Here is a 72,089-nt window from a genome sequence, read left to right on the forward strand (position 1 = left end):
TGTGAGAGTTTCCAAAAGGGGGATAAAGTTCTGTTGTTGTGAACTAGATGCTATCTGGACTACTTGCTATCTAATACCTTGCGAGTCAGCTACATTCGCTCAGCAGGAGGTTACTATTTCACAGAACAGTATAGATGTTTACAAGTTATACAGGTATTAATCCTATGGAGAAGTTTGACAGCTGTGAGCACCAAGCAAGAACACAACGTTCCTCTGGGAAGAATATATAGTAAAGGGGAGCTATGTTGTGCTTTATTCACTTTTGTCATGGAATATACATACCAGCACTGCATAGTATTCTGGGTAATTAGGGGGCTCAGAGAGAGTGAATACCATATTCATCTAACATCTAGTATCCAATGATAGCCACTCTATAGCATACCAATGTGTGAGCAACAATAATGTGCAATGGGTGGGAATAGTATGAGACACTAAGGACAGGATAGAATAAATTAGTAACATGGGGGAACCTCAGGATTAACATTCCACTATAACTTTGGAGTATATGAGCTAAAAGTCTAATTGGTTATTACAGATAGCATACGAACAGACCTCCACTTTAAATTATGATATAGTTTAGAGATCCCCTGTATTTGCACAGAGGGCCCGTGTACATAAATCGTTGTGAGCTAGTCTTGTTAGTGGGATCTGTAAGGCATGTAAAGGAAACATTTATATAGACCTTTAGGAATACAACAATCGTTACTTATAGTACTAAATGAAGGGCATTACTGCACATGAGTATACAAATAAAATAAAAAGGAAAACAACAAGCTCAAAAATCAAACTTAATGTTAAATGAAAAAGACCTGCGATGAGGGGATGAAACGCAATAGGTAAAGAAATAAAAAAAACTAAGTGCACAAAAATGTCCCCTATTCCTGCAGGTCATCGTTCTTTTATATAGAAGAGAAAAAAGTGAGACCCTCAAGGTTTAATTTTCTGCAAGGCGATCAGGGAAGCTTCAGTTTTGGTGCTTGGGATTTTTATCATGCTGAAAAATAAAACAATTCCCATTCAGGCACTTTCCAGAAGGAACGGCATGGATGAATTAAAATCTCTCTCTACTTTTCAGCATTCATGATCCCATCAATTTGGACAATATCGCCAATACCACTGGCAGAAATGCAGCCCCAAACTAGGAAAGACCCTCCATCATGATTCACTGAAGGCCACAATCACTCATTCTTCCATCTCTCTTTAATTTTTCTTCTCACATATTGTTGACATTTGAACCTGAAATTTTCAAATTTGAATTTGTCACTCCATAATACTATTTTTTACTGACCTTCATTCCAATCTTTGTGAACTTTAGCATATCTTAGCCTTTTCACCCTGTTCCCCTTCACAGAAAAAGTGGTTTCTTGGCTGCCACCCTTCCACAAAAAAACATTTCTGATCAAGCTTCTTCAGACTGTAGAAGGGTCAACTTGGTATCCTGATGAAGCTGCCAGATACTGAGTCAGGTTTTTGCTGGACTTCTTCCAGTCTCTCTCAAAAAAAAAAAAAGTTTTCTTGGCCTTCTAGTCCTTAGTTTTGTCCTTGACCTCTCCCGATTCTTCAAATTTCTTTATAACAGCTGGAATACCACATCATTCTTGAGTATCCAGTTTGTATGCTGATTTCCCTTTGAGAGTGGCCTTGCTGATGCAAAAGTATGATTTCAATATCTGTCAAATTCTTTGATTTTAAATTGAATTATGTGATTGAAAGTTGGTCTTATTAGCAAGCTTCCAATGAAGTAAATTCATTTCACATGTGTATGTAATTCTCAAGCATGTCTTGCACAAACCTTGTGTAATAGACCTTTTTCACAGCAGTCATTTGACATGAATTAGTAGGGCAAATAAAGGTGTTAGCAATGACAATAATTAGGGTTCCATTCCATTTAGGTTTATGAGAGCCAGGTTCCTGCTATTGCTTAAATGTAAGTGAAGGTCACACTAAATACTTGCCACTTTAGCCTATAGAAGCTGTTTTTCCAGATTTTTTTTCCTGATTTTAATACTGCATACTAATATCCTGTATTTTCTGATTGTATTCTAATAAAGAGTTTAATAATATATGGTCATTATTCCTTTGTTAAAACATCAAATCTAATGATAGCCTAAGACTTTTGTACAGTACTGTATGTCTGCAAATACATATATACAAATATATATATGTGTACACATATCCCTCCACTTCCTGCATGTGAAACCGCCAAAAGCATACATCATATCCGGTATTGTAAAATGAACATTGTGAAACTGGAAGCATATTAACCCTTTCCAGTCCGCTTGCAGTCCAATGTCAGATATACTCCGGCATGTTCCCTCTAAGGTGCCGAAGTTCTCAGTGACGTTACCAGTGATCGGAGCACAGAGCCACAGCTAGGCTAGATGTGGTGCTGTGCACTCATCACTGGTACGAGAAGGACACCCGCAGGCATGAGGACCGCTGCAGGGACCCGGGGGGTAAGGGGAATGACCGAGGCACAGACGGCACCGGTCAGTAGCCTCATTGCGACAGCACGCTCAGCAATCAGCCAGAGATTCCCCGCTGTCCCTGAATGGGGAGAAATGAGAGGCCGAGATGGGATGGCAGCCCAACCCTGACAGATGTATAGGCTAAAACCCCTTAGTGTTGTGTGCGAGGGATCCAGATATGCTGAAAGGCTATGCCTATTTATCAAGCTAATGTCTCTGTGGATATATATATATATATTTAAATATATATATATATATATATATATATATGGTATAATGTGACACATCACCTTCCTATAATAAAATAACTGCACACTTTCCCATCTGTATCCCTAAGGCTGCTGGTAATAAAATAAATAAGACCTGCTGGTGCACGTATTAAGAATTAATAGGACCGGAAAGGGTTAAGTACTTTCTGGTAATTAACGCTGTGACAAAATTATATAAATCATAAGGCATAATTGCCAATTCTTGTTGTGTGCTTAAATTAAACTCTTACACATATTGGGAACCATATAGATTGAGTGTATATACCATATTAATCACTCCTGCAGTCATGACCACCGACCTTGAAGTGTTTCTGTGAACTTCCGTTAAGGTGTCAAGCGGATATTGCGTCACTTCCGGTTTCGCATATTCTGGAACCACATTGTGTTAGCGCACTGTCCAGATGAAACACCACACAGTAAGAACACAATCTCTTGTGCTGTTTCGTCCCCTTATCATAATTCATTAATACAACACCCTTTATGTTAAAATGTTAACTGGAATAGTGAGTCGAACATAGACAGCAACTTAAATAACTAAAAAAATGTTGTGACAAACAGTGAATCAAAATACAGACATACAGGATTATATGCAAACACTAACAAATACACATCGTACTCCAGTTAAAACCAAGTGGCTGAGGGAACAGATAATGACTTTGATATAAGATTGTATTGATCCCCCACAGTGCTGAAGTATACTTAGCGTTGTATTTTGTAAAATGTATAAAGTAGTGTTGTGGCTAGGAGCCCTGTAGCAATTTGCAACTCTAATGGAACTGTGGGTGTGTATTGAGATAGTTGTCGATCCACTGTAGGGTTTTCTTTGTTCCATCTTTAACCCATTTTTCATGTATTTTTTTATGTGGTGTTTGCATATAATCCTGTATATCTGTATTTTGATTCACTGTTTGGCATGACATTTTTTTAGTTATTTAAGTTTCTGTCTATGTTCGACTTACTATTCCGGTTAACATTTTAACACAAAGGGTGTTGTATTAATGAATTATGATAAGGGGATGACAAAGCACAAGAGATTGTGTTCTTACTGTGTGGTGTTTCATTCGGACAGTGCACTAACACAATGTGGTTCTGGTATATCTGAAACCGGAAGTGACATAATATCCGCTTCACACCTTAACTGACGTTCACAGAAAAACTTCACGGTCGGAGGTCATGACTGCAGGAGTATATTAATATGGTATTATTACCATGGTATATACACGCAATCTAGATGGTTCTCAATATACCTATGAGTTTAATTTAAGCACGCAACGAGTATTGGCGATTATGCCTTATGATTTATATAACTTTGTCACAACGTAAATTACCCAGAATGACTTAATATGCTTCCGGTGTCACAATGTTAATTTTACAATACCGAATATGTTGTATGCTTTTGGCGGTTTCACACGCAGGAAGGGGAGGTATCACTTTATGTTTGCATAGTATTTAAGCACTGTTTGTATGTGTTATTATTGTTCTGAAGAAGGGGAAATAATTCCCCGAAACGTCAAAAAATTTGACTTTTGTTTTGATGAAAATCCTGGTTTATTACTGCATTTGCTATGGGGTTATATATATATATATATATATATATATATATATATATATATATATATATATATATATATATACACATGTGTATATATATATATATATATATATATATAAATATAAATATTCATTCATATACATTTTAGAGATGTTTATGTATGTATCTCTATGTTCAAGCCCTTTGCTGCCTTTTATTTTCTAACACTTGAGATCTCATGTGTTTGAGCCCTTATTACTTTTTTGTGCAATATTTTTTTTAAATATTTTTTATTACATGGTTTTATTATGAATGTAACTGTACTTTGTAATGTATGTTGATGTGTTTTGTGAAACTTTTTTGTTTCCCAAAACAGTTAACCAAGCTCTGAGGATGAAGTAATCATTCTCTAGCGTAAATCTCGATTGCACTCAAGCAATCTCGTTTATTTTCAACCTCTAATACCAGTGGTAAACCTGACAAGCGCAAACACCTGCGATAAACCCCTTATTGTTCGCACTCAAACATTTGTGCTTCACTAGTTATCTGGCCCCTAATATATAAAATATAAACAAAATGTTCAGATTTCTATTTTTTCAGTTATTCTCAACAAAAACTAAAGGTGGAAGAAAAATAAAAAATGTTAGACTTGTAAAACACTAGACGCAAAATATTGCCTTTTCAACCTTAGAACTGTCAACCTTTTAAAATATATCAGGTAATTAATTATTTGCACAAACTGCCATTTGAACCATAAGTGCAAGTTCAAGTTGAGATTTTATCTGGAAACAAATGGATTTGGAGTTTAATTAAAATGTAATGTTTAAGTCAATTGATAAAAAGTTATGAATAAGAAGGAAATATAATAATAAGAGCAATAATAAAAGCAAATTATTATCTTATCTATATTCATGTTACTAATTAGAACATTATACTGCATGACTTTAAAATAATACACCATGTAATTGACAGCTGACTTGAAAATATCATATAAATATCTCTATGTAAAAACAGGAAGATATCTTGCCTCAACATGTCCCCTCTAACAGTAACCACATCCCGTTGTAGGGATGTAAGTATCCAATCTGAATTCTTGTCTTGGGACTAGCTAGGGAGAGTTTATGAAGTTTGCTCTAACATCTTGTGACACTGTTGTTGAGTCACAAGAAATAATAGCAAATGGCAAAATGAGATCAAACCAAAGAGAAATATAAACTTAGCATTGATAAAAGAGATTTATGTATTGTTAAGATGTCCATTTTAATAATAACACAACTAATGTTAAAAATATATTGGTTATCATTCTATAATCTCCTAAGTGTTTGCAAGATGTGATGTCCAGGTGCTGGATTGTTTGGCATATAACGAACCACTTGTTCCCCTACAACCCTTGCTATTCAGTAGACTATCTTATAGTATTCTGATGATTTGCTTCCTTCACTTTTCATTTGCTTGCAACATTCACCAGAAGATTGCAGGTTCTGTTTTTGAATAGAATTTTGAAGCCTATTGATAATGTATTTCCAAATAACTAAAGTATCTTTAATCTTAGTTACTTTTATATGTACATCATAATAGAGATCATCAGCTATAGTTGGTAAATGTGTGTTTGTAAGGACTGTGTATTGGTGGTCTTCAACCTTTGTAATTATTATGTTGGTAATCCTCAATGGAGCACATTATAATGAGTATTACATGTGGATTGTAGTAAATATCTCATGGGGAATGAAGTAAATTCTATCCTATAGCATATATATTTAAAATAGATTAAGGAACATAGAAAAGAAAATTCACAAGGGAGCAATATCTCTGTTTATTGAATCCAAGACCTTGAGAATTATATGTTTTGATTTAAAGTCAATTTATATTTAATACATTTTTGGACAACTTTAAAATTATGGTTTGTTGCAATTGCTATAATCTAAAATACAAATATATGTTATATAATGTATGTAAAATAAATATTAATGTCTTCGTATGCTTTTTGAACTTCATTAAATATTATAGAATAATATAACACACTGAGCAGTATAATATTTTTCCTAGGTCCATTATGATTGTAAGATAATTAATTTTTAATGTAGGTTTTTCGACCTGTGTTGTAATATTTACTGTATGAATCTCTGTGAAATTAATATAAATGTACTGCATGGATAATAATGGAAAATCAAAAATATTGCAAACAGCACAGAGTGCAAATGGCTGTGGAAAGAAAATCTAAATTCTATTGATTTATCAGGGTCTGCTTTATTGGTATTCATATAATTATATTGATATGTTGGAACAGCTATTATCTGAGAAATAATGTTAAATGGCACAGAGCAATAGAAATCCGACCAGCACTTGTGTGTAAGGGGATAATTAATAAAGAAAATATAATAATATATGTTATAGATGGGAAAAAAACAAGATTGTTGAATAGTCTGTAAAAAAAATACTGTTAACTTAGCACACGATAAACATCAGACACGTTGATATTTTAGCTACCTTCCATTTTACATCATGCAGTAATTGTGCATATTTTGAATCTCAAAAATTCGATTGATTAATAAAACAAGTTAAGATTGATATACCCTAGTGAAGTGTGATAAACACACTATATGGCTTAAAGGGACATTACACCCAAAAATTTTTCTTTCATTATTCAGATAGAGAATACAGTTTTAAACAACATCCCAATTTACTTCCATTATCTAATTTGCTTAAAGGGCCACTGTAAGTAAATATTTTCTATGCCTGTTAGTAACTAACTACCCCAAATACGCTTTTTATCAATAGCATTTCATTAACATATCTCTACCGTATATCAGAAATCTTGTCTGCAAATTTAATTGTTTTCCAAACCCACTCCGTGGGTATCCTTTGCTCTGTACCAATCTGTTTACAATACCTAGGTTTCAAAATGGCGCTTTAAACACAAAGTTATTGGTTTAAGTATTTTGAACATGCAGTGCTGAAAATAGTGGGCAGGATAACGTGACATCATCGGCGAATAAAAGATATAACTTTTAGAACGTTATGAAACTTCGTTTTGGAGAAAATATAGGTCAGTAGGTTTTAATTAATGTTTATTAACTTTAATATGTTAGTTGTTTAGCTTAAAAATTATAACAGAAAGTAATCCTTTAATTCTTTAGATATTCTTTGTTTATGAAATATCAATGCACATGGGTGAGCCAATCACATAAGGCATTGATGTGCAGCCACCAATCAGCAGGTTCTGAGTCTATCTAGATATGCTTTTCAGCAAAGAATATCAAGAGAATGAAGCAAATTAGGTAATGGAAGTAAATTAGAAAGTTGTTTAAAATTACATGCTCTAGCTAAATCATGAAAGAAAAACAATGGGTTTAATGTCCCTTTAAGGTTTGTGGACAACTGACCTTATGACATATATGAGCTTGTTGCACTTCCCATTTAAAAACCATGAGCATTAATATGAATTTGCCCCCCCCCCCCCCCACTTGTAGTTATAACAGCTGCTAATACATGGGGCCCTTAAATGAGTATTTGCTTGGAGGGCTTTTCCATTAAAAACATCTACAGCCTTATTAAATGTTTCTTCATTTTTCAATGTAATGAACAATGGATAAAATGGTAAATGATAGATTGATATAGATAAATAGATAGATAGATAGATAGAAAGATAGATAGAAAGAAAGAAAGACAGACAGACATATAGATGGATAGATAGACAGAAATTTAAAGAGGTGTTTGATAGTGGGGTCTCATGTAGAGTGGTGTTTTAATTAGCAGGTCGTTGAAGTCTCCTTCTTAGCTTTACTCCTAGGCAAAACCGGAAACAATGTAATAGTAAAGTTTTAAGAAGCTTTATTAAGCAATTAAACAGAAGCTCTCTACACAATATAGTAAAAACAGAAACAACAGGAACATGGAAGTAGTCCTGGAGCCATGTGGAACATTCAATGACTATCAATTAAAGACAGTAATGCAGGACACTTGTGTAAGCAGACTTCTGACCAGGCCACAGAACTGTAAGCAGGATAGACACATATTAATCATGCTGAGTAACAGTTCCAGGAAATAGTGCAGGATACTTGAGACACACAGCAGATAGAAGTAATTTGTCATGCTGAGTAATTGTTCCAGGCAGTAGTGCAAGATACTTGAGACACATAACAACCAGAAGTAAGGTGTCACGCTGAGCAACCATTACAAGCAAAAGTGCAGGATACTGGAGATTAAAAGCAACTAGAATTAAGGTATCACACTGAGCAACAGTTCCAGGCAACAGTGAAGGAGTCAAGAAGTGATGCACAAAATAGCCAGAGGCAACAAGCAGAACCAAAAACAGTCAGCTGTAAAATCAGCAAGTTCACAAGCAAGGGGTATACTAACAAATATCTTCACAAGAGCACTGCAAAACACAGTTACTCAGTGCCAGAGTAGCTGAATTCAGAGGGAATCCAGAGATTAATAGTCTACTAACTAACAATAAACTACTGGTGTGCAGATAGAATACATGGCTGCACACACACAGCACATTAAGGACTGGAATGGTTAGAACCCTTTGGTGACTGAGAACCAGAGAACTAAGCCAGGAACAGACAAAACCAATTTCCCACCTCAGAAGCAGCCCTAACATCTGTGCTAGGCTAAACATCTTCTTTTAGCAAAGATGCTAGCACAGTTCCTGATGATAGATAGATAGAGAGATAGATAGATCCCAGACACTACTAAAGCAAAGCAGAGGTAATTACAGATGACAATAATATCTAGGTACTGGCATCACCAACTCAGCATGTGCCTCAAATCCACACAGGACAGGAGTGGATTTGTACAAGTAAGGATGTCTCATGGTAAGTGGTGATGAAATCCAGGAATCCACTAGCTAAAATGCCTCTCTCCCATTGATCAAGGGTGAGGTTGAAAATAAATTATTAGATATGGGCCATAATTATGTCTTTATAGTTAGTCAGTTGACAGAGTGAGGTCTTGGTACTTAATAAATAAAAATGAGTAGTTTATTTTTCCTTCTGTGCATTTCATTTCAGCGCTGTGGAATCTGTTGGCGCTCTACAAATACCTGATAATAATAATAATAATTTGGGTGCAACATAATGAGTACATTAGAAAATGTATATTTCCAGATATACTGAGAGTTTGTTATTTCTGAGTAAACCTAGAAAATGTTGCCTTGTTAATGCCATAACATTGCTAAGAAAGTTGTCTAAAATCTTTCCTAGGAAAATCCAGTCAAATTAATTCACTCATTCAAATGTTAGGAGCCTTAAAAAAACAGAATCTAACAGCCCATGTTCATTAAAACTTAAATTATAACACAAAAAGTATCCTGTTGAAGCCTAACAAATCACTGAAATATCTTCATCTTTTAAAATTCAGAGCAATTTTTTATTGTGGGCGCTTTAAAATTTATTATGCGTCTGGAAACAATATGTATTTTCTAAACACAATGGTGGTTTGCACATTTTAGAGCGGTACTTAACACTCCTGCTCAAGCGTTAACTCCGCTAGAATTAAACTTTTTGCGTGTGTTTGGTAGCGCCCATATTACAAGTTGAAAGTAAACTGTTTTCGCTCTTGCGCTAACCTGATTCACTTAAAACACTGAACTTAGAAAACCATGATAACGGATTCCCCCATAGAAGTCAACTGAGTGAAAAAGTGGGAAAAAACCCTATTCGCTCGCAAACACGATCACATATTCTCAAGTGCACCAACCTGACATGAAAATATGAATATTTCACATTCCAATGTCCTTCATATAGAATATGTTCTATTTATTCATAAGTACAGATATATATATATATATATATATATATATATATATATATGTATATATATATATATATATATATATATATATAATAGTTTATATACATATATTTATATAGGAAAACAAAGGATACTCAGGCACTTCATAAGGTAAAACGTTCTTCAAATTTATTCAAATCTTTTCATAGTAAAAACAGACAGTAAATGTCAAATAGTAAAAAAAGTCTCCATTACACTCAATTGACACTAGCACATACAAATCAGTAAACGAGGACTGCTGGAATCCTGTACAGCAGACGTTTCGTGCTTCAACAGCACTTGTTCACTGCTCCATATATCCATATATACCTATATATATATATATATATATATATATATATATAGGTATAGATATACACAAATATATAGAAATATCTATTGAAAAATACACAGAACACTTTTCCCTATGTGAAGAACATTGGAATGTGAAAATATTTTAAAGAAAATACACAGTTAAATACTTTATTAAATATGAATATTGCATAAATATGATTTTTCATATTTTCATGTACTTAACTGCAAAGGGCTCCAATGCACTTTATATATATATATATATATATATATATATATATATATATATATATATATATATATATGTGTGTGTTTATATGTGTATATATGTCTGTAAATGCATATGTACACATATAAGTACATATGTACACACATATAAATACAATCATATACATATTTAGACATGTATATGTATGTATCACTATGCTAAAACCCTTTGAGACGTCATATTTTTGAGCCCCATAACTTTTTTGACAATATTTTGACAATATTTTCTTTCAATCATTTTAATTAGTTATTATGAGTTCAACTACACTTTGTAATGTATTTTTGGTGTGTTTTGTGACACTTTTTTGTTTAGCAAAACAGTTAACCAGAGCTGTGAGGATGCGGAAATTATTCTAGCATTTACTTTCAACTTGTAAACCAGACGTGTGCAAACACCCCTTTTCGCTCATACATAACTGTTAATGCTCCACTCATAATTTGGCCCTTTATTTGTAAATTAAAGATTTTTTTTTTCTAAAAGTAAAATGCCTGACATGTTTATATTTATGAATATGCATACTTGCTGAATTGTTTGTGTCAGTGATTTGCCTGATATGCACATGGTCTACTGATGTATACTCATAGACCTATGAATATTTACTAAAAAAAGATAACTTTTCAAAATAGCATTTGTCCAAAAATAAGCATTTTACAAAATGCTTTTAATGGGATTTTAAATTCACTGGTGCATTTCAAATTCAATTTTACCTGTTCTTCAATGCTGTCATTACTACAAATAACATTGTTTTATCGTCAGCATAGCCACATCAATTACCTTTTTTAGCCTACTCTTAAATGTTTACAATTTTCTTTCTTGCTTTTTTTCTCAGTTCTTGTAAATTTGCTTCTGATTTGATTCTCTATCATTGTTTCTTTTCATTCTGGGATGTATTCCTGGCTATGTTGCCATCAAAACTCTTTATAAATTTACAATTTCTGAATCATCAAATTTTTGATATAAGATTCTTTAGGAATTGTGATTCGACAAGGGTCTATTTGTTGCACTGCTCTTGTCCTAGATTCTATATAGGAACAACAAAAAGGCTTCTGAAGGACAGAATACAGGAGCACAGAGACAATGTAACAAATAAAAAGGATACAAATGTTGCAAGACTCTTTGAGGGATATTTATCAAGCCGTCAAACGCTAAAACACTGGAATTCCGCAGCGTGATTTTGGCGAGCCTGATTCGACCTATTTATCAAAGCCTACAGACTGGCAAAAGATGAAATTTGTGACGTAACATCTCAATCCGACACAGATCGATGCTTACGTCATTACAGATGTTCCGGATACAAATTTTGCAAGTTATCAAATTTCTAACAGGTACGCTTGCCACTATTCTGGCTCAGCGTACCTGGTTGTCAATCCGCCACCCTGGAGGCCGCGAATTCCATAGGAATCAATGGGAGTCTGAAAGCAGCGAAAGCTTATGTTCGATGCTTCCAGATATCCCATTGATTTATATGGTAGAATAAAAGTTACATTTACACCTAACACCCTAACATAAGCCCCGAGTCTAAACACCCCTAATCTGTCGCCCCCGACATCGCTGCAACCTACATAATGTTATAAACCCCTATCCCACCGCTCCCCGACACCGCTGCAACTAAATAAATGTATTAACCCCTATCCCGCCGCCCACCGCAACTAAATAAATGTATTAACCCCTATCCCTCCGCTCCCGTACCCCGCCACAACTAAATAAATGTATTAACCCCTGGCCTCCCACATCACTACCACTTTCTAAACCTATTAACCCCTAAACCGCCAGCCCCCCACATCGCCATAAACTAAATTAAGCTATTAACCCCTAAACCTAACAACCCTCTAACTTTACATTAAATTTTAACTCATCCCTATCTTATAAGAATTAGAATAAACTATATTAAACTACTAATTAACCTACCCTAACTATTATCCTACAATTACATTAAACTATATTAAACTATTAATTAAAGGGACACTATACCCAAATTTTTTCTTTTGTGATTCAGATTGAGCATGCAATTTTAAGCAACTTTCTAATTTACTCCTATTATCAAATTTTCTTCATTCTCTTGGTATCTTTATTTGAAATGCACGAATGTAAGTTTAGATGCCGGACCATTTTTGGTGAACAACCTGGGTTGTCCTTGCTGATTGGTGGATAAATTCATCCACCAATAAAAAAGTGCTGTCCAGAGTACTGAAACAAAAAAAAAGCTTAGATGCCTTCTTATTCAAATAAAGATAGCAAGAGAATGAAGAAAATTTGATAATAGGAGCAAATTAGAAAGTTGCTTAAAATTGCATGCTCTTTCTGAATTACAAAAGAAAAAAATTGGGTTCAGTGTCCCTTTAACCTACCCTAACTATTATACTAAAATTACATTAAGCTAACAATTAAAATAACTATATTAAAAATTTAAAAACCTAACCCTACTCAAGTTATTTAAATCTACTATAAAGAATTACTAAGTTACAAAAAATAAAAAAACACTACATTGCACAAAATAAAAAATAAATTATCAAATATTTAAACAAATTATACCTAATCTAATAGCCCAATCAAAAAAAAAAAGCCCCCCCCCCAAATAAAAAACAACAACCTAGCCTACAATAAACTACCAATGGCCCTTAAAAGGGCCTTTTGTGGGGCATTGCCCCAAAGAAATCAGCTCTTTTACCTGTAAAATAAAATACAACCCCCCCATACAAACCCACCACCCACACAACCAACCCCCCCAAATAAAAACCCTATCTAAAAAACCTAAGCTCCCCATTGCCCTGAAAAGGGCATTTGTATGGGCATTTAGCTCTTTTTCAGTCCAAAGTCCCTAATCTAAAATTAAAACCCATCTAATAAACCCTTAAAAAACCTAACACTAACCCCCCAAAATCCACTTACAGTTTTCGAAGACCGGACATCCATCCTTAACGAAGCCGGGAGAAGTCTTCATCCAAGCAGGCCGAAGTCCTCATCAAAGCCGGCAAAAGTCTGAATCCAGACGGCATCTTCTATCTTCATCCATCCGTCGCAGAGCGACTCCATCTTCAAGACATCCGGCGCCGAGCATCCTCTTCTTCCGACGTCTGTTGCAGAATGAAGTTTCCTTTAAATGACATCATCCAAGATGGTATCTCTTACATTCCGATTGGCTGATAGAATTCTATCAGCCAATCAGAATTAAAGGGGAAAAAATCCTATTGGCTGTTGCAATCAGCCAATAGGATTGAGCTTTCATCCTATTGGCTGATCCAATCAGCCAATAGAATTGAGCTTGCATTCTATTGGCTGATTGGAATAGCCAATAGAATGCAAGCTCAATCCTGCGTCGGATGTCTTGAAGATGGAGCCGCTCTGCGCCAGATGGATGAAGATAGAAGATGCCATCTGGATGAAGACTTCTGCCACCTTCGATGAAGACTTCGGCCTGCTTGGATGAAGACTTTTGCCGGCTTCGCTGAGGACTTCTGCCGCTTGGATGAGGATGGATGTCCGGTCTTCGAAAACTGTAAGCGGATCTTCGGGGGTTAGTGTTAGGATTTTTTAAGTGTTTATTTGGTGGGTTTTACTTTTAGGTTAGGGACTTTGGGCTGAAAAAGAGCTAAATGCCCTTTTAAGGGCAATGCCCATACAAATGTCCTTTTCAGGGCAATGGGGAGCTTAGGTTTTTTTTTTATATAGTTTTTTTATTTGGGGGGTTGGTTGTGTGGTTGGTGGGTTTTACTGTTGGGGGGGTGTTTGTATTTTATTTTACAGGTAAAAGAGCTGATTTCTTCAGGGCAATGCCCCGCAAAAGGCCCTTTTTTTAAGGGCCATTGGTAGTTTAATGTAGGCTAGGGTTTTTTTATTTTGGGAGGCTTTTTTATTTTGATAGGGCTATTAGATTAGGTGTAATTAGTTTAAATATTTGATAAATTATTTTTTATTTTGTGTAACAGTGTTTTTTTATTTTGTGTAACTTAGTGTTTTTTATTTTGTGTAACTTAGTTGTTATTTTTTTGTAACTTAATAATTTTTAGTAGTAGATTTAAATAACTTGAGTAGGGTTAGGTTTTTAAATATGTAAGATAGCTAATTTAATTGTTAGTTTAATGCAATTTTAGTATAATAGTTAGGGTAGGTTAATTAATAGTTTAATATAGTTTAATGTAATTGTAGTATAATAGTTAGGGTAGGTTAATTAGTAGTTTAATATAGTTTATTTTAATTCTAAAGGTAAGTTTAAATTTATTATAAGATAGGGATGAGTTAATATTTAATGTAAAGTTAGCAGGTTGTTAGGTTTAGGGGTTAATAGCTTAATTTAGTTTATGGCAATGGGGGGGCTGGAGGTTTAGGGGTTAATAGGTTTAGTAAGTGGTAGGGATGTGAGAGGCCAGGGGTTTTGGGGTTAATACATTTATTTAGTTGCGGTGGGCTCCGGGAGCGGAGGGATAGGGGTTAATAACTTTATTATAGTTGTGGTGGGCTCCGGGAGCAGCGGGATGGGGTTCATAACTTTATTTAGTTGCGGCAGGGTCCGGGAGTGGCAGGATAGGGGTTAAACATTTTAGTATAGTGGTGGTGTTTATTGACAGGGTATAAATAAAGTTGGGAAAAAGCCGAATAACAGCGAGATCGGTGACTGTTAGTTAACAACAGTCCGCTGCTCATTGCCCCGTACTTGGTGCGTGGCTTTTTGACAGCTTTTTTTATAAATAATGAGATGGTATTCAGGTCAGCGGCTGCGATATAAGGCGAGCGTATTGGTGCCGTCGAATGCAGCATAGTTGACGGCTTGATAATTCGGCCTCTTTGCCTCTTTCCATAACAGTGAAGCAGCAAGCCTAAAATGTGTGGCTATCGATAAAGGTGACCCCATGGAAAGGGAGGCAATGTTGATAAAATCTTATTACAGAAAGAGGCAAGGTGAATATACAGATTAAGGACAAGACGCCCATCGGGCATGAATGATAAAATGGACTTCTCTAGTTTTGTATAATTATTTAGAAAGAAATGTCTATGTTAAAAAATAAAAATTAGATTAAATATATACACCAGTAAGTAATGATGTTGGATTATCAGTAATAAATTGAGTTATATTATTGAGATAAAATATTGGATATGTACATATGCCTTTCAGAACCAAGTAGGATTAGGCTATCATTTGCCACTTAATATAAACATGTGTAAATATATTGTTAGTAAATATCCCTTTAAGAGAGAGAAAAGATGATGAGTTGCCTGAGGGTTGGACTTAAGATGTATAAAGGAAGGCACACAGGTGTCTAGAAATACAGCCCTGATGAGGCCCCACTTGATGATTTCAAAGGGGTGAAACGTACATGGCGTTGGCTTGCTGAGACCTTATATGCTATTTTGATGGCACTAGCATCATCCTATTTGGGAGTTTCATACATGCTAAGAATAAAACTGGGCTTTGATTAGCTGTTAAACTCCCCCGGATTGCATCACACACCTGATTGAAAACATTACACCTGGTTGCAGTGAGCAGAGGGCGGTGATGTCAGACCCAAGAGCACGCTTGGAAAACCTGCATGTGTGAGGAGCAGGGAGACTGTTCATCATGATAGCAGTGCATCTTGGAGGTCTATACTTCTGATGATCCAAATAACTGCCTGCGATTTGCACGGATCCGGTAAGAGGAAGAGGTTAGCGGGTGCAGTGTGACCTAAAGAGTGGTTATGTACAGCGGTCGCTGATTGCACTTTGTAAGCCTGCAAGCAAATCTGTAAACAGCCCTTTTGAAGCAAAATGCTAGAGTGTGTTAAACAGCTCTGATGGATGATAAAGTATTTAAGGGAGCTGTGAAGCTGGCTCAATACAGTTTGAATATAACTGTTTTGATTTGCAAAAAAATACAGGATGGGCAATTCCAATGGTTTTTGTATTTAGTTCTTTATTTGGATGATGAAGTAACCTTGCCTGGAAAATTTGAGGTTAACAATCCAATATGAGCAATGGACGATATGTGCCTATTCAAATATGCTACAAGGTCTTAAAGGGACATATTAAGTGTTGCATTTATATGTTATGTGTTGAAGTAAATGGTTTAATAAGCACTTAGATGCACTTATATGTATAGATATATTGGTTCCAATTTTACGTGGGAATTCACTTGTGTCTGGGAGATGCATTTATATGGATAATAAAATAACATGGTTTAATGCAAAAAGAGTGCTTATTTCCCTTACTTTTTGGAAAGAGGTTTAATCATACACCTTTCCCTTATCTCTCTTTTTAAAAGTTTAATATATATATATATATATATATATATATATATATATATATACACACACAGTATATATACAGTATATATACATAGTACTAATAATTTCATGATTGTTAGATAAATATGCAATGATCATTTTGTAAGATAATTCCTTTCTGAGATCATTCTTTAAATTAAATATAAAATAAACAGATGACAACAATAATGGGTCAAATAGAGTGAAATTAGATATGGTACACAGATAAAAGTATTATAAAATAAAATATATTAAAAATAGTTGCAAAAATCAAACCCATGAATACTTTATTATGACCAAAATGAAATATTAATTTCATGCTCAATAGGAGATTGTTCCTCATTTCATTTAGGTGATTGTGGCTCACAACAGTTTTGTACCACAGATGATAGTTTTTTTTTTTAATGCAAGAATTTGTGCAAACAACTGTGTATGTTATCTAATTTCCAATCTTTTCAAACCATTATTCTTGGTATGGTTTGGTTTGGATCATGAGTATGAGTATATGAAGTATGCGTATATTAATCAAACTTATTACTCCTATGTGGAATCACCACTGACGACAACATATCTTTATTGGTTTGCTTAGCACCAATAAAGATCCATGTGTTGGATAAAAGATTGATAATGCTAATGTACATGTAAAGGGACACAAGTCAAAATAAATATTTAGGATTTATAAAGAGTATGCAATTTTAAGACACTTTCCAATTTACTTTCATTATCAAATTATTATATATTTTTATATACACACTTTCTGAGGAACAAGCTCCTATTGAGCATGTGCGCAAGCTCACAGGGTATACGTATAATAGTCTGTGATTGGCTGATATCTGTCACATAATACAGTGGGCTGGAAATGAGGGGAAAAATAAAATTTTCAGAAAAAAATCTACTGCTTATTTGAAATTCAGATTAAGTTCTATTGCCTTATCTTTTTATTATTCACTTGTTAATTATGCCATTCTAATGCATTGAGTGGTCCTTTAAGTCCTAACAAGAGTAATTTATTTTACCACCATCTCTAACTCCCTCCCATAATGTCAGGGCGCGGCCAGACACTTACCCGCTCCTGGCTTCCGGTGGCATCCTAGAGGTGGTGTGGTAGGCCTCCTATCGCCGGCCTGCAACTGTCTTCCCCTGTCCTTCATACCACCGAGTTTTGCAGTGAACGTGCTGTCACGGTAGAATGGCGGCCGCCACACGGACTCTGCGTTTAAGCATAGGAAGGGAGGAGGGATCTGGGTCTGATGGAGGAGAATAGGCCAGGGACTCTGGGAAAAACCAAGATGGTGCTGAGTCCCTGACCTCCCCTTATTGACCCTGCTTGCTCCACCTACTGGGGGCAGGTGACCGGTCACGTGACTTAGTTTCCCTATATATTCTCAGCACTGAGGGCTTGATCAAATATACGGTGCAGGTTTCGGCGCAAGCGTGGGAACCTGCGCCGTCCGTAATTTCACCTTGCACATCGGGGTATTACATAAACTTCGCCGGCAGTTCATAAAGTGCCGTAAGTCTGATAAACTAGCAATGTCCAGAAATGAACGTAAATACAAATTTCTGGAGTCGCCAGGGACGTACGGCACTTTAGAAACTGCAGGCGTCTAAGAAAAGTAAAGACAATAACAAATCTCCCGTAAAAGTCTAACAAGCCTCACAAAAATAAGCCCGACACGTAAAACCCCTTATATCCGCAATCCCCCGCTCTCATTAATAATATTAAATGTATTAACCCCTAGACCGACAACCCCCCACAACGCAATATGCCTATTTAAACTATTAATCCCTAATCTGCCATTAACCCACAACGCAATAAACCTAATCAAGTATTAACCCCTAATCCGCCATTAACCCACAACGCAATAAACCTAATCAAGTATTGACCCCTAATCTGCCATTAACCCACAACGCAATAAACCTAATCAAGTATTAACCCCTAAACCGCCATAGCCCACAACGCAATAAACCTAACCCCTAACCTAACCCCCCCTAACCTAACTACTCCTAAATAAACTACAATTACCTAATTTACCATATACTAAAGTTACTATTAAATATAAAAAAAAATTACACTACTTTTAAAATACAAATAAACTAAGTATAAATTAAAGGGGCAGAATAATCAAAATTCAGGAGTAGGCTGTCCCTTTCAGCAAGAATGACAGAAAATAAAAAATATCTAAGATTACAGAAAATAATAAATAACATTTTAAATAAATTACACCTAATCCCTATGAAAATAAAAAAGCCCCCCCCCCGAAATAAAAACACCCCCTAATCTAATAAACTACCAGTAGCTCTTAAAAGGATTTTTTGCAGGGCATTGCCCCAAGATAATCAGCTCTTTTGCCAAAAAAATACACACAGCCCCCCCTACCAGTAAAGCCCCCCCACCCACCAAACCCCCCCAAAAAAAAAACTAACACTAAAAAGGCTAAACTACCCATTGCCCTGAAAAGGGCATTTGTTGGGCATTGCCCTTAAAAGGGCATTCAGCTCTTTTGCTGCCCACCCTATCTACATAAAATAAATCCCCCCAAAAAACCTTAAAAAACCCTAAGTCTAACCCCCAAGTGGTCCTCACCTGTCCTGAAGTTCAGCGGAGAAGGTCCTGTTCAAGGCGGTGAAGTCTTCTTCCAAGCGGCGACCTCTTCTTTCTTCTTCCAGGAACCAGCCAGTGCGGAGCGGAGGGCAGAGTTGAAGACCGATGACCGCGGAGCTGAAGACCGGTGACTCTGGAACTGAAGAGCGGCGTCTCTGGTTCTGAAGACCGGCGACCGCGGAGCCATGGAGCGTGGAGGATCCTCTTCATACGATCTCCGCCGTACACTGAATAGAAATTCAAGGTACGCGATTAAAAATGGCGTCCCTTGAATTCCTATTTGCTGATTTGAGCCTTCAAATTCAAATCAGCCAATCGGGTGAGAGCTACTGAAATCCTATTGGCTGTTCAAATCAGCCAATAGAATAAGAGCTACTGAAATTCTATTGGCTGATTTGAACAGCCAATAGGATTTCAGTAGCTCTCATCCAATTGGCTGATTTGAATTTGAAGGCTCAAATCAGCCAATAGGAATTCAAGGGACGCCATTTTTAATCGCGTACCTTGAATTCCTATTCAGTGTACGGCGGAGATCATATTAAGAGGATCCTCCACGCTCCATGGCTCCGCGGTCGCCAGTCTTCAGTTCCAGAGTCGCCGGTCTTCAGTTCCAGAGTCGCCGGTCTTCAGCTCCGCGGTCATCGGTCTTCAACTCCACCCTCCGCTCCACGGCAGCTGGTTCCTGGAAGAAGAAAGAAGAGGTCGCCGCTTGGAGGAAAACTTCACCGCCTGGATCAGGACCTTCTCCGCTGAACTTCAGGACAGGTGAGGACCACTTGGGGGTTAGACTTAGGGTTTTTTAAGGGGTTTTTGGGGGGGATTTATTTTATTTAGATAGGGTGGGCAGCAAAAGAGCTGAATGCCCTTTTAAGGGCAATGCCCAACAAATGCCCTTTTCAGGGCAATGGGTAGTTTAGCGTTTTTAGTGTTAGTTTTTTTGGGGGGGTTTTTGGTGGGTGGGGGGGCTTTACTGGTAGGGGGGGCTGTGTGTATTTTTTTGGCAAAACAGCTGATTATCTTGGGGCAATGCCCTGCAAAAAGTCCTTTTAAGGGCTACTGGTAGTTTATTAGATTAGGGGGTGTTTTTATTTTGGGGGGGCTTTTTTATTTTCATAGGGATTAGGTGTAATTTATTTAAACTTTTGTAATTTTATTTATTATATTCTGTAATCTTAGATTTTTTTATTTTCTGTAATTCTTGCTTAAAGGGACAGTCTACTCCTGAATTTTTATTAGACTGCCCTTTTAATTTATACTTAGTTTATTTGTATTTTCAAAGTAGTGTAATTTTTTTTATATTTAATAGTAAATTTAGTATTTTGTAAATTAGGTAATTGTAGTTTATTTAGGGGTGGTTAGGTTAGGGGGGGTTAGGTTAGGGGTTAGGTTTATTGCGTTGTGGGCTATGGCGGTTTAGGGGTTAATACTTTATTAAGTTTATTGCGTTGTGGGCTATGGCGGTTTAGGGGTTAATACTTGATTAGGTTTATTGCATTGTGGGCTATGGCAGTTTATGGGTTAATACTTGATTAGGTTTATTGCATTGTGGGCTATGGCGGTTTAGGGGTTAATAGACTTTATTAGTTATTGCGGTGGGGGATTGCGGTTGACAGGTAGATAGACATTGTGCATGCGTTAGGTGTTAGTTTATTTTTGCAGGCATTTTTGGGAGTTACGGTGCTCCCATACTCAGCGCAAGGCTTGCTGCGGCTGTCTTTTATGGCGAGGTAAAAATGGAGTAAGATTTCTCCATTTTCGCCACGTAAGTCCTTGCGCTGGATATTGGATACCGATTTGCGACGCTGTTCTATGTTAGCCTATGGGAGTAATAATTGCGAGCGACGGGTGAAATATACGCGCGTAACTTGTATGCTACGCCGTATATGTAATACCAAAATCTGGCGGAAGAGGATTTTGCGGGCAACGCTGCATATGTAATGGAGGCCTGAGTTTGCAGGTGTGGTGTTTTATTTAGATAGTCCAGTATTTCAGATTGTTATCAAGTAGAATATATGCAAACATTGGACACTAAACTGACTGCGAATGATTTAAGGTCTCATGTGGGCATATGCTTGATATCGGCTAAGTGGTCACAGAATTGATCTAAGGTTTAATGTGGATAAGAAAATGATAGAAACTTCAAAGCCATTGATCAGATTGTAAGTCAAGAAGTAGCATATAACTGACAAAGGCTAGAGTTAATGGTGTCTCATCTGATGTATGTGGTCATATAGATGTCAGGAGCTGCATTGGGACCTGATCTGATCACCAACTGTACATAGAGAACATTTGGCAGAGTTAAATGTGTATCAGTTATACGACCTCTTCCAAAAAATATCTTGTTTGATTCATTAGTTTTAGATAGACAGAGGGGCATATTTAAGAAGGTGCAAGCGGACATGATCCGATATTGCGGATCATGTCCGCTGCACATCGATAAATGCCGACAGCATACACTCTTGGCATTTATCATTGCACCAGCAATTCTTGTGAACTGCTAGTGTAATACCGCCCCCTGCAGATTCGTGGCCAGTCGGCCGCTAGCAGGGGTGTGAATGAACCTGATCGTATTCGATCGGGTTGATTTCCTCGATGTCTGTCCACCTCCTCAGAGCAGGTGAACAGGTTATGATGTAGCGGTCTTTAGACCGCTGCTTCATAACTTGTGTTTCCGGCGAGCCTGAAGGCTCGCCAGAAACACAGGACATCAAGCTCAGTTCGTAACTTGATAATTCGGCCCCAGAGACTCAGACAGACAGATGAGTAGTATTCGATCTGTTTACATTAGACAATGCACAAACTAGTCCATTAATATTTGTAACTGTTATTGACAATTTAGAATGCATGGTCTTACTGTGTATAGTTTATTCATAATTAAATTAATTAATATTTTAATACAGAATGTACACCAAAAACCGCTAATTTTATACAAAATAGCTATAGATACATTTTCCACATGACATTTCATTAGGCACCAAATTGAAAACATAATTTACGTTTTAAAATGAAATAATAAAATAAGGTTCATGATATGCATGTCAGTTGTTTTGCATTCTCAGAGGGGAAATTTTCCTACAGCCTCACTAATGAGACAGAATTTCTGAGATTTGCCATGTGGGAGATCAGCTTCAGATGCAGTTTTCTACACTTCATGATCCTTATAGCAGTTGCACCTCAAGTGTCTTAGCTCCTATGAAGTGGGAATAGTCTCACATAGTCAAAGCACCTGCTGTTACAATGCATGCTTCAGTAAAGTGAGCATAGTCTAATGAAACTTTATGATTGCTTGTAAACTATAATCAAGGAAGACAGGTGGCCAAAATGAGCAAAAAATTTACATATTTAAAGGAATATTTTCCTTGGCTGCATCTACAAAAAGACATTTTAAATATATTACAGTTTATTTTAATAGAATGTTCATGTACTATGAAATAAATAAAGCACATTGTTATGATTATGGGAACATCACAGTGCACAAATAGATCTTTAGGTTTTTTTTTTCTGATCAGCCTTTGGCTTTTGTTACACTTGTACTTTATGCTGGTTTCAAAACAAGATAGCAGCCTTAGCCTTCCCTATCACCTTAAAAAAATGTTATGATAAATATGGGCAGCAGGTGTTTATCCTGAACACAGGAGGACAAGTTCAATAGCTGGGAATCTTTTCAATCCACAAATTAGTAAATGAAGCACTTTGATTTAACTGAAGCTCAATCTGCTTCATATATTATTGTATTAACAAACAAATAGTAAAGCTCTCAGAAAATGTTAGCAATACAAACAAACCTATCATTTGTGGTTGCAGATCTAATGCTGTGTTCACTTCTCTTATTCTCATTCTGGTTTAGATGTCACACTCACTGCTGCCGTGGCCCTCTCTCCCCACACACACTGTGGCTGAAAAACTCAGGAAACTTTTTTGCTCATGATTGCGGTGCCAGAGCAGCATTGTACTGACTGCAGTTACTGATGCACAAGCACCTGCTTGTTCAACTCCCCCCTCTGCCCTCGTGCAACTAATCCTACAAAGGCAAGGGGCGATCATTCACCCCAGTTTGATTGGTCCATGGGGATGTTATACTGCCAGCACAGAGGTGGTGGAGAGATTAAGAAACAGCAAGGCGGGGGCGGAGCCAACTGCTGGACGGAATGGTCGCAAGCATCAGGAGCTCTATACATGATAACACAAAAATTGCATTATTAGGAGCCAAAGTACACTATGGTACTCAGCAACAACTAGGGGCTCAATATAACTGACACTGACGGTCAGATTGTGACAGGAGTAGAGGATTTTTGTAGAAATTAGAGGTGGAAAGTGAGGCCCAGCACAGCGCGCTCTGACGCACAGAAAAATGCACCCTGCAAACAACTCTCATGGTCGTCCCTATACAATACATGTTAATGAGGTGATTGAAGCTTGGGAAAGACAAGTCTCATGGCTTATGGATGACTACTTTGGCAGCCTCCAACTACTGTTGAGTGAAGTTTGTTCAGAGATGTTCACACAAGCGGAGGACCGTTTGCCAGATGAAGATGCACTCATTGGAGACTCCTGTGTTTCACATAGCTATGGCGGTCCAAAGAGAAGTTGTGATGTGGCAGAATGTCAGGCAGTATCGGTGAGACCGGCTGCTAGTACTCAGGAGGAGGAACATCTTGTGCTTAAGACCCGATCCTTACTGAATATACAGAGCGCAACTACCTCCCATGCTGCCGTGAATATCTCGCAACTTACTAAGCCTCGCATCGCTTCAACCCTGCCACTTAGCTCTGATCCACCCGGAAGATCTCAAAATCTGTTCTCCGAGATGGTGGCGGGGGCGCAGCCAGTATCGAAGAAAACAGTGGGGCTGATCTCCTCTGTGCCTGTGGACTGGTTCAGAAGCCCTTTTGATCCGGGCGGTAAGATCGAAGCCTGAGCGGTTTCTCACAGGTCAGTACAGATCCCTTATTTGGCAGCAGCCGTAATAGACATAGAAACATCTAAGTGATACCTATGAGCTCCAGGTCAGGATTTTGGACATTTGCAATATACGGGAGCTGCTGCGAATGGGGATAGGCTAGCTTCTCCCATTTTCACATAGAGGCGCCATTTTTATCTGACTCTGGACTTACCCTCCGGCCCTGCATATTAGAGACACTTAAATTGACAATGTATATCTATAGCTCTCGGGCTAAAAAGAAATTTTTAAATTTTTTAAATTTCTTATTGCCTCCCTATGTGTGCCCCTATGTTTATTAGTTTATAGTTCATTCTGTCGATTAAGTTTGTTACGAACTAGTGATGCTTGGGCTGTTATATTTCTTGGCTCTAATGTACACGCAGAAATTGCTATCTAATTAACTTTGAGTGCCTAATCGGTAAACTGCAATACCCCTAATCCAGCCACCTTGACTTTAGGGTTTATAGTGTTGCACATTCATTATATACTTAAAATATGTTTCATAGAGGTGTATGGAGTTAATACTTATAGCTTGTTATGCCTATGCTTTATCTCAATGTCTATTCATGTTTGCCTTTACAGGTGGTAGCCCTTAGAGATTTTTACCTATATGCTAATTGGGTTACTATCTAACTACAGTAGTGTTCACCAACAGTGTATATACTTTTCCCAAGTTATTTGTTGCTTACTATATGCCCAATCGCTGCTGATGCAATAGATTACCTCTTGTTCAGCATCTCTGGCTCATACCATAATTATAGCGGAGTGGGTAGATTCACTGTCAATTCTCTAAGCTTTATACTAATAGTCCAAACATCACCTACTACCTTAAAGGGACAGTCAAGTCAAAATTAAACTTCATGATTCAGATAGAGCATGTAATTTTAAACAACTTTCCAATTTAATTCCATTAACAAAATGTGCACAGTCTTTTTATATTTACACTTTTTCAGTCACCAGCTCCTACTGAGCATGTGCAAGAATTCACAGCATATACGTATATGCATTTGTGATTGGCTGATGGCTGTCACATGGTACAGGGGGAGTGGAAATAGACATAACTTTTCAATTTATTTAACAAAACTGTACTATTAATTTGAAGTTCAGACTAAGTGCTATTGCATTGTCTTCTTATCATGCCTTTGTTGATTATTCAAATCTACAGTGTTGACTGGTCCTTTAAGCAGCTTTACTGAGATACTTAAAGTTTCATGCTGAGCATTAGATAATAGCTCTTCTAAACTTAATGAGTGATATTTTTCCTTATTCAATAGCCCAGTATGTTAAATGGACCACGGATAGTATGTTCCAGCATATACTCTGTCTGCTCTTCCCCAAGCTGGTATGTTTTAATATATCATATGTTATACTTAGACACTATCAATTAGAACTATTTAGTACTGTCAAGTCTATTGCTGATACCGCATATTTCATGTTGGTGATCTGTTTCAAAGTATTACTTCAGTGGGAAGTATCATATTCATATATAGGTTAGATACTATCAGCTATAACTCCTGATTAAGCCACTAAAAATGACATTATGCTTAATATTGCTGTTAACTGATTACACATGCTATACACAACATTATACCATAGTCCTAGGAATCTGAAAGCGGCCCTTTATACTTAATATTTATCAAATATTCTTTACTTTGCTCTCTTATTAGCTGTTAACCTATTTATAACCCTCTTATGTTAAATAGATACGCGGTGATTGCGATATTTATAGGAATATAAGCTATATCTACCTCACAGCTTTTCCTTTTTATGATAGTTTCTTAAGTGTTGGGGTTATATTTTTATTCTATATGTTATCTGCTATCATTATTGGTGGCAGTGAGACTGCCATCCCTAGCCTCTTTATAATTTGGTCCATATTATCAGTATATATTACTTACCCCACTTAAGCCTCTCTCCTCCATTTCCCGCCGGTGCTTTCTGCCTGCGGGTCATATCCCTGCTCCTTTTTCCCACTTCGCTTATAGGTGGCACTTCCCCAGGAGAGGGGCTTATCCAGAAACCCAGAAATCCCCTTTGCTCCAAACATACTAATGTTCCCCTTTCCACATAATACTACAGACAAACTGCTGAGGCCCATTACTTCCCATATTTAAGTTATAGATCTCTCTTAGTTGCTTATTTTATACTTTAACATTTTATGATCTATTTGTGGGCGCATAAATATGCTCATCCATATTCTGGGTATCTCTAATAGGTTAAACATATCTGTTCCTACAGGAGCTATATATATGACTTTTATTGAACCTACGAGCTGTATAGCTACACAATATAATCTCCTAATGTGCGTATCACACTACAGTATATACTTTTACTCTACATAGATAGGGAGAAGTTCAGCTGAATTCTCCGAAACAGAATCTTAATAACCCTAGTATTATTTTCAGTATCTATTTGACAGACGAAGAAACCAGTCCATACTTAATTGAAATTAAAGCTCCACCACATTGATTGGAAGTCTCCATCTCCCCCCCGTATATTTAAGCGGCTTTCGCCCGCTGATAGTCCCTTCCCCCCTTATATATTTCGGCCCTAGAGTGGCCGTCACATATGCTAACCCTCCACAGGCAGATACCTTGATTCAGATATGTCAATGAGAATTTCCTTCCAGATCGTGGAGATCATTCGCTAGTAATATAATATAAAACGAAGTTCTATTTCATTTCACCTAAGCTTTTGCCTAGCACCATGTTAATTTTTGATATGTATTTCTCTTATTACAGGCGCATTTTGTTTTGTCACTAATATTTGCTTATAGGCAATGTAATACTTTATTGGATGTAATATTGTCTTAAAGGTGAATACTGTTTGTCAATCTTTGCTTCAACTTCAATAAAAATGTATTTGCAAAAAAAGAAACAGCAAGGCCATTGTTTCTTGACTGTTGGTTACAGACTCACTTAAGCAAGCCTGCATCTCAAGAGCGTCAAAGCTGCATTCACAGCTTGATACATGGAGCCCATTGTATCAATTTGAGAAGGATCAATTAAGATGAATTATGCTTGTGTTAAAAAATTACTCACGAAATTTGAATTGGGTCTCTCACATATTTAATTAATACACTTCATATATAATTAAGATCATTGTGTTTTACGCACTTTGTGCATTACTGAATTTCTGAAAACAAAAATAAAAAAATAGATGTGCTGTGGTTGGATTTACATGGTGGCTGCATACAGGAAAATATAACTGTATCATAGCACCTTTATTCTTTATTTCTTAACACAGTACATGCAGTTTTCATGCACAAAAATAGTAATTAAGTAATTAAGATGGCAACACAATTATGTTTCCATACTACCTACAATTTTGGATTAAAAAAAAGAAAGAAGGGAGATTTACCACAAAGCTATAAAAACATCCTGGTGGGCACATACAGCACAATGTGTTGGACATCTATACTTTGCTTTTATATAAACTAGCATGACAATGAGTAAATTGTATATAAATGGCTAATTAAATGGATTTTGTTCACACAGCATAATGTATTGTTCATTCAATGGAAATGTCACTCTTTATTGATTTAACTTACCAAAAATATTCATTAACAATATTAAATGTCTGCAATTCATAATTAATGGAAATCAGGTTAAAACAACAGGTAATATAAACCATATATTACATTCATAAGCAATCTCATCCTATAGATGTACTATGTGTAAGTGGTCAATTAAATAGGATGAAGCATTCAAACTATTCCCATCATGCCTTGGAGCAGCACAAATGTATGGCATTTTTTATAATTACCTATTCGTATTTTGAATAGTCAGCAAACTGTTTGCAATGCAAAGCTTTTGATTGTTCCACAGAGAATGTCAAGAGTTATCTTCCAGCATCCTGATAAATAATCTAACAATTACATCTACGTAACTAGAGTAATCAATTACTATTTTATACCTGGCCAAGCAAAGCTGTAGGTCTGCTCTAATAGAAAAGCACTAACGCAGAACAAATGATTATGCAAAAGATGGAACAATTACAATTAAATCTTCAATCAAGGCAGCAGCAACAACATTGTTGTCTACAAAGAATTCATAAAGCCTTTCAGAAATTACAATGTATATCGCTTTCTAGTCAAGATAACTGAAATCAATATATTTTGGATTCTGCTCCAGTCAAAGAAAACAGGAAATATGCTATAATCATGTTTAAAGGAACATGGAACTCTATAAGAAAGTAAGGGAGAGATTACAAGCGGAGTGCTAAGCAAGCAAGTGATATTAGCGCTCCACTTTGTGATATCAGCGCACGATAGCCTGCTACTTAAAGGATTACCTTCTGTTATAATTTTTAAGCTAAACAACTAACATATTAAAGTTAATAAACATTAATTAAAACCTACTGACCTATATTTTTTCCAAAACGAAGTTTCATAACGTTCTAAAAGTTATATCTTTTATTCACCGATGATGTCACGTTATCCTGCCCACTATTTTCAGCACTGAGTGTTCAAAATACTTAAACCAATAACTTTGTGTTTAAAGCGCCATTTTGAAACCTAGGTATTGTAAACGGATTGGTACAGAGCAAAGGATACCCACGGAGTGGGTTTGGAAAACAATTAAATTTGCAGACAAGATTTCTGATATACGGTAGAGATATGTTAATGAAATGCTATTGATAAAAAGTGTATTTGGGGTAGTTAGTTAGTAATAGGCATAGAAAATATTTACTTACAGTGGCCCTTTAAGGAAGATAAGATACCAAGTGGTGGGAAGATGTTTAAAAACAATTGCAGCACACAGGGTCTTAATGTATTCATTGTTTCCACAATTGTCTTATATGGTAATCTTTTTTTGCAATAATACAGTAAAGTCATTTAATTACAAGTCAATGTACTGTATGTCCCTTTAAATAAATAAGAAAGTCAAAATTTGAAACTATAGCTTTCCAATTAACTTTTATCATTAAATATTTTTGGTCTCTTGGTATTCTTTGATGAAAGCTAAATCTAGGTAGGCTTATATGCTAGTTTCTAAGCCCTTGAATGCCTCCTCTTAGCTCAGTGCATTTTATTAGTTTTTCACAGTTAAACAGTGTTAGTTCATGTGTGCCATATAGATAACATTGTGCTCACTCATGTGAAGTTATTTATGAATCAGCATTGATAAGGTACAATGCAAATAGCACAGAGATATGGGGTCAGTCTGCAGAGGCATAGATACAAGGTAATCACAGAGGTAAAAAAGTGTATTAATATAACTGTGTTGGTTATGCAAAATTGAGGAATGGGTAATAAAGGGATTATGTATCTTTTTAAACAATAACTATTTTCAAGTAGACTGTCCCTTTGCAGTTATATAGAAGCAATAAGGCAATAATAAAATGATCTTACATAGAACATTTTCTTTTCCCTCTTTTATATCTCTTCAAGGTGATTTTAGGACAGATTATTCTATTCATACAACAGTTAAATGGCCCGTCAGAAATGAAAATGTTGCCTGCAAGCTTATTTTGTTTTAACTTTTTATTTATTTTATTGAAATTTTACAGTAAAAGCAAATGATAACAAATACATTTAGCAATAATGATATGATTACAACAATATCAACAAGTAACATTCAACAATTCAAGCTTAAAGGGACACTAAAGCCCATTTTTGTATTTAATGATTTAGATAGAGCATGCCATTTTAAGCAACTTTCGAATTTACACCTATTATAAATATTTCTTCATTCTCTTGCTATCTTTAGTTAAAGCAGGAATGTAAAACTTTAGAGCTGGCCCATTTTTGGTTGAGAACCTGGGTTATGCTTGCTTATTGGTTTGCTAAATGTAGCCACCAATAAGCAAACACTATCCATGGTGCTGAACCCAAAATGGTCTGGCTCCTAAGCTTTATATACCTGCTTTTTAAATAAATATAGCAAGAGAACGAAGAAAAATTGATAGTAGGTGTAAATTAGAAAGTTGCTTAAAATTGCATGCTCTATCTGAATCATGAAAAAAAATGGATTTAGTATCCCTTTAAATGGACACTGAACCCAATTTATTTCTTTCGTGATTCAGATAGAGCATGCCATTTTAAGCAACTTTCTAATTTACTCCTATTATCAATTTTTCTTCGTTCTCTTGCTATCTTTATTAGAAAAGAAGGTATCTAAGCTTTTTGGGGGGTTCAGAACTCTGGACAGCATTTTTTTATTGGTGGATGAATTTATCCACCAATCAGCAAGAACAACCCAGGTTGTTCACCAAAAATGGACCGGCATCAAAACTTACATTCTTGCATTTCAAATAAAGATACCAAGAGAATGAAGAAAATTTTCTAATAGGAGTAAATTCGAAAATTGCTTAAAATGTCATGCTCTATCTGAATCATGAAAGAAAAAATTTGGGTTCAGTGTTCCTTTAAGTGATTTTTTTTGCTTCTATTCTAAACTATAGGACCCCAGCATTTAACAGACTTTCCTTATTTTTGTTTTTTTGTTTTTGTACTAATTCGCTACAGAAAATACTGTGGATGGGAGAGGGAGGGAAGAGACGGTACACTACAGAAAAAAATCAGTGTGGGGGTACCCTAAAGTAGTGATCTCAGGAAGGGGGGAGGTGGTTGGACTGCTACACTACAGAAAAAATTAAAATATAATAAATAAACAAAAAATAAATAAATATACATTTATAAACTGGGTGTACCTAAGATTGCAGATACCATTAGGAGGGGGAGAATTAGATAGATTTTTGGGATGGATTAGGCAGGTGGGAGTTTAAGAGAGGATCCTGCACTGCAGAAAATAAATAAATACATATAATTTATTTTAAAAAACAAACAAAAAAAAACTAAAACTTAATACTGGCAGACTGTCTGCAAGTACCTAAGATGGTGGTCAGAAGTGTGAGTGTGAGGGGGGAGAAATCAGTGAGGTGGGAAATATTACCAAATTGCCAAAAGCTAATTGCAAAGCCATGCAGTCTGTTATTTCTGAACAAAAGGGACCCATGACAACCTTTTACAATAATTTTTATTATGACTACTGTAGTTGTGTGTAAATAATTTCAGTGACAAACCCAAAGTTTGCGAAAATGTTAACAATATTTTTTAATATGATTGCATTTGTTGGGGAAACTGTGGTATGAAATATTCCAAAATGGGCCTAGATCAACACTTTGGGGCATATTTAAGAAGGTGCAAGCGGACATGATCCGATATTGCGGATCATGTCCGCTGCACATCGATAAATACTGACAGCATACGCTCTCAGCATTTATCATTGCACCATCAGTTCTTGTGAACTGCTGGTGCAATGCCACCCCCTGCAGATTCGCGGCCAATCTGACACTTGCAGGGGGTGATCTGGCGATGTCTGTCCGCCTCCTCACAGCAGGCGGACAGGTTATGGAGCAGCGGTCTTTAGACCGCTGCTTCATAACTTGTGTTTCTGGCAAACCTAAAGGCTCACCAGAAACACGGGGCATCAAGCTCCATTCGGAACTTGATAATTCGGCCCCTTTGGGTTGTCTACTTAAAATAAATATATAGTTTTAATAGGTCAAAAAAACAAAAACAAAACAAGGCTCTTTTAATGTATTTTGGGCAAGTTTTTCTCTAAAATATTTCTAGTTGTTAATGCATATTTATAACATGGGTTTAATAAATGAAAAAAATGGTCTTTGACAATTTTAGTTTGTTTTGTCAAAACTGTTTAATTAAGAGATGTGTTAATAAATGTTTCTCCAATGTTTACAGAGTAAATAAGTTTTATACCATTTATTTTATCACTAATGGCTTACAAAAATAGATGCATAATTGGAACACAACACTGAAACTTTACTTACACTGATTTTTAGCTCACACAATTGCAACATAGGCGTCAAATAATTTAATCACCTTCAATGTGCTGCTGTTCACAATGTATGTGGTAATGAAGTCGATATTTAATTCAATGTTAGATGTCATTAAGTAATATTACCACGGCAAAGTGCTTTCAAGAACCTTACTTTTTATTGCAGTACACCTACTTTCAATCAATAACTAATAATTATATTTATGAAAGATGCAAAATATGAAACAGTAGCTGAGAATACATGAGCAAAATCCTGTTTGTTTTTCATTTAGGTATTACAATAATATGTTGTGAAAAACGTTGTTTTTATTCATAGTAACAACATTTTTACATTTATAAATAGCATCATAAGTAATGCAGAAAGAGTTTAAAAAATATTCCACTGTGATATGTAAAAGGAACATAAAAGAAATATATGATAAATCATATAGGACTAGCTCACTAGCTACTGAAATCCTATTGGCTGATTTGAACAGCCAATAGGATTTCAGAAGTTCTCATCCTATTGGCTGTTTTGAATTTGAAGAATCAAATCATCCAATAGGAATGCAAGGTACGCCATTTTGAAACGGCTACCTTGCATTCAACTTCAGTGTACGGCGGCGACCATATGAAGAGACCACTCCGCGCAGGATGTGTTCGGCTTCCAGGGTGGCTCCGCTCCCTGGAAAAAATAGTCTAATGTTAGGTTTATATTTATTTCACAGGTAAGTTTTTATTTATTTAAATATAGTTATATTGTAATTTTAATTTAAAGTTAGGGGGGTGTTTAGAGGTTAATAGTTTAATTTAGTGTTTTGCGATGTGGGGGCCGGCGGTTTAGGGGTTAATAGGTTTATTTGTTACACAAAACTCATAACTAATGGTCTCAGATGGCGGTATGGATTGTGTCGGTATAGAGCATAATGCAAGCATTTTAGCCTCACCGCGCAACCTGTAATACCGGCGCTATGGAAATCACATGCAAAAACATAATTTTTTTGAGTGCGGGATGGACGTTACGTTACAGGCTAAAATGCTTGCGATTTAGCTATACCGACACGACTCATAATAGTGCGTTACTGCCATTAAGTAAGTGATATTGAATTGTCTTTTCATATTTTAAGAAACTCAGTTTCAAGATGTGGTTGAGATTTATGTTTTTCTCAAGTTTCAAGCAGTAATTGTTTGCTGTATGAGATATCAAGTAGATGGCGAATAAATACATTTACATATGTAAATTTAGGAATGCAAATAAATTCATAAGAGAGATTAAATTAATCTAGACCATAATTCCATAATCTCATTCAAAATTTGCCTCATCAGGTATTTTCAGTGTGTTTTGCCCATGCGCAATAAAACAGTTTAATTCCAAAAAGTCTTTGAATAAGTCAAAATGTCCTGCTGATAAAGGCTGTCCAATTACGATTGACTCCTTAGTCAGCACTATTACTTGTTGATTTGAGCACCTTTGAAATTAGTGAAAAAAGGAAAAACGTCCAAACTATTATGCAATGTTTTTGTTTATGCAACTGCAAAGAAGCAAAACTACAAAAAATAGATTGTACCACCTTACCTAGGACCTCTTCAATAAACACCAACATATCCGTTTAGAGGCATAAGTACATTGTTTAGGGTACTATTTTTTATTTATTTTTAATATTTTTGACATGCTTTTTAATATATATGTATATATATATATATATATATATATATATATATATATATATATATATATATATATAAAAACACAACACACAGAAATCCTGGCACTCGACAGCAGATACTCAGTAATGTTTAAAAGCAAAACTGGGGGAAGTCAGTTACATTTGGTGCCAAAGGATCAAGCCCAGGACCACTTCAAGGTCTCCCCCTTCCTGGGACCCTAAACCAGCACCCACAAAATGCATACTTCCAAACAAATCAACTGGGTACCTCCCAGGGTGACACAGGCTTTTGTAATCTTCCTTATGTAAATACAAACCACAGGAATGGACCACACTCACAGACTGGACTGGGTACACATCTTAAGCCACTGTTAACACCACAGCCCTGAACACTAACAGACAGCTGCACAGTTCCCAGCAACCCAGGCAGTTAACCCCTGAACAGCCTGGTTGACAGGCCTTCAGGGAAGCATTACAAACATTCGAAGTTTGTTTTTTGAAAGTATGCATTTTGTGGGTGCTGGTTTAGGGTCCCAGGAAGGGGGAGACATTGATGTGGTCCTAGGATTGATTCTTTGGCGCTAAATGTAACTGACTTCCCCCAGTTTTACTTTTAAACATTAATGAGTATCTGCTGGCGAGTGCCAGGTTTTCTGTGTGTTGTGTTTATAATGTTTGTAATGCATCCCTGGGGCCTGTCACCCAGGCTGTTCAGGGGTTAACTGCCTGGGTTGCTGGGAACTGGGCATTTGTTTTGTTAACAAATTCTGAATGACCCCCATAAGTTATGATTATTATTATTATTATTTTTGTGATGAGCAATTTGTCTTAAACAAACCTTTTGATTTGTTTTGGGGTTTATTCTGTACATGCTTCTACTCTCAAATTATCATTATTAGTATTAGTATTATTAGTATTAAAATATTTGGTTTAAGTGGAAATAGATCTGAAAACACTGTTCATATTTAGTTGATTTTTTTTCAAAGGGCACCAGAATCCTCCAAATTCCATGTTACCTTTTTTCCGGCACTTCAAGACTTGTAATAGCATCACATGAACATTTTTGAAAAACACAAACCCAAGCAAAATAAAAAAAAAATATATATTTACTGAACAGATTTACTTCTTTTAAAATTTATAGTTAACGTAAGTCTAAAACTAACCATCAATCTTTCGGCTAGATTACGATTTTTGCGGTATGAGTGAAAAAGCAGCGTTAAGGCTCATAACGCTGCTTTTTCACTACCGCTGGTATTACGAGTCTTGCAGGTTTAGGGGCACAGCACACTTTTTTGGCCTTAGCGCAAATTAACTTACTCAATTTGCGTAAAGTTTTTTTTCAATGGAACTTCCATAGCGCCGATATTACAAGTTTTTTCTGGGAGGCCAAAAAGTGAGCGGTACAGCCTTTCCCGCAAGATTCATAACGAAATCTAAAGTCAGTAGTTATGAGTTTTACGCTACAAAGCTGTAGCATAAAACTCATAACTAAAGTACTAAAAAGTACACTAACACCCATAAACTACCTATTAACCCCTAAACCGAGGCCCTCCCACATCGTAAACACTAAAATAAAATTATTAAGCCCTAATCTGCCGCTCCCGACATCGCCGCCACTATAATAAACATATTAACCCCTAAATCATCGCACTCCCGCCTCGCAAACACTAGTTAAAGTTTATTAACCCCTAATCTGCTGTCCCTAACATCGCCGCAACCTACATTATAGTTATTAACCCCTAATCTGCCACCCCCAACGTCGCCGCCACTATGCTAAAGTTATAAACCCCTAAACCTAAGTCTAACCCTAACCCTAACACCCCCTAAATTAAATGTAATTAAAATAAATCTAAATAAAAATTACTATCATTAACTAAATAATTCCTATTTAAAACTAAATACTTACCTGTAAAATAAACCCTAAGATAGCTACAATATAACTAATAGTTACGTTGTAGCTAGCTTAGGGTTTATTTTTATTTTACAAGGTAAACTAGTTAGTAAATAGTTATTAACTATTTACTAACTACCTAGCTAAAATAAATACAAATTTATCTGTAAAATAAAACCTAACCTGAGTTACACTAACACCTAACATTACAATAAAATTAAATACATTACCTAAATTAAATAGAATTACCTAAATTACAAAAAAACCCCACTAAATTGCACAAAATAAAAAAGAAATTATCAGATATTTAAACTAATTACACCTAATCTAATAGCCCTATCAAAATAAAAAAGCCCCCCCCCAAAATAAAAAAAAACCCTAGCCTACAATAAACTACCAATAGCCCTTAAAAGGGCCTTTTGTGGGGCATTGCCTCAAAGAAATCAGCTCTTTTACCTGTAAAAAAAATACAAACACACCCTCAACAGTAAAACCCGCCACCCATACAACCAATCCCCCCAAATAAAATCCTAACTAAAAAAAACCTAAGCTCCCCATTGCCCTGAAAAGGGCATTTGGATGGGCATTGCCCTTAAAAGGGCATTTAGCTCTTTTTCAATTGCCCAAACCCTAATCTAAAACTAAAACCCACCCAATAAACCCTTAAAAAAAACTAACACTAACCCCCGAAGATCCACTTACAGTTTTGAAGACCGGACATCCATCCTCAACGAAGCCGGGAGAAGTCATCAGCGAAGCGACAAGAAGTCCTCAACGAAGCCGGGAGAAGTCTTCATCCAAGCCGGCAGAAGAGGTCCTCCAGACCGGCAGAAGTCTTCATCCAGACAGCATCTTCTATCTTCATCCATTCGGCGCGGAGCGGGTCCATCTTCAAGACATCCGGCGTGGATCATCCTCTTCAATCGAAGTCTTTTTCCAGAATGAAGACTCCTTTAAGTGACGTCATCCAAGATGGCATCCCTTGAATTCCGATTGGCTGATAGAATTCTATCATCCAATCGGAATTAAAGGTGAAAAAATCCGATTGGCTGATGCAGTCAGCCAATAGGATTGAGCTTCAATCCTATTGGCTGATCCAATCAGCCAATAGGATGGAGCTTGCATGCTATTGGCTGTTCCAATCAGCCAATAGAAGGCGAGCTCAATCCTATTGGCTGATTGGAACAGCCAATAGAATGCGAGCTATTAGATTAGGGGTGTTTAGACTCGGGGTTCGTGTTAGGTGTAAACATAAATTTAGTTTTCCCATAGGAATCAATGGGGCTGAGTTACGGAGCTTTACACTGCTTTTTTGCAGGTGTTAGACTTTTTTTCAGCCGGCTCTCCCCATTGATGTCTATGGGGAAATCTTGCATGAGCACGTAAAACCAGCTCACCTTTTGGCTGCGCTGGTATTGGATTGCGGTATGGAACTCAATTTTGCTAAATTTCTTGCCTGATAACGCCGGGTTTATGAAAATCTGTAATACCAGTGCTGTAGGGAAGTGAGCGGTGACAATAACGGGCAAGTTATTACCGCACCGCTCTTACCACAAAACTAATAATCTAGCCATTTATAATTTATCATTTGTGGTAATTCTTTAGATATATGAAAGCTGCACTTTGTTATTATCCCATTACAACTCATTGATCATCAAAATGTTACTATACTTCCATAATTGTGTTCAAACACAAGTTAATTATCTATATGTAACTGGAAGCATTACCTGCAAAAATTAAAATAATCAGATAAATCATAAAAAAATATTTGAAAAAATAATTTATTGATTTACATTTCAGCACCAATGGTTCCCTCTCCAAGACCAGCAATGGTTTAGTTATGAAAAGTGTTGGTAACACCATATTTTGCCAGGAGCATGTAAAAATTACAATAAACAATGAATAATAGGAGAACACCCAAATACCTTTGCATATAAGAAAGATATGTATTCAAATAAGCAGCTAGAGAAGCAACTGTCTAATGAGACCAGCTGTGTAAATGGCAGTATAAAGCAAGTGTTTATGAAAAAAGAGAGAAATGCCACAATTAAGCAAAATGTTAGCTTTAAAATGAAGCAGAGTAACATTTGTAAGAAAACAGGGTACCAGACTAACAGTTATAAAAATAAATGTACAATATCTAACAGTACTAGAACACACAATATGTGACTACAGAAAATATAGTGTATAATGCTTCCATGTTGTCCTTCCATAAAATCTAATAAAGACTAATCAGCAACACAATATGTCAATAATGTTAATATTCTTTAGGTCCATCATGCAGGTACATGCAGTTCAATGTAAATAGGTCTTGAAGGCCCATAATCTCTATAAATGAAATTAGATGGGTCCATGTCCACTGAAGCCAAGCAATAAGTATTTGTTCATTAACCTGCACTTTATTTTTAAATCTGTAAAGAAAAAGAGAAAAAGAGCAGCTCTGGTTCAAAATAACATTTCTTTGCAGAGCTTACATGTCCGCTCTTCAACTTATCCCAACCCATCCTGCATGTTTTTGTGTGTCACCAGGTTCCCGGTTAAGTTTATTAGCGTAGGTTGGTCTCTCCACTTGCTACACTGGTATGGTGGTGCCAGTGTACAGAGGCCCCTGAGGGACAATACACACCTCAACTCATTTCACCTGCTATCCGTGCAGGCTTTCTCAAGAGAAATATCAGTCACCTCTAGTTTTATAGACATTTCCACAATGCGATCTAGTTGGGGAATTTTGACACACCCACCAGACATCTAAAAGGCTAATCACTGTGCCAGTTACTATTACATCTAAACAAACACACCAACTGTCAACTTTTGATAAATATCTTAGACAAGTTTCTATAAAAAGAACATCATTCCTAGATATTAAAAAACTTTATAAAATGTTAGTAAACACGAGCATACCTATTCACCAAATTAAAATTAGAAGTTCTTAAACGTTCTTCTATACAGAGAACGTCATATATTTGAAAAAAAGATTAAGATTACTTACACACAAAAAAATGGTATTATTAAGATTTGTTTTGGCATAAGCTGATAAATGACTTAATTTAAAAAATGTTATGTCCACTCCAATATAGGACAATATTAAACTCAAGTATGTCGCTAGATAGAAACGTAAGGATATAGAGTGCATTAGTTATTATATATAACAATTATTACATAAATGCTGCTATATCCACATCAATATTGAGACCATCAGGATTTAATGTTGGTAATTTCAGGATCCAATATGTTGCACGCTATCTCAAAGCTAACAGTCTATTATTGTTGGCAGGTGGAATCAAATCTATAATTTGTATCCTCAGAGACCTAGGGTCATCAACATGAATCACTCTAAAAGGATCAGGGACACTATGCTTTTTCCTTTTCTCTGATCTCTCTCTTTTATACTATAGAGGTGTTCATTAAACCGAGTAAGTATTTTTCTGTTCTTTCTACCTACATATAATTTTTTGCAATCACAACTTAGGAGATAAAATACAAATACTGAGTCACATGTACAGTGACATTTAAAGGGACACTGAACCCAATTTTTTTCTTTTGTGATTCAGATAGAGCATGCAATTTGAAACAGCTTTCTAATTTACACCTATTATCAATTTTTCTTTTTGCTTTTGCTATCTTTATTTGAAAAATAAGGCATCTAAGCTTTTTTTGGTTCAGTACTCTGGACAGCACTTTTTTATTGGTGGATCAATTTATCCACCAATCAGCAAGGATAACACAGGTTGTTCACCAAAAATGGGCCGGCATCTAAACTTAAATTCTTGCATTTCAAATAAAGATACCAAAAGAATAAATAAAATTAGATAATAGAAGTAAATGAGAAAGTTACTTAAAATGTCATGCTTTATCCGATTCACAAAAGAAAAAATGTGGGTTCAGTGTCCCTTTAATATTGAATTTTTGAGCCATTTGAGCTATAAAATTTTGCATCTTTATTGACAAATTGGCACATATTACATGGGGTTTCCCCACATTTGTAGGTGCCCTCCTTAAGGCTCAGTCAGTTATTATTTTTTTCTGGTATATTTTTTTTAATTCTGTTTTAATTTGCTTGGTGCCAATACATTTTTTGGACTCTTTGCCTTTTTAAATGTAATTAATGGTTTATCTGTCAAATTAGATGACAGATAGGGATCTGATTTTAGTATGCCCTAATGTTTTTTTTAAAAGCTTTCCTAATAATGTGGTTACCTTAATTATTTGTTGTAACAAATCTGATTTTATTGTTATTTTCCTCTTCAACATTATTTCTACATAAGGTTACATTTTTACTTGTAAGCAACCTCCTCACTTGTACCATCACCTCCTCCCTACAACTCTCCCTCCTTCTACCCCTCACTCTAAACTTCACAGAAGAATCAAGTCATTAGATCAGCAACAGCTCGCTAGCTCTCTTGAACCTCTTCTCTCTTCCATCCCCTCCTTTTCCTGTCCCGATGAATCCATCTGCCACTATAACTCCACCCTTACATCGGTCCTTGATAACCTGGCCCCACCTACCATAAGTCAGAAAACATACACTCATCCTCAGCCCTGGCATACTCCTCTGACACGATACCTACGCAGATCTTCCCGTACTGCTAAGCGACACTGGAGGAAATCTCAGAGTTCTGCTGACTTTCTGCACTATAAGTTCATTTTGAACTCTTACTATTCTGCCCTTAATCTATATAAGCAACATTACTTCTCCACTCTTATCTCTACTCTTTCTTCAAACCCAAAACATCTGTTCTCCACATTCAAAACTCTTCTCCGCTCACCCCTACCTCCCACCACAACTTTTCTCTCAGCCCAATATTTTGCCAGCTACTTCAACACCAAAATCAACTCCATCAGAAATGAAATCAGCTCTCAACATACTACCAGTCTCCCTCCCCCTCAAAAACTCACAATCATCCAAAACTCACATAGCCATAAATTTCGCATTTTTGCCGCTGTTACGGAGGATGAAGTTTCTGCCATTATACTATCCTCTCACCTCATTACCTGTCCCCTCGACCCCATCCCCTCACAACTACTCCCCTCCCTCTCTTCTACCCTTACCCCTATACTCACACACATCTTCAACCTCTCCCTCAGCACTGGTATAGTTCCCACATCTCTTAAGCATGCATTACTCACACCTACCCTCAAAAAACCTTCTCTCGATCCAACCTCCCCATCCAACTACCGCCCTATTTCCCTACTACCTCTTGCCTCAAAGCTTCTTGAAAAGCTAGTATATGCACGTCTATCCCATTTCCTTACACTAAACTCCCTCCTTGACCCACTGCAATCTGGATTTCGCCCCCTTCACTCAACAGAGACAGCAATTTTTAAGGTTACCAACGACCTACTTACAGCAAAATCAAAAGGCCACTTCTCTCTACTTATCCTCCTTGATCTGTCTGCAGCCTTTGATACTGTCGACCACCCTCTTTTGCTCCACACCCTCCAATCCTTCGTCATCTGTGACACAGCTCTCTCTTGGTTCTCTTCCTATCTGTCTAACCGTACCTTTAGTGTAGCCTTCTCAGGGGCATCCTCTGCCCCGTTACCTCTTTCTGTTGGGGTACCGCAAGGCTCTGTCCTTGGTACCCTTCTCTTCTCAATCTACACATCCTCACTAGGTTCCTTAATAAAGTCCCACAGGTTTCATTATCATTTGTATGCCGACAATACCCAAATCTACCTCTCTGCACCAGAACTTTCTCCTTCCTTGCTAACCCGTGTCACTAACTGTCTCTCTCATATCTCATCTTGGATATCCTCTCACTACCTCAAGCTAAATCTCTCCAAAACTGAGCTCCTTATTTTCCCCCCTTCTTCCAAAATCTCCACCCCCCATGTCTCTATAACTGTTGATAACTCCATCATTACCCCAACCTCACATGCCCGATGTCTTGGGATCATACTGGACTCAGATCTTTCTTTCACTCCTCACATTCAGTCCTTGGCTAAAGCCTGCCACTTCCACCTTAAATACATCGCTAAAATTAGACATTTCCTTAACACAAGACACAACAAAGATTTTAATCCATTGTCTCATCCTTTCCCGCCTCGAGTACTGCAACTCTATCCTCTATGGTCTCCCTAGCTGCCGCCTAGCTCCTTTACAATCCATAATGAATGCCTCTGCCATGCTCATCTTCCTTGCACGTTGCTCTTCATCTGCCGCACCTCTGTGCCAATCCCTTCACTGGCTTCCTCTTGCCTCCAGGATTAAACACAAAATTCTCACTTCGACACACAAAGCCCTCAATTGCACGGCTCCCCCCTACATCTCAGACCTTGGGGCCAATTTATCAAAGGTCTTGCGGACCTGATCCGACAGTGCGGATCAGGTCCGCAAGACCTCGCTGAATGCGGAGAGCAATACGGAGAGCTGCTAGTGCAACGCCGCCCCCTGCTGACTCGCGGCCAATTGGCCACCAGCAGGGAGGTGCCAATCAACCCAATCGTATTCGATCGGGTTGAATTCCGCTGATTCCTGTCCGCCTGCTCAGTCTTTAGAACGCTGCTTCATAACTGCTGTTTCTGGAGAGTCTGAAGACTCACCAGAAACACAGGCCCACAAGCTCCGTTCGGAGCTTGATAAATGGGCCCCCTTGTTTCCAGATACTTTCCCTCACGTCACCTATGCTCTGCTCATGATCTGCTACTCTCCTCCTCTCTTGTTACCTCCTCACATTCTACAAGATTTCTCCAGATTGGCTCCCATCTTATGGAACTCTCTGCCTCGCTCCACAAGAATCTCCCCTAGTTTTAAAAGCTTTAAGTGCTCCCTGAAGACTCTACTATTCAGGGACGCTTACAACCTACACTAACCTTCCTATCTCCACTGCTATCCCCTAAAACCCCATAGGATGTAAGCTTATGAGAACAGCTGTTTGTAGTTCACCTTCATAAGAGCCGACTACAACAGTGCAACTCTTGGCAGGACCCTCTCTCCCCATTTGATCCCTGTAATCGTTTTTATATACCACCTATGTTCATAGCACTGCGGAACCTGTTGGCGCTCTACAAATACCTGATAATAATAATAATAATAATAAAAGGATGTTCTATTTTTAGTTAAGGCCTTTGTTCTAGACTTGGTTATCAGTACTTCATCGTAGCCCTTTTCTCTCAATTTCTTGCTCACAATGTATGCTTCCATGTAAATAATAGCTTGAAAAAAATAGCAAATTTGTCTAAATAATCTTAAACTATTTTTTCAAAAATATGACGTTCTCTGTATAGAATAACGTTTAAGATGTTATAATTTTAATTTGGTGAATAGTTATGCTTGTGTTTACTAATTATTATTTTTTTTTAAAAATCTAATATCTATGAATGGTGTTTTTTTTATAGAAAATTGCCTTAAATTGTTTTAACCTTAAGAATGTGTATACTTATGTTTATCAATATTTGACAGTTGGTGTGTTTGTTTAGATGCAATAATAACTGGCACATTGATTAGTCGCTATCCTTTTAGATGTCTGGGATGTGTGGAAAAATTCCCCAATTAGATCACATTGTGGAACGGATGCGTTGAGGTGTGTATTGTCCCTCGAAGGCCTCACTACAATGGCTACTACATCACAGTCACCATCATACCGGTGTAGAAAGTGGAGAGACCAACATACGCTAATAAGCTTAAACAGATGACACACAGAAACAAGCAGAACAGGTTAGGATAAGTTGAAGAGGGGACATCTTTGTTAGATGTACTTTTATTCTTTTTCATTCATGTAAGTGCAATATTGAGAGTGCATGCATGCTGCACAAATAAATGTTACTTTGAATAAGAGCTGTGCTTTTTATCTTATTATAAAGTTTCTACCATGTTTCAACCATCCCAGTTGGACGTTATTGTTGGGACACAGTCGGCTAGATTTGGAGTTTTGTCGGTAATGACCCGAAAAACTAACGCCGGCTTTTTTCTGGCCGCACCATAAAAATAACTCTGGTATTGAGAGTCCACATAAAGGCTGTGTTAGGCTCCAAAAAAGGAGCGTAGAGCATTTTTAACGCAGCTTCAACTCTCGATACCAGAGTTGCTTACGCAAGCGGCCAGCCTCAATAGAATGCGAGCTCAATATGATTGGCTGATTGGATCAGCCAATCGGATTGATCTTGATTCCGATTGGCTGATTCCATCAGCCAATCAGAATATTCCTACCTTAATTCTGATTGGCTGAATCCTATCAGCCAATCGGAATTCGAGGGACGCCATCTTGGATGACGTCCCTTAAAGGAACCGTCATTCGGCTAGTAGGCGTCGGGAGAAGAGGATGTTCCGCGTCGGAGGTCTGCAAGATGGATCCGGAAGAAAGAAGATTGAAGATGCCGTTGATAGAAGACTTTATCCGGATCATGGACCTCTTCAGCTCCCGCTTGGATGAAGACTTCGCCGGATCATGGACCTCTTCAGCTCCCGCTTGGATGAAGACTTCAGCCGGATCATGGACCTCTTCAGCCCCCCGCTTGGGCTTGGATTAGGACATCGGAGGAGCTCTTCAGGACGGATCGGTGAACCTGGTAGGGTGAAGACAAGGTAGGAAGATCTTCAGGGGCTTAGTGTTAGGTTTATTTAAGGGGGGTTTGGGTTAGATTAGGGGTATGTGGGTGGTGGGTTGTAATGTTGGGGGGGGGTATTGTATGGTTTTTTTTTACAGGCAAAAGAGCTGAATTTCTTGGGGCATGCCCCGCAAAGGGCCCTGTTCAGGGCTGGTAAGGTAAAAGAGCTTTGAAATGTAGTAATTTAGAATAGGGTAGGGCATTTTGTTATTTTGGGGGTCTTTGTTATTTTATTAGGGGGCTTAGAGTAGGTGTAATTAGTTTAAAATTGTTGTAATATTTTTCTTATGTTTGTAAATATTTTTTTATTTTTTGTAACTTAGTTCTTTTTTATTTTTTGTACTATAGCTAGTTTATTTAATTGTATTTATTTGTAGGAATTGTATTTAATTAATTTATTGATAGTGTAGTGTTAGGTTAATTGTAGGTAATTGTAGGTATTTTATTTAATTAATTTAATGATAGTGTAGTGTTAGGTTTAATTGTAACTTAGGTTAGGATTTATTTTACAGGTAATTTTGTTATTATTTTAACTAGGTAACTATTAAATAGTTATTAACTATTTAATAGCTATTGTACCTGGTTAAAATAATTACAAAGTTGCCTGTAAAATAAATATTAATCCTAAAATAGCTATAATATAATTATAATTTATAGTGTAGCTATATTAGGGTTTATTTTACAGGTAAGTATTTAGCTTTAAATAGGAATCATTTATTTAATAAGAGTTAATTAATTTCGTTAGATTTAAATTATATTTAACTTAGGGGGGTGTTAGTGTTAGGGTTAGACTTAGCTTTAGGGGTTAATACATTTATTAGAATAGCGGTGAGCTCCGGTCGGCAGATTAGGGGTTAATAATTTAAGTTAGGTGTCAGCGATGTTAGGAAGGGCAGATTAGGGGTTAATACTATTTATTATAGGGTTAGTGAGGCGGATTAGGGGTTAATAACTTTATTATAGTAGCGGTGCGGTGTCCGCTCGGCAGATTAGGGGTTAATAAGTGTAGGCAGGTGGAGGCGACGTTGAGGGGGGCAGATTAGGGGTTAATAAATATAATATAGGGGTCGGCGGTGTTAGGGGCAGCAGATTAGGGGTACATAGCTATAATGTAGGTGGCGGCGCTTTGCGGTCGGCAGATTAGGGGTTAATTATTGTAGGTAGCTGGCGGCGACGTTGTGAGGGGCAGATTAGGGTTAATAAATATAATACAGGGGTCGGCGGTGTTAGGGGCAGCAGATTAGGGTTACATAAGTATAACATAGGTGGCGGTCGGCAGATTAGGGGTTAAAAAAAATTATTCGAGTGTCGGCGATGTGGAGGGACCTCGGTTTAGGGGTACATAGGTAGTTTATGGGTGTTAGTGTACTTTAGAGCACAGTAGTTAAGAGCTTTATGAACCGGCGTTAGCCCAGAAAGCTCTTAACTACTGACTTTTTTCCTGCAGCTGGAGTTTTGTCGTTAGATGTCTAACGCTCACTTCAGAAACGACTCTAAATACCGGAGTTAGAAAGATCCCATTAAAAAGATAGGATACGCAATTGAAGTAAGGGGATCTGCGGTATGGAAAAGTCGCGGATGAAAAGTGAGCGTTAGACCCTATTTTGAGTGACTCCAAATACCGGCGGTAGCCTAAAACCAGCGTTAGGAGCCTCTAACGCTGGTTTTCACAGCTAACGCCAAACTCCAAATCTAGGTCAGTGTAAGGTTTTTAAAAGATTTCATTGGATAAGTTTACTAAAACTGACAGTTATTATTTGGATACATATACCCTTTTTAATTGTTACCATTAATATTTTACCATTTTATCACTTCTTGTAGTTTGTATGCTTGAAAGACACATTTTGATCTTAAAGTACTTTAGTGCTGAACATTATTGTTTTGTTTTGTACTTTATTTTTATTTTATTCTAAACTATACACAGTTAACTTAAAGGGGCACTAAACCCAATTTTTTTCTTTCATGATTCAGATAGATCATGCAATTTTAAGCAACTTTCTAATTTACTCCTATTATCAATTTTTATTGGTTCTCTTGCTATTTTTATTTAAAAAGCAGGAATGTGATGCATAGGAGCCGGTCCATTTTTGGTTGGGAACCTGGGTTATGCTTGCTTTTTGGTGGGTAAATATCAGCCTCCAATAAACAAGCGCTATCCATGGTGCTGAACCTAAAATGGGCTGGCTGCTAAGATTTACATTCATGATTTTCAAATAAAGATAGCAAGAGAACGAAGAAAAATTGATAATAGTAGTAAATTAGAAAGTTGCTTAAAATTGCCTGCTCAATCTGAATCATGAAAGAAAAAAAATTGTGTTCAGTGTCCCTTTAATTTAAAAGTTTTATATGCTCGGCATCTGACTTCCAATATAAGAAACAGCTTGCTTTAATGAGCCAGAGTGTCCCTACATTAAAAATCTGATTCTTCCAAAAAACTTTCTTCACACCAAGGTAGTTGCTCACAGGGGTCCTCAAAAGTTGACATAGATCCATACTAAAACACACACTCATATGAGTAAAGGGTTCTGCAGAGTAGTTTCCCCTGGGACATGTATCAAAGATTGCCTTATAGACAGTGCTTGTAACTTGGAAAATATTTTATGCAATTAACAGGCTAAATTGGATTTTTTTTTTTTATTTGTATGTTCTGTCTGGATTATATTCCTTTAACTGATATTGTTTAAAAATATTGATAATCTCTTTATTACCTATTCACCAGTTTTGCATAACCAACACAGTTATATTAATATACTTTTTACCTCTGTGATTATCTTGTATCTAAGCCTCTGCAGGCTGCCCTCTTATTTCAGTTTTTTTGATAGACTTGCATTTTAGCCAATCAGTGCTGACTCACAAATAACTCCACGGGAGTGAGCACGATGTTATCTATATGGCACACATGAACTAGCGCTGTCTAGCTGTGAAAAACTGTCAAAATGCACTGATATAAGAGGCAGCCTTCAAGGACTTAGAAATTAGCATAGGAGCCTACCTAGGTTTAGCCTTCATCAAAGAATACCAAGAGAACAAAACAAATTTGATGATTAAAGTGAATTGGAAAGCTGTTTAAAATCACATGCCCTATCTAAATCATGAAAGACTGTCCCTTTGATTTCAAATATTCTTGTTTCATATTGATTGGCAAACTGAATAAATATAGGAAACCATCCAAAAAGACTATCCCAAAACAGTTGTAAGCTTTTGAAGACTAAAGAACCAGGCTTATGATGAAGCTGTTAATTCCAGCTCCAGATGTTTCCTATTTTGCTATAGAAAAACATTTGGCAGCAATTGTCTCTTCCTAGGTAAAAGGTATTTTAAAAATATTGCAAATGTTTGCACAATTGTATAAAAACACAAAATATATACATAGACATATTAGTCAAAAGATTATTTTTTTATGGACAATTTTAACCTTTTTTAATCCTTTCAGAACATATTTTACAAAATATATTTATATTTAACCATTTTTTTATTTCCTTTTTTCTTAACCAAAGCAATAAACAATTAAAAAAACAATTTTTAATAGAACTCATCAAACTCAAAGCGATGGTAAACTTTCCCCTTTGTGTAAACAGATCCGGAAAGTTAGCCATATTTTATGTGTATGATATTTTATGTATATGATTATAACTTACGTCAAAACGCGCCAGAAGCTGACGGCTGACATCGGATTTTTAACTTTAATACCTTCATTTATACTTTTATTGGAACATTAAAGGGATAGTAAACCCCAAAATGTTCTTTTATGATTAAGATATAACATACAATTTTAAACAACTTTAAAATTTACTTCTATTATCAAATTTGCTTAATTCTCTTGTTATCCATTGCTGAAGGAACAGCATTGCATTACTGGCTGCTAGCGGAACACATCTAGTTAGCCAATCACAAGAGACAAATGTGTGCAGGCACCAATTAGCAGCAGCTCCCACTAGTGTAGGATATGTGTGTATTCATTTTTTAAACAAGGGATACTAAGAGAATGAAGAACATTTGAAAATAGAAGTGAATTTAAAAGTGTCTTAAAATTACATGCTCTATATGAATCATGCAAGTTTAATTTTGACTTTCCTATTCCTTTAACCCCTTAAGGACTACAGCACTTTTCCATTTCCTGACCGTTTGGGACCAAGGCTATTTTTACATTTCTGCTCTGTTTGTGTTTAGCTGTAATTTTGCTCTTACTCATTTACTGTACCCACACATATTATATACCGTTGTTCTCGTCATTAAATGGACTTTCTAAAGATACCATTATTTTTATCATATCTTATAATTTACTATAAACATTTTTATAAAATATGAGGAAAAAATGGAAAAAAAAACACACTTTTTCTAACTTTGACCCCCAAAATCTGTTACACATCTACGGCCACCAAAAAACACCCATGCTAAATAGTTTCTAAATTTTGTCCTGAGTTTAGAAATACCCAATGTTTACATGTTCTTTGCTTTTCTTGCAAGTTATAGGTCAATGAATACAAGAAGTACTTTTCTATTTCCAAACCACTTTTTTCAAAATTAGCGCTAGTTACATTGGAACACTGATATCTGTCAGGAATCCCTGAATATCCCTTGACATGTATATATTTATTTTTAGAACACAACCCAAAGTATTGATCTAGGCCCATTTTGTTATATTTCATGCCACCATTTCGCCGCCAAAAGCAATTAAATAAAAAAAACTGTTTACTTTTTACCTAATTTTTTCACAAACTTTAGGTTTCTCACTGAAATTATTACAGCTTGGCAATTATAGCACAAATGGTTGTAAATGCTTCTCTGGGATCCCCTTTGTTCAGAAATAGCAGACATATATGGCTTTGGCGTTGTTTTTTGGCAATTAGAAGGCAGCTAAATGCCGCTGCTCACCACACTTGTATTAGGCCCAGCAATGAAGGGGTTAATTAGGTAGCTTGTAGGGAGCTTGCAGAGTTAATTTTAGCTTTAGTGTAGAGATTAGCCTCCCACCTGACACATCCCACCCCCTGATCCCTCCCAAACAGCTATCTTCCCTCCCCCACCCCACAATTGTCCCCACCATCTTAAGTACTGGCAGAAAGTCTGCCAGTACTAAAATAAAAGATTTTTTTTTTAAATTATCTATTCCGCTGTGATGGACCTACCCCTTAGCCCCCAACCTCCCTGATACCCCCCTTAGCCCCCAACCTCCCTGATCCCCCCAAACAGCTCTCTAACCCTCCCCCCACCTATTTGCTCCTCCCTACCTATTTGCTGCCAGTACCCAGTTTGCCCCCCAAACAAAGTTTTTTTATTTTTTTTATAAAAGATCCTTTGATATTTATTTTTAATTTATTTCCCCCCCCCCTCCCTCTCACACTGCAATTCAGGGATCATTGATGGCAGTGGTTGCTGAGCGCGCACGCACACACACGTGCCCCCCCCCCCCACACACGCACCCGGCACCCAGCTTGCACATTGCACTTATAGGAACTGGATGCCAGGTAGCGATGGGCCGCCCACTCACCTCCCTGCTAAGCTTCCACCCACCAACGATCGGCACCATAGCTACAGGTGCAGAGAGTGCCACAGAGTGGCTCTCTCTGCATCTGATGCCTAATAAAGGGTATTGTAGGATGCCTCAATATGGAGGCATCACTGCAATACCCTGAGAGCTGCTGGAAGTGATCACAATCGCTTCCAGCACTCAATTAGACCAAGGACGTGCCAGGTACGTCCATTGTCACTAACTTGACAGTTTTTGCAGGACGTACCTGGTACGTCCTTGGTCGTTAAGGAGTTAATAAAGGATGTTTTATTTTTATTCATCCTCTGCTGGCCTTACAATAATGTTGTTGATATTTTATAGCCACTCACTTCAAATAATTTTTTTTTGTTTACTGGCAGTTTGATTTTCTCTCCAAACACAAAAAAAAATATTTTGAACTGGGCGGCCGGAGCTTGGGGTATTTGAATTTTAGCAATACATTAAAAAGTAAGTTAAAGCATATCTTCATTACAACTGATGAATTCAACTCCATTATCTAAAATATGGCAAACATTCCAGATCTGTTTATAATCAATTTAAATGAACAGTTTACCCAAAACCTTCTCACCTTTAAATTGTTCCCAATTATCCATTTTACCTGTTGGGGTGTATTAAATTCTTTACAAGTAGCTCTTTAACTCTTATTTCAGCATTTGAAATAGCTGATTTAGCATGTGGTTTCCTAACCTATACTAAAAGGTTCTATACTGAAGTCTAGGCTATTGACAAGCCTATATAACCACAGCCAGCGTAAATCTCAATTGCGCTCAAGTGGTCATGTTTACTTTAAACTTGACATACCAGCACAAACACCCGCTATAAACTCCTTATTGCTCGTGTGCAAACATTTGCACTCCACTTCAGTGGGATGCAGCATATTTATGTAATAAAATGTTAATTTTCCATTGTTCTCTCTAATGTCCCGATATTCAAAGCAAAATGGGGTGGATCCGCAAAGTTCCGGCAAGTGGAGATGTGTCTCCCATAGGATATAATGGAGAGCACAATGTCAGCTAAACATCGCTGATTTCCTTACTTGTAGGCACTTTTTGCGGGTGGAGGGCGTATTTAAAGTGTTCCTACACAGTGCAGACAGTGCACTCACTGAAATCAAACATGGTTTCTGTGTCTAAACACTTCAAAAAATGCCTGTGTGACCTTACTTTCCATAAACCTACACTACCTGCCTCACACTGTAAAGTCTCACCACTGAAAAGGTGGTGAGACAAATGTGTCTGACACCCTACTCGTAACCTGTTCTTCATAGATTGGAATATATTGCACTGCTGGTGATATATCCCAATCAAAGTACAGACCACTCCCCCTGAAACTCATGGCTAAGTCCCACATAATGCATATATCTACGTCATAATTTAGCTATACTCCCCTGGAAAGCCCAACTAACTCCCTAATGCTGCCTACACCTACGTCACATGTTAGATACAACCCCATGAAATTCCCAACTACCTCCCACAGACCGCCAACATCTACATCAAATCTTCCCTATACTCCCCCCTAGAACTCCCACAGAATGCCTACACCTACGTAAAGTCTACAATATACCCGACTAATAAAATATAGAAAAAAATAACTCCCTATTATAACTATAGAAGCTATGTTGCTACATTTATATCCAATGTTAAAATTATATACATTGTCATGTATAATGCATATTATTTTAAGTATTGTATATAATTTAAAATGTAGTTATTTTTTATTGTTAATTCTATTATTTTAAACATAAATATATAGTTTAAAATATATATTTATGTTTAAAATAATAAAATGAACAATCAAAAATAACTACATTTTAAATGGGATAATATGCATTATACATGACAACGCATATCATTTTAACATTGGGTATAAATGCATTAAAATAAACTATTAACCCCTTAAGTGCCCTAACCCCCAGCACAACCTACAATATTAACCCCTAGTCTGTCATAACCTAAAGACCTAAGCACCCCCTAACCCATTAACCCCTACACCACCAAAAAAACAATGCAAAAATAAGCCCCCTAACTTATTAACCCCTATACCGCCACCACCCCAATGCAAACTACTGCTACACTTCTTAACTACCTAACACCAAACAAACACATCATTTACAAAAAATAACAAAACCTAACATTACAGAAAACAAAAAAAACCACAAACAAAAATAAAAAAACCTTTAAAAAAAAAACCCAACCTAAACTAACACTAAAAGTTACTATAACAATAGCCCTTAGAAGGGCTTTTTGTAAAGCATTGCCCTAAAGTGTCACAGCTCTTTTTCAAATAAATACGAACAACCGCATTCTACAATTAGTACCCCTCCAAAAAAAGCCTAATAATAAAAAAGACTAAAGTAAAAAGAAAATCCCTATCCTAAAAAAAGATTGCCCTGAAAAGGGACAATTGGTAGGGCATTGCCCTAAAATGAAACAGCTTTTTTAGAAGAAAAAAAAATCTAAACTAAAAAAAAAACCCTATTCTAAAAAAAGATTGCCATGAAAAAGGCATTTGGTAGGGCATTGCCATAAAGCAAAAGAAGCTCTTTTAGTGGGGGGGGGAAAACCTAAACTAAAAAAAAAAACTTAAAGGAAAAAAAACCCTAATCCTAAAAATAAAAAGCCCACCCCCAAAAAAATCCTAAAGCCTATAAGATCTGATATTATCTGCAAGCTCAACCCATTTTAAGAGGTTGTGGTTTAGAAGCACAAAGCCAGCTAATCCATATACACAAATAAACCTGAAAATGCAGTTTCTAATACATTTTATACTCTGCAGGTAGAGATACAAAACAGGTAGAGACACAAAACAAAGCTAAACAGTTTTGTGTGCATTTATATATCTAATGTTTGTAGAGCAAAATGTTTCTCCATACTTTGATAATAAATATTCTTGTTCAATTCAAAATATACTGTCCAAGCATTAAAGTGATGGTAAACTCTCCCCTTTATAAAATCAGATCTGGAATGTAAGCGCTATTTTAGATGAAGTTTAATTCATTAGCTGTAATGAAGATGCAGTATAACTTAGTTATTAATATAGATATGAAATTCAAATACTGCATGCTCCTCCGCCCACTTCAAAAGTAACATTTTCTGTGAGCTAACAGATTGAATTGTTGTCCAATCAGCGCTCTCCCCATATGGCACTTTTGTTGTAGCTAGAGCATTGATTGGAGAGTAATTCAATCATTTAGCTGACAGGAAAATTTACTTTTGAAGTGGGTGGTGTAACGTGGGGTATTTGAATTTCATATCTATATTAATAACTAAGTTATAGCGCATCTTCATTGCACATGATGAATAAAACCCCATCTAAAATAGCGCTTACATTCCAGATCTGATTTTATAAAGGGGAGAGTTTACCCTCACTTTAAGTACTGTGCACTCAATTAATTCAACAATTAAATATCTAAATATTATTGCGTATGCAACCCCAAATATTATCATCTTCGTTTTTTAGATGCAAACACTCTAAAATTGTTACACTGTATTTAAGCTTTAAATCCCTTTGTCTCAAAATTAAATAAAAGTTATTTTGACAATACCATATGTACCTCAATTATTATCTTCCAGCAGCTGTGTTTAAAAACCTTTTACAGCAAATAGTTGTTTTTTTAGTTTACAGAATCCTACTGGGGAATTTTATTTTTTATTTTTAAAACTACATTAATTTTTTTTACATAAAGGGACATTATACTTAAACTTTTCTCCACTTCCCAATCATCAGTTTTAGCTGCTGTGGCACATAACATTGTTTACAATTAACTTGTTTGCTATTGTCATTTGAAATAGCTGCTTTTTCATGTTGAACCCACTGGTAAAAACTCAAGTGTTGGCTATAGAAAACGTATGTAAACCGTAGTGCTTGATATAATTAACACTTTCAGCTGCTTGCCTGAGTTCACTGTTCCTTTAAAAGGACAGTAAACACCTTGAGGTTTTTATATACAATTTTAAGTAATGAAAACTGAAACAACTTAAATTTACTTTTATTATTTTACATCATTTTTATGTAATTTAGCTCTGAAAATTGGGGATTTTCTATTGCTCAGAATTTGAAATGTACCCTGCTAACTTTTCAAGGTTAATATCTGTCCCTAATTGGCTTTAACTGAAAACAACTGCAAAACAATGCATTTTATGCCAACATTATTACTGTGAGTAAATGTTATTATTTTTTTTATTTTTTTTAAATGTTTAGACCTGCAATACAATAGAAATGTCTTGTAATGACAAGGTGTTTACTGCCCCTTTAAGTACCTCAATCTACTGAGCAAATTTACTAAAACATTCAGGAATAACGGGCATAGCCGGTCTGGGAAGTGTTTCTTTTCTTTCTGCCCCTCAGCCTTATAAAGGCTCAGATTAACTGACTGGTGAAGTTATGCATCCCCATAGATTCACCACTGGCAGTAACATTAAAGGAATAGTATAGTCAAAATTAAACTTTCATGATTCAGATAGAGTAGGCAATTTTTCTTTGTTCTCTTGGAATCTCTATTTGGAAAAGCCAGAATGAAAGCATAGGAGCAAAGACCATTTTTGGTTCAGCACCTGGCTAGCACTTTCTGATTGGTGTCTAAATGTAGCCACCAATCAGCAAGCGCTACCATGGTGCTGAACTAAAAATGGGCCGGCTCCTAAGCTTACATTCAAATAAAGATACCAAGAGAACGAAGAAAAGTTGATAATAGGAGTAAATTAGAGAGTTTCTTTAAATTACATGCTCTGTCTGAATCATGACAGTTGAATTTTGACTAGACAACTCCTTTAATGGGAAATCTAAATATTAAAGGGCCACTGTAAGTAAATATTTTCTATACCTGTTACTAACTAACTACCCCAAATACACTTTTTATCAATAGCATTTCATTAACATATCTCTACCGTATAGCAGAAATCTTGTCTGCAAATTTAATTGTTTTCCAAACCCACTCCGTGGGTATCCTTTGCTCTGTACCAATCCAATTACAATACCTAGGTTTCAAAATGGCGCTTTAAACACAAAGTTATTGGTTTAAGTATTTTGAACACGCAGTGCTGAAAATAGTGGGCAGGATAACGTGACATCATCAGCGAATAAAAGATATAACTTTTAGAACATTATGAAACTTCGTTTTGGAGAAAATATAGGTCAGTAGGTTTTAATTAATGTTTATTAACTTTAATATGTTAGTTGTTTAGCTTAAAAATTATAACAGAAAGTAATCCTTTAAATTATAATTATTTTATGTATTGTTCGATTTAAAATGTAAAATTATAGTATGCATAACAGATAAACCAATGTTACAGTAACCAATTGTACAATAATCAACAACAAATAGACCCAAAAATTAAGCAACTGTAAGCAAACATTTGTTATGTTAATATAGGGCATTTATAATAAACACAAGAAACATAAGACATTATAAAGGAAAAAGATAAATATCTGTCATACCTGTACAATAAACAATTATGGGGTTGGAGATATTTTAGCAAATCTCCCCAGGGATGAAAAAAACAGCTTTAATATTTTAAGTTGCACCCAATTCTACTCATTGGATTGAAGGGGAGGGAGAAATTGCCACCTATTAACATCCTGAACTGACTAGTCAAGTTCAGGTTTACATAGCTTGGACATAGTAATACTTCTATACATGCATGTTATTTAAAAAGAATGCTGCTCTGTGTATGTGAAAGACAGGGGTCCTGAAATTGTATAAATGAATTATAATATGGAAAGTATATGGGTGACTGTCTAACCCTCTACATTACAAGAAAAAGGATTAGACCATCTGTTGGAAGAAATAACTTATAGGGCCATTAAAGGAAATTTTATTGTAGTGGAAGTTTTTAATTTGCCAGAGATAGACTGGCTAGATAGGTTTAAACAAGTATATTCTTAAATCGTTCACATGATCTATTGGTTAAGGAACTAACTAAAAGACAGACTATATAAGATTTAATACTAAAAAACAGTAGTATCCGATTTGTCTCTGAGTGAGAAGTTAGAGTCCAGTGATCATCAGTCTGCGTGGTTTAGTATTCATGTGCAGGTACTGTGCAACCACACTAAAGGAAAGTATTAGGGAGAATAAAAAAGTTTGTGAAACTACTTAAACAATTCTTTAGAAGGACAAACTCTTAGTATAGAAATATGATAATATTTAAAGGATGCCGTTTTAGATGTAACTGCATACTGTATAAATGCGGAGCCCCCCGCATTTAGACTCTGCTTGCAAACCGCAAAATAGCTGATCAACTGTTGTGGTTTATTTTCTGCATCAAATGCTGATCAGGCTCGTGCTGTGAGCGAGATTGTCTTATAATATATCGTTTTACATTCTTTTAATTGTTTTTATTGTTTTCTACTGTGTTTTATGGTCAACTGTGACCCCTTTGTTTTTAAAGGCATCTGTTATTTTCATGTAACAATAATACTACCCCTGTACATAGTAGATCCAGGCTCTGTCCCCTTCTGTTAGGTATTTAAGACTTTGACAAGCTGTGCACCTAAGGGTGTATATACAGTTGCAAGAAAAAGTATGTGAACCCTTTGGAATGATATGTATTTCAATAGACAATCACAGTTTAATGCTTAAACTAATAACACACAAAGAATGAAATGCTGCCATGTTTTTATTGAACACACCATGTAAACATTCACAGTGCAGGTGGAAAAAGTATGTGAACCCTTGGATTTAATAACTGGTTGAACCTCCTTTGGCAGCAATAACTTCAACCAAACGTTTCCTGTAGTTGCAGATCAGACGTGCACAACGGTCAGGAGTAATTCTTGACCATTCCTCTTTACAGAACTGTTTCAGTTCAGCAATATTCTTGGGATGTCTTGTGTGAATCGCTTTCTTGAGGTCATGCCACAGTATCTCAATCGGGTTGAGGTCAGGACTCTGACTGGGCCACTTCAGAAGGCGTATTTTCTTCTGTTTAAGCCATTCTGTTGTTGATTTACTTCTATGCTTTGGGTCATTGTCCTGTTGCAACACCCATCTTCTGTTGAGCTTCAGCTGGTAGACAGATGGCCTTAAGTTCTCCTGCAAAATGTCTTGATAAACTTGGGAATTCATTTTTCCTTTGATGATAGCAATCCGTCCAGGCCCTGACGCAGCAAAGCAGCCCCAAACCATGATGCTCCCACCACCATACTTCACAGTTGGGATGAGGTTTTGATGTTGTTGTGCTGTGCCTCTTTATCGCCACACATAGTGTTGTGTGTTTCTTCCAAACAACTCAACTTTGGTTTCATCTGTCCACAGAATATTTTGCCAGTACTGCTGTGGAACATCCAGGTGCTCTTGTGCAAACTGTAAACGTGCAGCAATGTTTTGTTTGGACAGCAGTGGCTTCCTCTGTGGTATCCTCCCATGAAATCCATTCTTGTTTAGTGTTTTACGTATTGTAGATTCGCTAACAGGGATGTTAGCATTTGCCAGTGACTTTTGTAAGTCTTTAGCTAACACTCTAGGATTCTTCTTCACCTCATTGAGCAGTCTGCGCTGTGCTCTTGCAGTCATCTTTACAGGACGGCCACTTCTAGGGAGAGTATCAGCAGTGCTGAACTTTCTCCATTTATAGATAATTTGTCTAACAGTGGACGGATGAACAGCAAGGCTTTTGTAGATACTTTTATAACCCTTTCCAGCTTTATGCAAGTCAACAATTCTTAATCGTAGGTCTTCTGAGAGCTCTTTTGTGCGAGGCATCATTTACATAAGGCAATGCTTCTTGTGAAAAGCAAACCCAGAACTGGTGTGTGTTTTTTATAGGGCAGGGCAGCTGTAACCAACACCTCCAATCTCATCTCATTGATTGTACTCCAGTTGGCTGACATCTCACTCCAATTAGCTCTTGGAGATGTCATTAGTCTAGGGGTTCACATACTTTTTCCACCTGCACTGTGAATGTTTACATGGTGTGTTCAATAAAAACATGGCAACATTTCATTCTTTGTGTGTTATTAGTTTAAGCAGACTGTGATTGTCTATTGTTGTGACTTAGATGATGATCAGATCACATTTTATGACCAATTTGTGCAGAAATCCATATCATTCCAAAGGGTTCACATACTTTTTCTTGCAACTGTACATGCATAAGTGTTTTTGAATGAGCCATTGGATCCAGAAAGGAGGTTTTCCTGAGGACGGTCATCCACAACTATAGTACAAGTGCCTACAATCTACCTCATATGTTTGAGGTGGAATCATGTGAGGGTGCTGCATCTCTCTGAGGACGGTCATCCACAACTATAGTACAAGTGCCTACAATCTACCTTATATGTTTGAGGTGGAATCATGTGAGGGTGCTGCATCTCTTTCATTTGAAGATATATAAGTGTGAAACTTATTACACTAGCTGCACCCCCTGTGTGCTTGTCTTCTTCTCTGTTCTATGGACTACCTGGGGATGATCCTCTCCTGAAGAGGTGAATCTGTGTTTGGACTGAGCTGCACTTTGTCTGGAATCTTTGGAACAGTGCCAAGGGATAAATATTAGACATTCCCTCCCAAGGACTGCCTGTATCAGTATTTACTAATAGTATCTACTTGTTGTTTCTTTACCAGTTACACATATGTATTCAGTGGAATAGTAGAGATCCGGTGATTTCTGGATCCATATACAGATAATAATTTTTTATATTAAGCTCTGAGATATATACAGATATAGAGAAATAGACATTTGTCTGTGAGAGATACATTAGTACATTCTCTTAGTCTGTCTGTTTTCTATATATATTTAGTTTTTTATTTTGCAGCAATTTTTGGGGATTGCATGTATGGGACTGTAGCCAGGAGGGCAGTGAGTTCCTGCAGCAGCATTCTGTAGTATGTATTTGTATAAATGAAATTAGAATAAGTACACCCTCACACTAAATAAACTATACACATACTACACATCATGCCACATATACACTATATGTAAAAGGACAAAGTCCAAGCGCTCTCTGGTGCAGCAGTATATGCAAAACGCCAGTGCTTAACCCTTAAAATTAGCACAGCTTACAATAACCAGAATCACTACCTGTATGAATCGAATACAGGTGTGTGTTATCAGGCAACAAAAAATGTTAGAAATAGGCGTGTATGTGCATATATTGAGCGGTCAACCAAAATAGTCTTCCTTGTAGAAAACGAAAATCCCATCCAGTTTGTATCATTAAAATATAACTTTTATTAAAGGATATTGTAAAAAACACAAAATTGTACAGACCTGGATTGATAGTAGTTGTACTTTGTACTATAGTAAATACCTCTGACACCCACTGTTGCGTCACTAACTTAGTGTCATAGGATTAACATTAAATGTACTTAACATAAATGAGACGAATATATATTCCTAGAGAACTTAGACATGTTACAAAAACACTTATGTGCACTTTGGCTTGAGCCTACATAGGTATCAATTTGTTAATCGCAAAACAAGAGCATTTATGTACACTATATCTTGAGCCTACATTGGTAACAGTTGGTTAATCACATTCAGGTAAATAGACACATATTTCGCTAAATTTTAAAGCTTAGGAACACAAATATATACACATGAACTAACAGAGCCTGACACATATCTCATACACTGTACATTGTGTTCTCTGTGGCCTAGATTTGGAGTTCGGCGGTAGCCGTCAAAACCAGCGTTAGAGGCTCCTAACGCTGGTTTTGGCCGCCCGCTGGTATTTGGAGTCAGTGATTAAAGGGTCTAACGCTCACTTTTCAGCCGCGACTTTTCCATACCGCAGATCCCCCTACGCCATTTGCGTAGCCTATATTTTCAATGGGATCTTTCTAACGCTGGTATTTAGAGTCGTTTCTGAAGTGAGCGTTAGAGCTCTAACGACAAGACTCCAGCCGCCTGAAAATAGCAGGAGTTAAGAGCTTTCTGGCTAACGCCGGTTTATAAAGCTCTTAACTACTGTACCCTAAAGTACACTAACACCCATAAACTACCTATGTACCCCTAAACCGAGGTCCCCCCACACCGCCGCCACTCGATTAAAATTTTTAACCCCTAATCTGCCGACCGCCACCTACGTTATACTTATGTACCCCTAATCTGCTGCCCCTAAACCCGCCGACCCCTGTATTACATTTATTAACCCCTAACTTGCCCCCCACAACGTCGCCGCCAGCTACTTAAAATAATTAACCCCTAATCTTCCGACCACAAATCGCCGCCACCTACGTTATCCCTATGTACCCCTAATCTGCTGCCCTAACATCGCCGACCCCTATATTATATTTATTAACCCCTAATCTGCCCCCCTCAACGTCGCCGACACCTGCCTACACTTATTAACCCCTAATCTGCCGAGCGGACCTGAGCGCTACTATAATAAAGTTATTAACCCCTAACCCGCCTCACTAACCCTATCATAAATAGTATTAACCCCTAATCTGCCCTCCCTAACATCGCCGACACCTAACTTCAATTATTAACCCCTAATCTGCCGACCGGAGCTCACCGCTATTCTAATAAATGGATTAACCCCTAAAGCTAAGTCTAACCCTAACACTAACACCCCCCTAAGTTAAATATAATTTTATTCTAACGAAATAAATTAACTCGTATTAAATAAATTATTCCTATTTAAAGCTAAATACTTACCTGTAAAATAAATCATAATATAGCTACAATATAAATTATAATTATATTATAGCTATTTTAGGATTAATATTTATTTTACAGGCAACTTTGTTATTATTTTAACCAGGTAAAATAGCTATTAAATAGTTAAGAACTATTTAATAGTTACCTAGTTAAAATAATAACAAATTTACCTGTAAAATAAATCCTAACCTAAGTTATAATTAAACCTAACACTACCCTATCAATAAAATAATTAAATAAACTACCTACAATTACCTACAATTAACCTAACACTACACTATCAATAAATTAATTAAACACAATTCCTACAAATAAATACAATTAAATAAACTAGCTAAAGTACAAAAAATAAAAAAGAACTAAGTTACAAAAAATAAAAAAATATTTACAAACATCAGAAAATTATTACAACAATTTTAAACTAATTACACCTACTCTAAGCTCCCTAATAAAATAACAAAGACCCCCAAAATAAAAAATTCCCTACCCTATTCTAAATTAAAAAAGTTACAAGCTCTTTTACCTTACCAGCCCTGAACAGGGCCCTTTGCGGGGCATGCCCCAAGAATTTCAGCTCTTTTGCCTGTAAAAAAAAACATACAATACCCCCCCCCCAACATTACAACCCACCACCCACATACCCCTAATCTAACCCAAACCCCCCTTAAATAAACCTAACACTAAGCCCCTGAAGATCTTCCTACCTTGTCTTCACCATCCAGGTATCACCGATCCGTCCTGGCTCCAAGATCTTCATCCAACCCAAGCGGGGGTTGGCGATCCATAATCCGGTCCAGAAGAGGCTCCAAAGTCTTCCTCCTATCCGGCAAGAAGAGGACATCCGGACCGGCAAACATCTTCTCCAAGCGGCATCTTCGATCTTCTTCCATCCAGAGCGAAGCGACAGGATCCTGAAGACCTCCAGCGCGGAACATCCATCCGGACCGACGACTGAACGACGAATGACTGTTCCTTTAAGGGACGTCATCCAAGATGGCGTCCCTCGAATTCCGATTGGCTGATAGGATTCTATCAGCCAATCGGAATTAAGGTAGGAATTTTCTGATTGGCTGATGGAATCAGCCAATCAGAATCTAGTTCAATCCGATTGGCCGATCCAATCAGCCAATCAGATTGAGCTCGCATTCTATTGGCTGATTGGAACAGCCAATAGAATGCGAGCTCAATCTGATTGGCTGATTGGATTAGCCAATCGGATTGAACTTGATTCTGATTGGCTGATTCCATCAGCCAATCAGAAAATTCCTACCTTAATTCCGATTGGCTGATAGAATCCTATCAGCCAATCGGAATTCGAGGGACGCCATCTTGGATGACGTCCCTTAAAGGAACAGTCATTCGTCGTTCAGTCGTCGGTCCGGATGGATGTTCCGCGCTGGAGGTCTTCAGGATCCTGCCGCTTCGCTCCGGATGGAAGAAGATCGAAGATGCCGCTTGGAGAAGATGTTTGCCGGTCCGGATGTCCTCTTCTTGCCGGATAGGAGGAAGACTTTGGAGCCTCTTCTGGACCGGATTATGGATCGCCAACCCCCGCTTGGGTTGGATGAAGATCTTGGAGCCAGGACGGATCGGTGATACCTGGATGGTGAAGACAAGGTAGGAAGATCTTCAGGGGCTTAGTGTTAGGTTTATTTAAGGGGGGTTTGGGTTAGATTAGGGGTATGTGGGTGGTGGGTTGTAATGTTGGGGGGGGGGTATTGTATGTTTTTTTTTACAGGCAAAAGAGCTGAAATTCTTGGGGCATGCCCCGCAAAGGGCCCTGTTCAGGGCTGGTAAGGTAAAAGAGCTTGTAACTTTTTTAATTTAGAATAGGGTAGGGAATTTTTTATTTTGGGGGGCTTTGTTATTTTATTAGGGGGCTTAGAGTAGGTGTAATTAGTTTAAAATTTTTGTAATATTTTTCTTATGTTTGTAAATATTTTTTTATTTTCTGTAACTTAGTTCTTTTTTATTTTTTGTACTTTAGCTAGTTTATTTAATTGTATTTATTTGTAGGAATTGTGTTTAATTAATTTATTGATAGTGTAGTGTTAGGTTAATTGTAGGTAATTGTAGGTAGTTTATTTAATTATTTTATTGATAGGGTAGTGTTAGGTTTAATTATAACTTAGGTTAGGATTTATTTTACAGGTAAATTTGTTATTATTTTAACTAGGTAACTATTAAATAGTTCTTAACTATTTAATAGCTATTGTACCTGGTTAAAATAATTACAAAGTTGCCTGTAAAATAAATATTAATCCTAAAATAGCTATAATATAATTATAATTTATATTGTATATATATTAGGATTTATTTTACAGGTAAGTATTTAGCTTTAAATAGGAATAAGTTATTTAATAAGAGTTAATTTATTTCGTTAGATAAATATTATATTTAACTTAGGGGGGTGTTAGTGTTAGGGTTAGACTTAGCTTTAGGGGTTAATCCATTTATTAGAATAGCGGTGAGCTCCGATCGGAAGATTAGGGGTTAATAATTGAAGTTAGGTGTCGGCGATGTTAGGGAGGGCAGATTAGGGGTTAATACTATTTATGATAGGGTTAGTGAGGCGGATTAGGGGTTAATAACTTTATTATAGTAGCGCTCAGGTCCGCTCGGCAGATTAGGGGTTAATAAGTGTAGGCAGGTGTCGGCGACGTTGTGGGGGGCAGATTAGGGGTTAATAAATATAATATAGGGGTCGGCGATGTTAGGGCAGCACGTTTTTGAGGCCGGCCGCGTCCGTAAGCAACTCTGGTATCGAGAGTTGCTTTTGCGGTAAAAATGCTCTACGCTCCTTTTTTGGAGCCTAACGCAGCATTTGTTTGAACTCTCGATACCAGAGTTAATTTTATGGTGCGGCCAGAAAAAAGCCCGCGGAGCGTTAACAGCCCTTTTACCGCCGAACTCCAAATCTAGGCCTATATATGTAGATATTCAGCCTATCAGAATTAGATGAGCCCTTAGCTACGTACATGTAACCTTTATACACACTACAGTCAGTTTAATAAAAATGCTACATTCACATAGTGAGCTATCTGACATTCTCTATGTATATATGGTCAACCTATCAAAATGGGATAAACCCCTTTATTGCATATATATGAACTTTATATACACTACACCATATTCATGGGGAATGGACGAGTACAGCGAGACAACGTTCACTGTTAGCTAGATGTACTCATCCCTCTACTCGATATCTTCCATGACCTGCAATATCTGAGTGGTATCTGTGATGTAGCTCGGCAACCTAGGTACAAGAGGCTATAAAAATGAGTATACCCATTTAGATAATGGTTCCATCAGCGAACCAATACCAGCCACAATTGGTCTCCCTTTCACATTGATTTTACTCTTATGCACCTTGGGTAGGTGGTGGAAGATGGGAGTGACTGGATTAGTGACCAAATTCAAAATGTGGTCTGCAGTCTGAAAATCCATCAGTCCCCCCTCAAGCGCATCATCCACAAGGTGCCTAAGTTCCAGTAAAAACCTCATGGTAGGATCCCTGGGTAACAAAGCATAAGTTTCTACATCACCCAGTTGTCTGGTGGCTTCGTCAATATAGCTGGCCTTATCCATATCGACCACATTTCCACCCTTATCGGATTGCTTGATCACAATGTGGTCATTATCGCGCAAGCCAGCTAAAGCTTCCTTTTCCTTAACTGTCAAATTTTGATTCACTTCATTTGTAATTTTTGATAACTCGGTGAGATCTTCTACAACCCGCTGGTGAAAAATCTCTAATAGTTTCCCCCTAGCCTGGAGAGGGTAGAAGGTAGATTTGGACTTTAGGGTAGGTTTATTTATTTGCATATGAGGGTCATCAATAGCACCCCCCTCACTCTGCAGGCCCTGAAGGGACACCAAAGCACATGTATCTTCAAAGGTTAGGGTATTAGATGTACCTGATAACATAGGTGTCTGACTATTTGAAATAAGCTCTATTGTTCCTTCACCTGAAAAAAAACTTTAGAAGGGTAAGGTCACTGACAAGTTTGTTAACGTCGATAATGGTTTGAGAAATATCAAAAGTTCTCGACGATACAAAACCTAAGCCATAACTCAGGACCTTAAGTTCCACATCTGTTAAAGTGTATGAAGCAATGTTAATCACCATGTCTATTGGTACTTCTTTATTTTCTTGATGTTGTTCTTTGTTCTTAATGTGTACCTGAGCTGTCCCTGATCATCCATATATTGGACTATTTTTCCTTGGTCTTGGTCCCCCCTGGAATTGTCTTTGGGCCTCGTGAAAATCCTGGGTGTTGGTATTAACTGGTGGTTGATCTGAATGATCCTTTTGATTTGAACTTTGAAGGGCTATACTTTCGGAATATGTGTCTAATTTGCCCATTTTGGGTCTTGCTCCTAGGGAGGTGGAGCCTTTCAGTATACCTGTATTACTACTACCTGATAGTATGTGTGCCCAGTCTCAATTGATAGCATTTCCCCTCAACACCTGTTCATCCCCTGAAATACCTTCAAAACTGGAGGCAAACCTATCCTCATAAGTTGCATCCACCTCTCAATCAGAAAATGTAACTTTCTTTGGGGGTTCAGGCATGGGGTCCTGTGACCTTTGTTTATTACTCCTATTTTGGTGTCTTCTATTTTTATGATTACCCCCAGTAGAATTCTCCTGGGTTCCTGGATTAAACCAGGATTTATTTCTTTGGCGATGTCGCCATACATAGACCACACCAAGGAAGTAATCATTTTTATCCCTCAAAAACTTTGTATGCTTGGTCTGCATCACTATTTTTTGGACTCCTCAATAGTTTTCTTAAAGATAGCTTCAAACTGTGTATATACATCATATTGTTTAAACCTGCCCATTTCAGACTGTATAGAAGAAATTTTAGACTTGACTTCATTTAACAACACATCCTTATACTCTATGAGGAGATAAAAATTAATGTTAGTGGGGGGGCGTGTCCGTGCAGTGTACTGGATAGGACTCACATTCTGAATGCTCCAGCATAATCTTTGATAATCCGCCGATTATTAACCCTCAGCTGCAATAATAAGTATACATCTTACAAAGGTGTCACAGCCCTGCTAATTGTGACCCCATTTTTTATTTTCTTAGCTGTTGTAGGATACTGGGGCATCAGATCGGAACATTAACGCATAAGGCGGCGGCCTACTACTAGGTATTCACCTCCCCCCAGGGAAGAGCCGGGTCATCAGTGCTGTCAGGAAAACTGACTTACTGAACCTCTTCAAAACTTATCACTGAGAAGCCCTTAAGCTAATCTACGGTTCTATACTGCCAAACAGCATTAAGATTCTTGCAGCGAGGAATAGAAATCTTTACTCAGCGCAACAAGACAAACATGGCAGAAGAGAGCTGCCCGACGCAACTTGAAGATCTGTTTGCAAAATTTGCCATCCTCATGCATAGGCTAATTGAGAGAGCTCCTTATGATTACTTGCTGAAGCGTTTAAATCTGGAGAATGACACTGCAGCACACATGATAGACTCACTGGAAGTAGAGCCCTGCAATGAGCATACGGGTTCTGACTACAAGCCCATACTAAAGGAGCCGCACGGTTCCCGGTGTAATCCACCACCCGTCAACACATATAGAAGCTCACACAGCACAGAGCCGCAACCGAGATTTCAAAAGAATTGGCCACAGGTAGTGGGGAAAAATGTGAAGCTGTCAGAAAAGACTATAATTGCCCAGGGAGAGCCTAGCATGCTGAGCGCTAATTCAAGGAAATGTACACTAGATTATAACCGGGCCAGCCAGCAGAAAATATCGGCACAAACTGTCTTAATGCAAAGGTGTGGGGGGCCCCACCTGAAAAAGCAGCATCAAAAAACTGGAAAAACCTCATACCTGCAAATATATCCGTGAGGAATCCTGCAGATACGGAGGCACACTGTTTGTGATTCCAGTCATCTCACAGCAAGACATCCTATACCTTCACAGTGAGTGACATGTTCCGAAGACAGGAGAGGGGTAATATGAGGAAGCCCTTCTTAGACAAAATAATGTTGAAGCGCAAGACTCTAATAATACTATCATGTGCTTTGCAGTAGTGTGTTACGTTACTGTTGGAACATGTCATAATGTGGAGTAAGTTTTATATTTAATAGTTTAAACAGTGTTCACTTTTGCTCAAACCATTTTCATCAGACTTTGCATACAAGGGAAAATCAGGGGACTGTGTATGGTAATATTCTTAGCTAACGTTATGCATGGTAAATACCGGTAATCTGAGGATATTGATGTTTAACCGGGCTCTGTGATGTTTTCAGTTTCTTATTACTCACATGCTCAGCAGGCTACTGTTAATAAGGGTTTTTACTACACGGGGTGTGCATAACTTTGCTGAAAGAGGTTACTGCCTCTGGTAAATTATACTTAGGTCATATTTATAATATCTCATTGAGTTATGGGGCACTTAGGGGTATATCATGCCCTTTAAATAATATATCTCTGGTTCACAGTATTTTAGAAAGTAAATAAGGCACAGAAGTCTAGCCTACACTTGATCTCTGACATGCGACCCATGGCCGGGGTTGCTGAAGGGTAGAATGGGTCATGCAAACTTTTAAAGTACACCCTAAAACAAACACTTCTTAGAAAACAACTTACTTATAATCAACCCCCTAACTGTTATGCCACTATAAGCATTCTGCTGAGCAATTTAAGCCAGCAATTATGAAGAGACGATGGCTTCACATAGCATTGAATATGGTATATCTAATAGGAGCATAACATCTCTGTTTTTACCTTATTAGAATAGATACAATACTCCGTTTTCAGGTTTAGACGTTTATACTTTTCCACGCCCATTGGATAGCGATGGCGCCCTCTCATGGAGCGCTGACTATTGATGGCTCGCCGAAGGTATGTGCAGACTACCTCAATCTCATATCTATAAATAACACATTTTATCCCCATGCTAGCGTGCTCGCACATTTATATCCCCCATAGACTACCATTAATTCACTAGCAATAGATGCGAGGTGCTGGGCACACAAGCAACTGAAATATTATTATTGAGCTCAATTTTGACTTATAACCTATACCATCCTTTCCCCTTAAATCTTACTCCTACACATCCCCAATGCAGTATAGCTAATCTTCCACATTAAAGGGCTTACACCAAATTAATTATATCTTTGTTACTCATGTTATAGTTATGTTTGTCATGGTTATTAATAATCCCTAATCAAGGACATATATATTACTACAGGTCCAAGGGTGACCTTTCAATATAGAAGGGATGGAAAAAAGAAAAAAAGAGGAATTTTACAATGTATAATGTAAACCACCAAGAATTATGTTGTTACTCATGTTATAGTTATGTTTGTTATGGTTATTAATAATCCCTAATCATGGATATATATATTACTACAGGTCCAAGAGTGATCTTTCAATATAAAAGGGATCGCAAAAAGAAAAAAAAAAGAGGAATATTACAATGTATAATGTAAACCACCAAGTATGATGCGAATATTTGTTGTATCTGACAATTATGTTGTTATTATGTTTTCTTATACTGTCCTCAATAAAAAAAATATATAAAAAAAAATTAATGTTAGTGAATAATCAGTTAAGGCTTGTTTCCAGCGTAAGATAAAATCCTGATCTTTTATGTCATACGTGGGGAACTTGTTCAATCTTAACCCCCTAGGGACCATCTTCAAACCTAGATATTACGTTAGGATTAATTTGTCCCATTTTAATTTCTGTTCCTTTAACTTTAAGTTTTCAAAGTCCTGAAAAAGATCTCCTAGTTTGATCCTTTGGGAATCATGACTGAATACATCCTCCAAATCTAACATTTCCAAATTATCTTCATCAATCTCATTAAACATTAAGGTATCCATTTCCTGTGTCCCCTCCATGGGGGTAACAAATCCCTTTAATAGTAATAAACATTTTTGGCAGAGGTAACTTGATCAGTTTTAGCCGACATATATACATTTTCAAGTATGTGGTACTTATCAGAATATATATTTCTATCTACCTTCCATCATCTACTATGCCTTTGACATTAGCCCACAATGTATTTTTTTTTAAATAAGCTTTTATTGAGGTTATGCACTAGGACAAAAATAAAAGAGAGAACATACATTAAATGTCACAAGACATAAATCACAAAGTTTTTCATAAGTCACATTACAATGATATAGCAAGAAAACAAGATGAATGATAAGCTATGAACACTTGAAACCTCCATTTTATAGTTTTAAAAGTTTCTATGGACAACTAATGGTCTGGCCAGTTATGAACCCTGTGATATAGGAAACACTGGTGAAGTATGTTAGTCGTATTGACAACCCCAAGGGGTCTAATGGCACATAATAAGTTTGAAATTAAACAATGATAGTAATAATTTTATATAGTAAACTGAACAATAACAATAAAATTTAAGTGTATATGGAATCTAAGAGAGTTTATCAGCGGGTAAACACTGCTTAATATTATAAAATATTATAAAATAAGTAAGATTAGCATGTGTAACATAGATACTGTATAATAGCATAGGATACACATTGTGGGCAAAATATATATTTACAAATATACGGCTAGATTACGAGTTGTACGCGGAGCGGGTCCATCTTCAAGACATTCGACGCAGAGCATCCTCTTCATCAGACGACTAATTCCAATCAGCCAATAGACGATGACTTTTCGAATCAGCCAATAGAATGCAAGCTCAATCCTATTGGCTGATTGGATCACGATAGCGTGGCTCTCAGAATCTAGTCCAGATTAAGCTAAGGTAACTGGAGTGACCTTGAAGGTTTTCTATAACAGTGATAGCATTTAAAGCAACTAAGTATTGTTTCCCAGTCAAGAAAGTGTAAATGTTTAGCAGCCAAAAGTGTTTAAGTGTTTCTATTTCTTAATAACTATATTTGAAGACCATAATACATTTATTTTTTCACTATTGCATTAAAATTCACCAAAAACATTAATATCTGTTTGGATTATTTACATTACATTTAGAAACATGGCAAGTGTAATTTAGTATCCTCTATACACTGTAAAATAAAAATGACAAGCAGTAGGGACCTGATATTTTTATTCATTTTGGACAAACCATAAAAAATCATAACTATGCTCAAAATAAACATGGACAATCTCTGCTGTATTATTAAGGTCAAAATGTCAGCTGCTAACAAGTTGCTTGGAACTACCTCTGGCATTCCCTTCAAAACAAAAACTTGCACGTAAGAGAGATAATTACTATACTTACATTTGTCCTTTCTATAACATGGTGTTAAATCTAATTCTGCAGTCATTTGCAGATTTTATTCTGTTCATGTGTTTTCAAGGTAAGCTAATAGAGAAAACTATGCAAATAGAACACATTTTACAAAATGCAGGGAAAGACCAGACTATGTATTCTCCTTTAGTATAATTTTTCTAAAAGTTTATTTTCTGAATATTTTAAACTGCTACTGTTCTGTTTGACATACAGTGTCAAGTACAATAACCTCACAGTATTAATTTTAATTTCCAGAATACAAAAAAAGCAAATTAAAGAGGACATATATATGTTTAGTACTAAGCCCTTTCTAATTCTTCACAAGTTACCCCATAAAGTTGCATCAAGAAAACATATTGTTAAAGATTCATTTCTGTCAGCAATGTTTCTCTTTAAAACCTCAGATTCTATAGTCTTGATAAACATTTCTATATTCTTAGAGATAGATCCTATCCCATTTTAGCTATCAAAGAAGGTTGTGAGCTTCACACTTAAGTGTGAAGTAGTGCAGCAGATATATTAATATGTCACAGTTATCCACAGTGTAGTGGAAATTCCGCTATAATTATACATACACACCACTGCAGATTCTCATTATCAGAAGGTTTTTTGGATCAGCCCCAAGTTTTTAACTCTCTCTCAGCATCTTCTGCTCCAGCTTGAATCAGTCTACTAAAATGCATGATGGGCTTAGTCAATCCCCTCCTTTACTTGGCTATTCTTAGGGTGCTGTTGTAAGTACAGGCAGGGACATAGAGATAAATGATCCAATTTATTAGACTGTAACAAATATTATCCAAGCTAAATGTGGATTATTCCTATAGCAGTTATCTCAAACATCACTATAATAGTTTTACTTCATAACAAAAAGTAAGAAAAACAGTATCCAAATAAAATATAAAGTTTATTATTCTAGAGCAGGACACAGCTCATGGACCTTCTCACTGAGTGCTGAGGACATTTATGAACAGTGTCCTGCTCAAGTATGAAACATGTCGGATTGCATTTTTCTGTTAATATTTTTTAAACATGATACTTAAAGTTATGGTTTATTAATAAAATAGATATCAGTTTTGACAATGAGCCTGCCTATTCATAAACTTGACTTCTACAATAATCACCCATAAGGTACATTTTATATAAAATATGCATAAAATAAATGTATTTAGGGAGAGACTTCCGTTGGGGGAGGAGCTCTGCAGAGTACCTGCTGCACACAGGTGTTGTGAGAGAACACTAGTCTATCGTCTCCCCGCTCCTAGCCACTTGCCCGGGAGAGTTACCCGGGATTGCTGTGTGGCGCTCTGCGAGGCTACGGCCCGCCCGAGTTTGGAGTCTCCAATAGCTGATTCAGCTAAGCGATCTGTTCGCTGAAAATTTTAACGCTGAAAAAAGGACAACTACCCTTAAGTTGATTGGGAGGAGAAGGGAAAAAGAAATGCTCACCTTTTTGAAATTTTCCATGCCCCGCTGGGGCTGAAGGCAGAGGATAAGTAGGGGATATCCTACCAGTCGCTCCCCGGGGATTGCAGACTGTGGTCGGTGAGCGAGGCAGTTGTGGCGTGGAAGCTTTCTGGGACCAGGCGCAGACAAACGCGTGGCAGGGGCTTCTGGTCAGCTGTATGGCTGCACTGTGAAAGAGAAGCGGAGTAGCCTGAAACTGAGGCATCGGATCTACTGGAGGCGGCCCTGTGATCTGTAGCAGTTGGAACCAGTCAAAAGCCTGCAAAGTGGCCGCTCAGGTGGGTGGCAGTATCTGACGGCAAGACTCAGCTAGTGGAGATTCAACCAATGCAGGTGTTGCCCGGGGCGTGATACAGGAGCTGCCCTAAAATCAGCAGTGCCCGGCTAAGGTGTAACAAGTAAGGAGGCCGATTCATATCAAGGCACAAAGAAGATCTTTAAGGTAAAGGCTGGTCCCTACATTCCGAGACTTACCTTTTCTAAACAGCCCCGAATCTTCAGCAGCTTCAGATTTCCCGCTGTTTGCAGGGCTGGCCGTATGTGGTTGGAGATCTTCGATGAGAGGAGAATATTCTGACATACAGCCAGGATAAGGGGGAACTGCAACTGGGACATTTTTTTTTCCTGATAAATCCTAAGGCGGCAGTGGTAAGACCCAGGCTCAAAACCTGACATTGATAAGTACTCCCTTTAAGCTGATTTATTCTGCCATCGCTTTGTGTGTTACTGCAGTGTTTTACATGTTGTCAGCCTCTCCCTGAGCTGTTGAATTTACAGACACTAGGATTCCCATCGATAGGAGTTAAAGCTGTCCTTGTCTCTTCTCCAGGACAGCAAGGAAAGGAAGATAACAGAAAAAAAAAAAAAAGAGAAAAATTGCTTGCTTGACATGTCATACTAATATAACAGGGGACTAACAGATAAAGAAAGCTTGCTACAGAGCCTCTTAAGAATACTGGCAGTCTAATCCC

This window comes from Bombina bombina, chromosome 3 (genome assembly GCF_027579735.1).
Source record: "Bombina bombina isolate aBomBom1 chromosome 3, aBomBom1.pri, whole genome shotgun sequence".
Classification (NCBI taxonomy): domain Eukaryota; kingdom Metazoa; phylum Chordata; class Amphibia; order Anura; family Bombinatoridae; genus Bombina; species Bombina bombina.